Genomic DNA, 72,089 nt, shown 5'->3' with positions numbered 1-72,089 from the left:
CTATCAAATATAACCCATTACACCTTCGCATACCTCGCAATACGTCAAATTAAAACCTGCAAAATCTTGTGTTCATCAGGCGAAGTTGACGTCACTGTTCGTAGGGTTTAGGCGAAGATATTAGTTTAAGCGAAGTTATCATTAACTTCGCTTGTCTCACAAATTCGCTTGAATTAAGCGAAGTTAACATCAGGCGAAGTTAAGAAAGAAGCGAAGTTAGGAAGCGAAGTTATTCTCAAGCGAAGTTGAGAACAACTTCGCCATCTGAGTAGGCGAAGTTGTGGAAAACCAGCGAAGTTAAGCTTAAGCGAAGTTAAGCATAACTTCGCCTACTGGTCACTGTTCAGATATATATAAAAAAAAAACTTTTTGTGTGTTTTCAAGTCGCGTTTCTTTCAAAGATGACTTCGATAAACATTACAGAACTGGTGAAAATGGAAGTTGAGGCCGGTTCAGCAACTAAAGTTCCGAAAATGCTTAAGGGTACCGATTTCGTTGCTTGGAAAGATCGGTTTGAACAGTATGTTAAATATCAAGATGCTAAGATGTGGGTGTGCATACAAGATGGATACATTCCACCAACAGCCTTGTTTGAGGGTCGTGATCAAATAAAGAAGTACGATAAGATGGATGAGGAAGAGAGGAAAATGTATGAGGCAGAGAGTAAAGCTCATGCGGCGATCACCATGGCTCTTCCACAAGAGATTCTTCACACCTTCAGGAAATACAAAACCGCTAGAGAGCTATGGGAAGCGCTAGAAAATCGATATGAAGGTAATGTGGGGATACGTGCATCCAAAATTAAGCTACTAAAAACCCAATTCTCGGTGTTTAAATATTTGAAAAATGAATCACTTGATGATATCATCACAAGATATTATCACCTGATGACCGAACTCAGCAATTACTCCATTGTATACAAAGAAGAGGAGATAGTAGAGAAACTTCTTGATGCTCTTCAACCGAAATGGGAAATGTACACGGTTTTTATGAGAGAAGATAAAGAGTTTGCCGATATTGATTTGGAAACATCAGTCAATAAATTACGAACTTTTGAACTAAACATGGTTCGGAAAGAGACACCAACTGATCAGGTTCAGGATCCGGGAATGTACGATGCAAAAGTTAGTTCAAGTTTAAGTTCAAGGTCAGAATCATCTGCTTACTACTCAAAGGGAGACTCAAGCTCAAACTCAACTCATGATGGTCATGTGACTCTCAACATGGATGGTGATGTATGTTTTGTAACTGGAGGAAGTAATTCTTCAAAACCTCAAGCCACAACTGGTAGTTTTTCCTCAAATGTTTCGACCAACAACTACTCGCAGATGCCCATGAGTGTTAAATCAGCTGAACAGCAGTTTGCTCTCTATGCATCCTTCATTGCATCTTATGAAAACTACATCAAAGGTAAAATAGTCAACCCTGCAACTTTAGATGAAGACTATGATCAGATCGATGCTGATGATCTAGAAGAGATGGATCTGCAATGGCAGATGGCTATGATAGTAAGAAGGGTTAAGAGATTCATGAAGAAAATAGACAGAAAGTTCGTTGAAAAAAGACCAGGGTTTGACAAATCAAAGGTTAGATGCTACAACTGTCAACAAAATGGTCACTTTGCCAAGGAATGTACCAATGAGAGAGTCGAACGTAGTCAGAACAGGCCTGCACAACAGAATGGGGGAGATAGTGAGAATAAGGCTATGGTATCTAGACACAATAGTGGGTATAACTGGAATCTACAGGTTGAGGAAGTCTTTGAACAGGCAAATTTGGTGAACATCGAAACTGCAGGAAGTGAGAAAGTGACGGGAGAAAATCAAGCTTACATGGCAGAAGTGAACGATCAGCTCTCTGAGGTAAGTTCTGAACTTCATTGTATGCAATGTGAAAATCTGTCTGAACAATTGAAAACAGTAACTGATCAGTTTGTTAGTTTGGACGCTCAATTTAAAACGTTAAAAGAAGACCATCATTACACTAAAACTAGAGAAAACAGTTACTCGGTAAAAATAAAAGCTAGTGAAAAAGATATCAGAAGTCTTAAAGCCAGTCTAGCTGAAAAAATACAAGTAATTGATCTTAGTTATGAAGTGTTAGAGGAAAAAACCAAACTAATTGCTGACAGGGATAAACAGATAGCTGATTACCAGGTAAAAGTGGTGGAATTAAACAGAAAAATTGAACAATTTAGAAATTCCTCAGCAATGCTTGATCACATCGTAAGTGTTCAACGTTCCCCAGTTAACAAAGGGGGAATTGGATTTTCTGAGGTTCCACCACCATATAACCATAACTATATGTATGATCCTAGTAATCAGAAATCTGTTGATGTTGAAATTAGTCAGACAGTTCCTGTCAAAGTTTCGATTAAAGAACCTGAAGTTAGTAAAAGCGAAACATGTAATCTTGTTTCAAATGTTAAGATTTCTGTTCCTAGTTCTGTCTCATCAAATTCGGACAAGACATCCGAATCTAGTGAGATAAAAGAAGAGGTAGTGTTACTAAAACGTGGGGAGGAATATAAGCCAACTGAAAAGAATTCTCCTCTAAACCCGTTTGTCCCACCATATGTTAGACAAACGAATAGTAATGCAACCTCAACATCTGAAACAACTGTTGAGACGAAAGTTGAACACATGAGCTGTTTCAGATGCAATCAAATAGGACACCTGATTGCTGATTGTCCTCTAAATCAGAGATTCAGATGTATGAGGTCTCCAAAAACTGAGAATAAAACTAACAGTAATTACTATAATGGTAAGAATGCTAACTCTCCAAAATTCAGACATTGGACTAATCCAAGATTTCAAAGAAATCGATCTCAGTTTATCCCAGTTAACAACCGAACCAACAATTATAATTCAGTTAATCCACTAAGGTTTGGATGGCCTCATAGTCAATTCTCAAGAAGGTATCCTTATAGAACTTACAGAAATCATTCTCAATACGGGATGCCATTTAACAGATTTAATCGATCCAAGACCAGTAGGTCTTGGGTCCCCAGATTTTAATCCTTTTCTTTAATCGTGCAGGAACAGTTGAACAGGACTGCAAACAATCTGTGGGTTGTGGACAGTGGCTGTTCCCGGCACATGACTGGTAACAAGAATTTGTTACACGAATGGAAACCTGTTCAAGGAGGAAGAGTTAGTTGCGCTGGAGATAGCGGTGGTAGAATTACTGGTATTGGAACTGTGACAAATGGTAAAATGAAGTTAGAAAAGGTGGATTTTGTAGAAGAGTTGAAGCATAATTTGTTGAGCGTATCTCAGATTTGTGACAAAGAGTACACAGTGCACTTTACCAAAGATTAAGCTATTGTTCTGTATCCTGGTTTCAAGATACCAGAGGCATGGGTGTTGATGAAAGCTCCAAGAGAAAAGAACACATACGTCATGGATATGAGGTCAACTGAGATGGCAACAGAAGAATCATGTCTTCTGTCAAAAGCAACTGAATCGGAGTCCGAGTTATGGCATCAAAGAATGGGGCATATACATCTTCGAAAAATGAACTACATTGTCAAGAATGGGCTGGTGCTTGGTGTTCCCTTAAAGAATTTCAACTTTGAAGACCAATGCTTATCGTGCAAGAAAGGAAAGCAACACAAGAAACCTCATCTCACCAAGAAGGTTAATTCAATTGTCAGTACCCTAGACCTACTTCACATGGATCTTTTCGGTCCCGTGAATGTAAAGAGTCTAGGTGGAACGACATACTGCTTGGTAATAACCGATGATTACTCTCGATACTCGTGGGTATACTTTCTGAAGATAAAAGATGAGACGGTTCAGTTGGTAATTAACTTGATTGCTAAGGTTGAGAATATTGTGGGGAGAAAGGTTAAGTACATCAGGAGTGATAATGGGACAGAGTTCAAAAACTACCAGATGGAGCTGTTCTGCTTACAGAAAAGGATAGACCACAAGTACAGCGCCCCGTATACTCCGCAACAAAATGGGGTGGCTGAGAGGAAGAACAGGACGCTAATTGAAGGAGCCAGAACCATGCTGGCTGATGCTAAACTTCCCGTGGTGTTCTGGGCTGAAGCAGTTGCCACAGCCTGTTATATCCTTAATCGTGTTTTAACTGTTAAAAGGCTAAATAAAACTTGTTATGAACTTATGCATGGTCGAAAGCCAAACTTGAATGGTCTCGAACCATTCGGGTCCCCATGTACGATTTTAAAGACAAACTCTAAATTTGGTGAGAAAGCCGACGAAGGTATTTTAGTCGGATATGTTGTTGGGACACCCAACAGAAGAGTCTTTAATTTATCGAACAGCAAGGTTGAAGTGGTATGTAACACCGACATCACGAGTTACAAACCACCAATGCCCAGCACGGGACCCGCTGAAGCTTTTGACTATGATAAAATGTTCAAATCTTTTAATATGCCTTACTTGGATTTTGCAGAAGTTGATGAGAAAATTGCTTCACAGATTCTGTATGATGAGGAAGAAAATATTGTGCAACGTCCGCGATACGATGAGTGTTATCCCTCCTCGTCAAGAACCGCTGATATTCCTGCTGCCTCTACTGAGGAAGAATTCTACAATCCTTTTCACTCTCTACATCAATCACCCATTGATGAACTCTCTTCGAACTTGGAAAACAATCTGGAAGTCAGTACGGTTCCGACTACTGGAGTTCACAAAAATCATCCTTTGGAGAATGTGATAGATGATCTGTCTGACGGTGTACAAACAAGACGAAGCTTGAATGAGCACACTTGTGTTTTCGCAGGCATTAAAGAAACGGGTATCTTAAATGAATGCTTGTACACCTGCTTCATCAGCCAGATTGAACCAAAGAATTATCAAATGGCTCTCAAGGATAGCTCGTGGGTCGAAGCCATGCAAGAAGAGTTAGCTCAGTTCGAGAAGATGGAAGTCTGGAATTTGGTAGCAAAACCGAAGAATGTACATGCTATTGGCACAAAGTGGGTCTTTAAGTGTAAGAGAGATGAGAAAGGAATAATCATAAGAAACAAGGCGAGGCTGGTAGTTAAAGGGTTTAATCAGCAGGAAGGAATCGACTACAATGAAGTGTTTGCTCCTGTGGCAAGATTGGAAGCGATTCGACTATTTTTGGCATTTGCTGCACACAATGAGCTGAAGGTATTCCAATTAGACGTGAAAAGTGCTTTTCTTAATGGTAAAGCCGATGAGGTAGTATACGTTGAACAGCCTCCGGGTTTGCCTGACCCTGACTTTCCTGATCATGTGTACAAGCTGAGTAAAGCGCTATATGGACTACATCAGGCCCCTCGTGCCTGGTACGCCACCTTATCTGATTACTTACTTGAGAATGGGTTCGAAAGAGGAAAGATTGACAGCACGCTGTTTGTCAAGAGAAAAGGACGAGATTTTCTACTAGTTCAAGTCTACGTTGATGACATCATATTTGCTGCATCAAAAGTCGTCATGTGTCAGGAGTTTGAAGAAGTCATGAAAAAGAGGTTTGAAATGAGTGCAATGGGTGAGTTAACTTTCTTTTTAGGATTGCAGGTTGATCAGAAGAAAGATGGGATGTTCATCCATCAAACTAAATATGTCCAAGACGTTCTCAAACGCTTCAAGATGGAGGACAACACTCCATTTGATACTCCAGTTTGCATCAACCACAAACTGGGTGCTGATTCAGACAGTGATGCAGATGTGGACCCCACCCAATATCGAGCAATCATATGTTCTTTAATGTATTTAACTACATCTAGACCTGACATTATGTTTGCAGTTTGTCTCTGTGCTCTTTTTCAGGCAAACCCAAAGGAATCTCACATGAAGGGAGTAAAGAGGATATTGCGGTATCTCAACGGCAAGCCTAAGCTGGGATTGTGGTACACGAAAGGGGGATACCTGGACTTGGTCGCTTACACGGATTCTGACTATGGAGGTTGCAATCAGAATCGGAAGTCGACAACAGGTGGTTGCCAGTTTCTGGGAGGAAGATTGGTGTCATGGCAGTGCAAGAAGCAGACCTCTGTCACCATTTCTACCTGTGAAGCAGAGTACATGGCAGCATCAAACTGCTGCTCCCAGGTTCTTTGGATACAACAGCAATTGCGCGATTACGGTCTGAATTTCACTCAAACTCCTATTTATATTGATAACACTGCTGCAATCTCAGTAACTAACAATCCCGTAAAACATAGCAAAACTAAACACATTGACATTCGTCATCATTTTATACGGGATTGTGCTGAGAAGAAATTAATAGTGCTAGAAAAGGTTGATTCGTTAGATAATTTCGCCGATCTTTTTACTAAAGCGTTTGACCGAGCTCGTTTTCAAAATCTCGTTGAGTTTAATGGGATGATCAATCCCGAGTAACCGTATTTCTTTTTCTTTCCGTTTTTACTTAAAAAAAACGTCACTATCGCTTAGAATTATGTCGGTTGCTTCAGTTTGAAGGACATATCTTCGGATGTGTTTGGCCCTCACTTCTACCAGTAGATTATGAGGATAGCCATTAACCAAATGACTGAAAGTGACTGGGGCGGTTTATGATGTGTTTTTATTCTTTCGCTGAAAAGTAGTCGCTCATACTTAGTTAAAAGGACGCATATTCGTATGTGGTCGATCCAGCTGATCCATTGGATCTTCAGGATAGCCGTTTACCTGATGACTTTGACTTGATCGGGGCGATAGAATCTAAAATTTTTTTGGGAGATGATATAATTTTCAAGTCTACAACTTCGTAAGAAGTTTCTATACAATTTTTCTAACAAAATTGATCCAACCTTGGAAAGTGATACACAAACTATATCTGTGTGCTTAACCAGTGAAGTTATTAGGCCTAAAAGACTCTAGAACAGTCATTGTATGTTATGGTAGCTTTTTATGGTGCGTAAAAGTTAAAGTGATACTAACTAAATCTTCTCGATTTAAAGGGAAGACTCATTAAGAGTTGTGTATGTCTCCATATACATCTTTCCGAATGATAGGCAGAAAAGCGATTACCCAGTCACACACGAGCCCGTGAGTGTTCTGATTTCCGAGAAGAAAGTGTGTCAAGTACCTGCAGTGATTCAGATTCGGGACTTGCAGTAGTCTACTGTTTGAAGCTATGTAAATCTTTATTATTTAAAAAAAATGAGTTTAAGCCTTCTAAAGCCTATTATATTATTATATTATACTTATCAATCAAGAGGCAAGAAAGAGAACGGACTGAAGACTCTAAAGATCAGGTGTACTTACTGTTTAATCAGACACTACGGGTCAAGGTCAACTCGGGGTGACTTGGGGAAAGCCAAATACGCTTTGAGAATAGATAGGGACATCACATTCTCTGATGTGTTGTCCATTTAAATTTTGAGCTTAATTGAACCTAATCCGTATCACAAAAGCGATGAAAACCATACTAAGTTGTTTACCTGCTTACAACCTGGTCTTTATGTCGTAATACCGCTGAACATGGATCTATGTGACAGTCATTTAAATAGTATGATTCCTGTTCGGATCTTTTCTAAAACATGCTAGTCCCTATCGAGACTGAAATTTGATCCCGTGTATTTTATTTCTAAATTTTCATTGCATATGTCGTTTTATGGTTTAAAACCTGGTTACTTGGTCTTTGATCGTAACATGTAACTCTTTAAAGGAAGTTTTAAAAGCTAATTGCATAATGTTCAATTTTTAAGGGACTGTTTTGTAAGTTTAATATTAAGCGAAGTTGTGTAGGGGCGAAGTTATGGATAAGCGAAGTTAACCATAACTTCGCCTGGAAATATTCAGACCTATATAAAGGTCAACTTAGTCAAATCTTTTATACATTTCACAAAACCTAAGCGAACTTATCACATAAACCCTCGGCGAAGTTATATCTCGAATGAAAACTCGTTGTTTATCTCCGTTTTAATCCGTGTTGACAACATCATCTTCTTTTGGCATTCCACCTACCACATTTCAGCTTTCGGCTCCAGAAATTGTTTCCTTACCACCTCCTACACTTACTCCATCTGAGGTTGTTGCAAGATTCGTTGAGTCGACACTGGTTGCCACTGCAGGGTTATCTGTTACAATACCACCTGCGGTTACTTTTCAGCCTGTTTCTGATGTTCCGGCTACTTTGGGAATCCCTTCACCGTATGCTCAAGACACCTCTCATATGAGTTTTGATTTTGATGCAACCTTATCTGACTCAGACAGGATAGCAGCTCTTGAAAGGGTTGTGGCAGAACAGTCGAGAATAAACTTGATCCAGACTCACGCTATTCAGCGCCTTGTTGCAGAGAATCAGATTCAGTCGTCCCTCCTGATTGAACACGGTAAACTTTTTGATGCTTTAAAACAGTTCTTAGCATCTCAGGGGGAGACGAGCTGCAAGGGCGATGAGTTGAGGACGAAGAAGAGGAATGATCGAGACGATGATCCCAATGCATCGAAAGGTGCAGGTGGTGAGTTGTCAAGAACTGAACAAACTCTTGGGACTTCCACATCTCAGGGGGAGTCTACTGGTGCAACTGGTGAATCAGGGGGTGATGATGTGGTGGTAGTGGATGACGTGGAAAGTTTGGATGATGATATTGTAGGTGACGACGATGTGTTACCGGTTGAAGAGATTGAGAAGATAGGAGCTGACATTGTAATTGATAGTGAGAGTGAAGAGGGAGAGATTGTGGAGGAAAATGTTGAGCATGAGATTCCGGAAGTTGATAAGACAAATGTGAGTCATGATATGGGAAGTGACGAGACTGAATGGGAAGAGCAGCCGAGATGGAAAGAAGGCTACGCTCAATGGTTCGTAAAGACAATGAAACCGGCGGTTCCCACTATGTTCAAGAAGAGTTACAACATCAAAGGGTATGCTGAATCGAAAAAAGGGATTATATGTTGGTTATATGTAAGCAGTTGAGACTGTTTGTGATTAAACGTTTTGACGGAGTTCAGTACTTCAAAAGGTTGTTGAGATCATTGAATACCTTGCCGGAGTGTGAGGTGAAGGATTTAGCCAAGTTGGGGTTGATAAACAGGAGTGATGATAATATGGCTAGGATTATTGGGAAGATCGTTTGGAAAGAAAGTATAAAAGATAAAAAGTTCAAGTTGTTAAAACCGCAGAAAGGAAAGCTCGTTGAAGATAAAGACAGAGGTATGAGAGCTGATGGCAAGCCTTGGATGATAATGAAGTATAAGACGATCCAGTGTTTAAAAGAAATGCCGATGAAACAAATGCCTAAGGATGTCTTAAAGATCTGAAATGGTGGTATGTCGATAGTGAAACAGCTGAAGCGGTGATGGAGGATGAAAATGAACAAGAGTTGCTGAGAGTGTATGATCCAATGCACTTGGTGAATTTGTCTCAAGCTGACTTGCAGGTGCTGAACGAGAAAAAGATATTCTATATTCCTGCATGGAAAGATGAAGCCAAGAAATATCAGAGAGTAGTTTCTGTTTGTGTCAGAGAAGGTGTTCATACTTGAAGACGGGTGACTCGAGTTTTGGGATTACAAGACACGTGATTGAAGTTAGAGATATGAAGCTACTGCCAAGGGGGAGTCTGTTGGTACATGATGTCAGTAGTTCAGTATCTAGTGTCTGTAATCGTGTTAGTGTGTTTTGTTTTGATGTTTTAATTAAGTTGTCTCACAAGTTCGCCTGTTATAAGCGAACTTGTGGAACAAGCGAAGTTATTGACAACTTCGCCTAGTCTGTTAGGCGAAGTTGTCGAGGTCTTTATATTCTTCGCTACGGCTTAAGTTTTGTTTTTTAACTACCCCCAATAACGTGTAATTGTGATTGGTATATCACGTGTTAAAGGAGTTGCAATACAACGTGTCTTTTGAGTATTGTAACGTGTATTTGTGCTTGGTTTTAACGTATATCGCATCAAACACTCGTATCGTCTTCCGTAGGGATTCCTCACCTACGTAGTACGAGATACTTCCGTGTAGATCCGGCTGGGAACCTACACTGGCATCTGAAGATTGTCATGATGTTTTGAATGTTATAATTTATGTTATGTTTTACAAGACAAATCATGGGTAATTGTAATGAATGGTTGATATTTTATATTATTCCGCGAAAGTTTTAATTAACTCTGATATTTAGAACTGTGTTTATGAGTAAATCCAACGTCCAATGTAGGGCACCGGTAACGAGGCCTTACAAATTGGTATTAGAGCAAAGTTCGAGAGATTTAAGCATCCTACATGCTTAGACTCGAACAGAGAATGGGATTTAAGAAAGAAAAGAAAGAAGATGACAGTTCAAGATAGCCATGTGTCACTCAAGCAAGCCCAGTAACGGTAAAGTGTATGGTTAAATATGTATGTTAATGTTAGCTTAATTGCTAAAGAATGGATATGTGAATGTTAGGGATAGGAGTGATTGATTGTTTGATTGATTAACTGTTTAGAGTAGAACCAGCACAAATAGACTCATAAAGGTAAGTGTATAGGACACGGAAGGTAACGTGATCAGCTAATCATAGTTGGCCATCGTTATTACCTGTTAGCCTTACTATCCTTGTACTAAATAGTTCCTTAAATGATGACGTTTGTTTACCCTTCCAGAATACGATGGTTGGATCTAGGGCAGTTGTTGAAGCAGGAGGCCGCACTGGGCGTCGTGGCAGGCCTCGTTGTGACCAATAACCTTCGGTAGAGGCATCTTCCAACACCGAAGAAGAAGGAAGTGCAGCTGGAGGAAACCTTAACAACAATGAAGAGGTTCAGCTAGATCCCTTAATCCAAGCAGATATTGTCCAAGCAGTAGCCACGGCTGTGAAAAACATGAATCTGGAGGGGTCTGCTGGAGGCCGTGAAAGAACAGCTGACGGAGCGGGAGGAGGTGGTAGGAAAGATGATGAAGGAGAGAGGGAGGCTTCGAGCGTGGTGAGGTCTGTGAAAGCTGATGATAGAAAGAGGGGCCGAGGTGGGTGCAACTATAAGTCCTTCAAGGGCTGTGACTCGCCAAAACTGACTGGTTTGGGAGACGCAATCGCTACTCTTCAATGGATAACTGCCATGGATAAAATTATCCGAATCAGCGAGTGGCGTCCCGACCAAGCTGTCGGTTATGCCACCCAATCGTTTGGGGAGGAGGCAATGTATTTGTGGGAAAGTGTGGAGCAGAGGAAGACCGGTTATGAGATTAAGGCCCTGAGGTGGGAGGATCTGAAAGAGTTGGTGATGAAGAAGTTCTGCGCTGACGCCGAAGTTGAGAGGGCGGAGATGAAGTTCCTAAACTTGAAAGATGGGACGATGACACATCGTGAGTACACCACAGAGTTCAACCAAATGTCTAGGTTGGTACCCGATATGGTCAACACTGAGGCTAAGAGAATCAAGTGCTATGTGAGGTGATTGCCACAGAAAGTTCACGTACTAGTCAGGGCGAACAAACCAGCTACTTTTGACTCTGCTGTAGAACTCGCAGAGATGGTTTATGAGGACCTGGTGGTAGATGAAGTTGTGGTAGGGGAAGAAAAGAAAGATAAGAAGTGGGTTAACCATGTCAAGCAACCGGGTACTCAGTTATGGAACTCTAAGGACAAGAAGCAGAAGGTGTGGGAGAGGAAGACGTGCAAGACGTGTGGGAAAGTGCACGGTGGCGAGTGCAAGTGGGGTACTGGTTCGGATGTGTGTCACAAGTGTGGAAAGGCTCATGGTGGAGAGTGTAGGCTTGGGACAAATTCCTGTTATAAGTGTGGGAAGGTGGGGCACTATGCTAATGAGTGTGATGTAAAACCCGCATGCTACAAGTGTGGTAAGACGGGTTATATGGCAAGGGAGTGTACTGATGGTGGAGCTGGAGGTAGTGGAAAGAAAGATGCCGACCAAACTAGGCCAAGGACTAGAGCCTACATGCTGACGCAGGAACAGGCCAAACAGATTCTGGATGTTGTGACTGGTACTTTTTTAGTAAACGGTATTTCTGCTTCAGTATTATTTGATTCGGGTGCAAATAAAAGTTTCGTAGCTACACCGTTTAGTAAATTAGCTAAAATGAAATGTTGTCGAGTGTCTGAAACTTTTATAGTAGAAACCGCTAATGACGCTTCGGTTAAAATAATGAGAATGGTTAAAAACAGTAAGATAGAGTTAGAGGGACATGAGTTCCCTGTTACCTTGTATGTTATGACCTTATGAGGGTTCGATGTAGTTTTGGGAATGGATTGGTTGTCTGAGTATGAAGCTCAGATAGTATGTAAGAGTAGGACGATAAGGTTAAAATCCTTGGATGGTAGTAGGGTGACGGTTTATGGTGATAAGGAAAGTTCTGGGCTTAATATCATTTCGATGATAAAAGTCGAGGGTTTGCTAAGGCGAGGGTGCGGTGCCTACCTGGCGTATGTAGTCAATGCTACGTCCGAGACGAAAGAAGTGAAAGATGTTCCTATCGTGCGCGACTACCCAGAACTATTCCCTGAGGATCTTCCAGGGAGAGATAGAATTTCAAATAGATTTAGTACCAGGAGCCCAACCCGTCGCGAAAGCCTTACCGTCTAGCACTGTCCGAGATGAAAGAATTGATGTCCCAACTGCAGGAACTCCTCGACAAGGGTTTTATTAGACCAAGTGTTTCCCCATGGGGCGCACCAGTGTTATTCGTGAAGAAGAAGGATGGAAGTATGAGAATGTGCATAGACTATCGCGAGTTGAATAAGCTTACGGTAAAGAATAGATATCCTTTGCCAAGGATTGATGATCTGTTTGACCAACTGCAAGGTTCTAGTTGGTTCTCACGAATAGATTTCAGATCAAGCTATCATCAGCTGAAGGTGAAAGAGGCAGACATCCATAAGACAGCGTTTCGGACGCGGTATGGACACTACGAGTTCCTGGTGATGTCAATCGGTCTAACGAATGCTCCCGCAGCATTCATGGACATGATAAATAGGGTGTCTCGGCCGATGTTGGACAAGTCAGTTATCGTCTTCATTGATGATATATTGATTTATTCAAAGAACGAGTCTGAACATGCTAAGCATCTGAGAGAGGTGTTGGAGACTGAAGAAAGAGAAGTTGTATGCTAAGTTTTTGAAGTGCGCGTTCTGGTTAAGAGAAGTGCAATTTCTAGGTCACGTGATCAATCCTGAAGGGATTACCGTGGACCCAGCTAAGATTGAGGCAATCACGAACTGGAAGACTCCGCAGAATCCGACTGATATACGAAGCTTCTTAGGGTTAGCTAGCTACTATAGGAGATTCATCGAAGGTTTCTCCAAGATAGCCGCACCGTTGCCCGGTATGACCCAAAAGTCGGTAGTATTCAGTTGGGGAAAGTTCCAAGAAGAAGCTTTTGAATAATTGAAGAAAAGACTCACGCAAGCTCCAATCCTTGCTCTACCCGACGGTGATGAGGATTTGGTCGTTTGTGTTGACGCTTCGCATCAGGGATTGGGTTGCGTGTTGATGCAACAAGGGAAAGTGATAGCGTACGCATCTAGACAGTTGAAAGTCCACGAGAGTACCTATCTGACGCATGATTTAGAACTAGCCGCAGTAGTGCATGCCTCAAAGATTTGGAGGCACTACTTATATGGTACTAAGTGTACCATCTACACCGACCATAAAAGCTTGAAGTATTTCTTTGAGCAGAAGGAGCTGAATATGAGACAGAGAAGGTGGTTGGAGTTGATTAAAGATTACGACTGCGACATTAAGTACTATCCTGGTAAAGCTAATGTAGTCGCCGACGCGTTAAGCCGTAAGAATGAGGAAGTCCTGGCAACAGTGAAGTCATACCAGTTGATTATGAATTCAAGTCTGTTTGAAGAAATCATCAAAGTACAGTCAGAAGTGCTGGTTGATGAAGGGCTAGTGAAGAACGAAAGGATTTTCGGTCAAAAAGACGAGTTGATGGAAAACACTCATGGTGTTAAAACTAGGTTTGACCGTATGTGGATTCCACGCCATGGAGACCTCAGAGGTCGAATCTTAGATGAAGCTCATAAGTCTATGTATTCGATTCATCCAGGAGCTACTAAGATGTACCAAGATTTGAAAAGAGACTACTGGTGGCCAGGAATGAAGAATGATGTAGTAGATTATGTCAGTAAGTGCTTAACTTGTTTACAAGTAAAAGCAGAACACCAGAAGCCTTATGGGAAGATTCAACCGCTTGAGATACCATAATGGAAATGGGAACACATCACCATGGATTTCATAACTAAGCTACCTCGTACAGCTAAGCATCATGATACCATCTGGGTGATTGTGGACCGTTTGACCAAGAGTGCTCACTTTCTGCCTATACGAGAGGCCATCTCGTCAGAAACGTTAGCAAGCTTGTTCATTAAAGAGGTTGTATCTAAGCATGGAGTGCCGTTATCGATTGTGTCAGATAGAGATACACGTTTTACCTCGAGATTCTGGAAGAAATTCCATGAAGCTTTGGGGACGAGGTTGAACATTAGTACTGCGTATCATCCTCAAACCGATGGACAGTCTGAGAGGACGATCAAAACCCTTGAGGATATTCTACGTGCTTGTGTTTTAGACTTTGGAGGAAGTTGGGATGATCATCTGCATCTAGCAGATTTCTCCTATAACAACTACCATTCAAGCATTTGAGATGCTTTACGATAGACGATGTAGAGCCCCGGTGTGTTGGGGGGAAATTGGTCAGAAAGAGATGGGAAGCGTAGAATTTGTGCAAGAAACTTCTTCAAAGTTCGATCAGATTAAGGCAAGAATGAAAGCTGCTCAAGACAGACAGAATTCGTATGCTGATAAGTGGCGACGACCGATTGAGTTTAACGTTGGTGACAATGTGATGCTCAAGGTCTCGCCTTGGAAAGGAATTATCCGTTTTAGAAAAAGAGGGAAGCTGAGCCCGAGGTACATTGGACCGTTTAAGATTATGGATCGTGTGGGTGAAGTGGCTTTTAAGCTGAATTTGCCCGAAGAGTTAGTAGGAATTCATTCAACCTTCCATGTCTCTCATCTGAGAAAGTGTCTTGCTAATGACACGTGCCATTGATGGACATTGAGGTTGATGAACAATTGAACTACATTGAGCAACCAATCGAGATAGTTGACCGCAAGAAGAAGCAACTTCGTCATAAGGTTATACCCCTAGTGAAAGTGATATGGAAGCATCGCAAAGTATCGGATGCCACTTGGGAAGTTGAAGAAGAGATGCGCAAGTTTTACCCAAATTTGTTTTAGTAATAGTTCGGTTTCGGGGACGAAAACTCCTTAAGGAGGGAAGACTTGTAACATCTCGTTTCTCGTTTATTAAATAAATAAATTATTAGTTATTTTGAGTCGGGCGTGTGTCGGGTTAAATGGATAAGAGTTATGGACTTGGGTTAAAAGGAAAGGAGGAAAGACCATTGGCTAAAGCCCATGACCCCAAAATATATAAACCATAATCACCACTTAATTCCTCATTTACACATATTCCATACACCATCTAAAACACACACTTAATATCTCTCTCTAGTTTCTCCTTCTCTCTCAAGCCGAAATCACCAAGGAAACAAGCACCGACCCGAGGTAATGATAGTAGGATATTGTTTGAGCTTAACCCGTTAGATACAGTCATGAAACGACGAGCCGACACCGTTAAACCATTTAAGTCACGAGATCCGGGTGGAATCGGTTATAAACCGAACCTATGATGAGCTTAGGGGTCACCCTAGCTCAGATCTGGATCGAACGGGACGAAAAACGGTGAAAAACGAGTTAAAACTCGTTTTTCCGGCGAATTCGCGGTTTTCCGGCGGCGGCGTGTACGAGGCAGAGAATGTCAAAGAATGTTTCTGATATTCTCTGACATAACCCTAGTTTGCTGACGGGAATGTAACGAATTAAAGGTGATTCGTTAACTGATTCGTTAAGGGAAAGGGGTAACGAATTACCCTTGATTCGTATAGCCAGTTCATTAGAAGAAGATAACGAATTAGATGGACCAATTCGTTACGTGGACTGGTTCGCTATGGACTAATTTGTTATGAGTCCAGTTCGTTAGAGGGTTCAATTCGTTCAATAACCAGTTCGTATGACAACCCGATTCGTTAAGAATAATGTAACGAACTAGAAGTTTGATAAAATAGCAGAATGGTCCCTGGACTTAGAAAAGAATGGTATAATTACAAAGAAGCCCTTGAACTTTTAAGTTAGCAAATTAAATAATGATTCAAAATCCTAATGGAAAATGTGTTAAGACAGTTAATGGAAATAAAATTTTTCCAAGCTGACCTGGCAGCTCGACCCCAGCCAGGGGCTCTGTCCCTTGGACCCTGCTAGGGGCTGCCGCCCCTAGACCCCGCTGCCCCCGGACCACTGTTCATTGAGGGTTATAAATAAACTAGATACACGTTATGGGTAGCGGTAGATAATTGATACGTGTAATTGTTATACAGTTAGTCGTGCACAGCTAAGTAAAGGAATTACAATTAACGGTGAACGTAATCGAGTTCAGGTGAGTTTCTAGCCCCATTCCTTGTTATGTTTTCGGGGCTGTGTGCATACTCGATATGATTAGTTAATACACTTATCCTAAGTGATAAGTGTATGCCATATATGTATTATGTGAAATGTATGAATGCTTTCTTGTCAGTACATGAACGATCTTCAGATATTGCATGTACTTCCAGGTAATGGTTGATGTTATATGCATGTTGTAAGATGAAGAGTGAATGATGTATATATGCGAGAAACTTACGATTTTGTATATAGAAAGAATGTTATGAGGGTATGGAAGAAAGGGTACCGGACCCTAAAAATATCCGAGGATGAAGGGTGACCGGACCCTAATAATATCCGAGGATGGAGGGTACCGGACCCTAATAATATCCAAGGTATGTAGGGCGAATGCTCTTTATAACGTAAGGTTAGTTATGTATGTGTATGAAAGATTGATGGACAGGTTAAGTATGTAATGCGTACCTCGAGCACGTATATGTGTATGTAAAGTAAGTTATGTGATTAACTAGAACTCACTCAGCGTAGCTGACTTTTAGTATGCGCGCAGGTTAACAGATTGAGACAGCTGGTTTGAGATGGACACATGGCAAGATTGAAGAGGCTGGCATAATTTATTGAGTGTGTCACAAATATGTGAACATAAACTTCCGTCTTAGATACGCAGCTTGAACTACATTTGAATTAACGTTTTTGCATATTGTTTCGGTTGGAATAAACTTAGGTTTAACAGAACCATGAGTTTCATTCGCATGAACAACTCTTCGAGGATGTACATTCGAGAACATAATATGAGTATCATCAGCATACGACACAGGTCATTTCAGAATCTTCTTTACCAAAGGAACTGGTTTAGAATGATCCTTGATAAAAGGATGAAGATTCTGATAGTTCTTCTGACCACAGTTTCTTACTATATGACCTTGTTGACCGCAAAGGAAACAACTTCGCATGTCAACATGATGATATTGAGAGTTTGTCGGAACATGTGACACAGATGATGAATGATGACTCACATTTTTTGTCATGCTTTTAGCAAAATCATCAGATAATTCAGCTTTCTTTTTCAAATAGAAATCTAAATTAGAACAGTTTGAGAAACTTTTTAATGTATTTGTTCCAGTTGACTTTACAAATTGAATTTTCTTAGCTTGTTTTAAAACGTGCTTTGCTTTAGTCAATGGATCAGATGAAACTGATGTTTTCGCTTGAGCATATTGACGTTCAAGTTCACGAATCTTGAAAGTTTCATTGTGAAACACACTCTCAATCAGTTCAGGGTTAATGATACTTATTGGAATGTCTTTCTCATTGAACATCGTGTCCATCCCCTTTAACTTAAACACACGAGCAGATGATGGCTTAGAGACATTAGGATTTATGAAACGCAACAAATCCTTTTCAGAAATTTTGGGTTTTTCTGATTTCTTAGCCTTCACTGGTTTGATACTAACATGAGCATCTTGTTTCACTTTAGTTGTGTGCGAACCATACACAGCCTCCTCAAATTCATGAGGTTCACAAAGTATGTGATTAGAACTTGGAATGTTCTTGTTCTTGTGTATGAATTCAAGTTTGAACACATCCTCAATGATAACTTTTCAATATTTTCAACAAAAACTTTGTTGCTTTAAACATGAGGTTTCTGAATTGAAGATTGGGTTTTAACAGCTTTAGTAGTAACCAGTTTTGCTTTTTCTGAAATCACAGGTTCTTTAAGAATGACATCTTCCTCAGTTGAAGCAAAAGGATTAATTTTATAATCATTGTGAAACGGTGGAGGAATTTCAACAAAACCTATACCTTTCTTTGAATCTTTTTGTTTTCCAGAAACTTCTATAATTTCATTCAACAGAAAAGAAGAATTTCGAAATTTACCCAATTTGTTCTTTAACTCAAGAACCTCATTCTCAAGCTCGGTTATCTTTGAACGATGTTTCAAGATTTCTTGAAACTTTTGGTCATTAATTGTCATTTTCACAGATAACTCAGCTTTGAGATCATGGTTACTTGTTGACAATGCTTCAATCTTTTCACGAGATCTCATTTGAGATTCGAGAGATTGTCGATAAGTATCTTTCAACGAAGAAATTTCTCTAACTATATTATTATTGTGATTCATTATTGATTCTAACTTAGGGTTATTAGATTCACAGTCAACACAATTTACTTTAACCGATGATGTAGCAGAAATAGAATGACTAACCTCATTAATCTTAGCCATGCATGCAAAGACAGTTGTAGGTTTGTCACAGGAGTTATCAGAATCAGATCCAGAATCATTATCAGAAGACAACTCACTTCCACTTGCATCATGAAACTCTTGAGTCAGCCCAAACAAAGCCAAATTAGCTTGAGTATCGTTACACAGTAGTCGCTGTGACCAATCATCTCCATTAGCTAACATTGCTTGTGACCCAGAACTTGATGATTTCTTCTCAGCATCATTACCTCGTGGTATTGAAGAATTTTGATTTTGACCACGAGGACCAGTATATTCCTTTTTCAGTTTGTCACATTCTTTTGCAAAATGTCCGAATTCTTGACAATTATAACATTTCACCTTTAACTTGTCAAATCCCAATTTCTTGTTCAGGGCAGGAAGATCTTTTCCGGTTCTTTGCATAAATCTTTTCAACTTACGAACAATCATTGCCATGTTCCACTTTAGATCCATGATTTCTAAGTCATCTGGATCAATCTGATCATAGTCTTCATCAGTCAAATCACTAGTGGAAATCTTGCTACTTACCAGATTTTCATAAGAAGTCATGAAAGCTGATAAAAAGGCAAAATTTTGTTCAGCTTCTTTCATGTTGACATTTGGAGGTGAAACATACTGATTTGTAATGGATGAAATTCATGAACCAGTAGAAGCATTTGGTGATCCAGAGTTACCAGCAGTATAAAAACATGCTCTAGGATCACTATAGATGGTTGTTTCATTTTCTCTTGCATTTTGGGTAAGAAATGCAGTAATCGGTGAAATGGTTGAACTTAGAGGTATGCTACCACCATAGAAAGCATGATCTTGACATTCCTTGGATGATTTTTGACACTTGAGATCATACTCACGAGCTTCAATATTTTGTAAGAACTCACTTGCAGTCAAGTCTTCATTGAAATAACTGTTTTCTTTTAATACCATTAGAAAAGTAGAGTACGAACTCGGTAGTGCACTCTTAATAGTATCTATCTTGTCAATCTCAGAAATTTCCAACTTCATTTTATCCATCTCTGCAATCAAGTGATTGAATCTCGTTGTCATTTCTTAAACTGTCTCACCTTTGAGTAAATTAAAGTTTCTGAATTGAAACTTAAGCATAACCTTTTTTCTTTCAGCTGTGTTTCCCATAATTCTCATTCGGATTTGTTGAAATAAAGAGGCACAGATTTTTATACTACCCACTTGGTGAAAGATATTTTCAGGTAAAGCCATGGTTAGAGTAGAATAGGCTTTTGTCTTTATCTCTAATGCTTTCTTCTCTTCCTGTGAGTATTGAGATATAGCTTTAGGTCTGAATCCGATAGTCGCATCTCCAATCATAGGAACGGTATAAACTTCATCTAAACAATGTGAGCAGTCAGGATGAACTGATCCTAGATGGGCATGAAACCGAGGCTCCTACTTTGTAAAATCACTGAACTTCATCAAACGTGGACATTTCGAATGTGAACCTATCTCGGTATCTAGTTGCAACATTTGTTGCATTAACATATTCTGTGAGGCTAGTGCATACATACCAGCCATTTTTGACAAGTTTCAAAAATTTAAGGGTTAAATGTAACGAACTGTGAATCAGTTGTAACGAACTGTGAACAGTTGTAGCGAACTGTGAACAGTAAATTAACGAATCAAATCTTAACGAATCTAAGATCGATCAGATAGAGAATCAAGATTGAATTTAACAAATCAATCCAACGAATCAGATAGTCAACGAATCAGATTCAGCAATAAGTCAAATTAACGAATTGACTAACGAATTGGTTAGCGAATCACTAAAGACAAGCTTAGCGAATCAGAAAGTTTTTAGTAACAAATCACTAAGATAAACTTAGAGAATAAGATGACGAACCAGCTACAGTTGATAGCGAATCAAACTATAGAGAATCAGGTTGTTACAACCGTTTGTAACAAACTCTGACACTGAATGCCACGTGGCAAAGGTTGTTGTGACACAAATTTCGAGGTAAACACGTGTCACACGAATCTGTTAGACACGAATCAGATGAGTTAGCGAACTGATTGACGAACCACTAGGATTTTATAACGAATTAACTAAATTAAGTAACGAATCAATGTGACCAAGATGATGAATCAACATAAAGATGATAACGAATCATACTCATCTTCAAATCTTCAAAGATAATTTCCAGATTTTCTGGAAACGATGAACATCAAACCCAGAAACTCAAATTCGTAATACTACCTCAATTCGTAATCAAATTGCACAGATAAACTACCAAACTACTCGCAAACCAATCGCGAATCCAAATCAACAATACTCGTAACTCAATTCATAAACAACCATAACCAATTGACCAAAAACCAATCCTCTGTTTCAGCTACAAACCAGAACCAATACCAATTCAAACCAAAACCAAACCAATCTCTAATTCCGATTCTCCGAACCTTTCCTATACCTTAACCAACTCAAATCCAGTTCAAACCTTCCATAATTCAATCAATTAACTTCAAATTGATCCAAAGTTAATCAAACATAACACTAGCAATACATAATACTAATTAACAGTCCAATACTCTAAATAAACAACCAAATCAAGTGTAATTGAGCCCCGAAAGCTCTGATACCACTTGTTGGAACCCTGGAATCAATCCTTTAAACAGATCTCAGATCTGTGTTAGTACGATTAATACCTTAATACGGATCTAGCTCATAATTACGTTTGATTGTATATGATATGTGTATATATTATCAGTATTAGTAGTTGTAAGTGTGAATAATATTAAGATGAAGATCGAGAGAGATTTTGACAGAACTTCGTTAATTAACTCTCAAAACTTAAATAACTCGTGAACAATGTTCACGTATAAATAGAAGACGGACCTAGTTCGTTAACATCCCCTAACGAACTAGAGTTCGCTTCGTTACATACATAAGACTAAATAACTCAGCGAATCACCCCCTGATTCGTTAAACATCCTTAACGAATCAGGGGAACTTAACTTAAGTCTTAGTTCGCTAAAAAACCTTAGCGAACTAGACATTACATTAACAACATAAATATTTGTTTATTACATTAAAAAAAACGACAAATACGTTAACGATAAATACAAAGACTCAAGACGCAAAACCGTGCACTAACAAAAGTCATTGTGTAATATGTAGATTACATTGTGTTTTACGTTTTAGGTCATGGTGTTATACGTATTTATCGTCGTGTTATATGTATTCATTATTGTGTTTTACGTTTCAGGTTATTATGTAATATGTATTCATCATTGTGTTTTATGTATTAGATAATTTGTTGGCATTTTTCATTATTTTTACATATTATTACATAACGGTGTTATTAGTATTAAAAAAACACAATGATAAGTTGAAAAACACAATGATAAAAAAAAGACACAATGACGAAAAAAGACACAATGGTAAGAAAAATGACACAATGACGTAATTATTTTTTTATTTTTATATAAAAAAATCATCTTCATATTAAAAATACAAAAACGCTTGTTATTATAGTGAATTTTATTTTTAAAAAAATATCATATGAAAAAATTATAGACGTTTAAAATTGATGAGATAATTAACATGTGACTTATATTGAGAGAGAAAATGTGTACTATTACTTTTTATATTTTTTTTCTTTGGTCCTCATTTGACACATGTCAATTAATTTGGTTTCTCATACTTATCATTTTTATTAGTATTTGTAAAATAATTCAACTCTATAAAGATATTAAACAGCCTCTAACAAATGCATAAATGAAATTAATAAAAACAAATCACTATTACTTGCAATTAGTTTAATTAGTTTATGTTTGTGTTTTTGAATGTGTGACAGTGTAATTAGATTGGATTATGCATAAAACCCCTTTATAAAAATACTAGTTTCTATCCCCCGTATTACGGGGTTGTTTTATATTATTTGTTTTTAATATTTATTTATTTTTTAAATTTTTATATTTTTTTATTGTATGAAAGTTAATAATATATTTATGGTTTGATGATAAATTGTTTTTCAAATAAATGAGATGTTATAACCCGGTTTAAAAGCTATATGGGTTTGATGAGACCAAAGATCCGTTTATTTTTTTACTACAAACTGGTTTTTTAATTATAAATAATATATATCTTTTTTAAATAAATCATATATTAATTTTTAGTATATCCCTACTTTATAGGATTATTATATCAAATATTTGGTGATATTAGTTTTTAATTTAATGAAATGTTATAACCCGTTTGTGAAATATATGGGTTTGATAAGACCTATACCCGTGAATTCGGGTCAAATGCATGAGAAACCTCCATTTAAAAATCAAGCAAATCTGATGAGTTCAAAAAAGTGAGAGCGACCACATCACGATACATAGAATTTTTGGATTTTCGTTTATATATATTATAGCTGAGAGCAAAGATATACATACTTCTATAGTTCACAATGAAAGATTGATGTTAAAATAATATAAAATAAACCCAAAATTTTCCAATTTCAGTTTTGTACTTTTGCACATTACTTCCTTGTCCAGGAAACAAGAAACAAGACAAGACTTTTAGTCAAATTGGAAGTAAATAAGTAGTAATAATAATTCAAACACTCAACATAATTTGGTAATCAATACAAATCCCATCCAATCCTTGTACTCTCGTTACAACTCAACTCCTCTTTCCTTTGAGATGCAGACCCTAACCACACACTCACCGTCACCTGCGGCCAAAACCCTAAACATGCCCATCGGCTACCGGTTTTGTCCTACCGACGAAGAGATCATCATCCATTACCTCCGTCCTAAAGTCTTCTCACTCCCGTTGCCGGCCACCGCCATCCTCCACTCCGATCATCTCTTCCTCCACCACCCTTCACGCCTCCCAGGTCACTTTAATTTCCGGCCATTTTACTTTCTTTAAATTAATAATATCCTCCTTTTGTTAACGTTTTTTTATATGTTTTCATCAGGTGACCCTAAGGAGAAACGATACTTCTTTTATAAACCAAGTAGTAATAATAATAATAATAATAATAATAATAATAATAATAATGCTCATGCTTCTTTAAATCTGGGTGGTTATTGGAAGCCCATTATTAAAAATGGTAACACCCACAAGCTCATTTTGGCTACTGGATGTAACCACCCTATTGGTTTCAAGAAATCATTTGTGTTTCATCAGTTTAACGACCACCGTCGATCTGCTTCTAAAACTCCATGGATCTTGCACCAGTTCAGCCTTCTATATCCCTTACCAATCAAGGTACACCTTTTAATTAATGTAAATTCTAACTACTAAGTCATACTATGAAACTATGAGAAAGAGTGATTGAGGTTAGACTTAGACGAGAAACTCAGGTTACGGTCAACCAATTTGGCTTCATGCCGGGGCGTTCCACCACAGAGGCAATACACCTTATAAGAAGATTAATGGAAAAGTATAGGGAGAAGAAGCGGGATCTACATATGGTGTTTATTGACCTAGAAAAGGCCTACGACAGTGTGCCACGACAGGTGCTCTGGGAGTGCTTGGAGGGTAGAAGAGTGCCCAGGAAATACATAGAGATAATTATTGATATGTATACCAGGAGTGAAACAAGTGTCCGTGCGCCAGTGGGGGATACTGATTTCTTTCCTGTAGAGGTAGGTCTTCACCAGGGGTCAGCGTTGAGCCCGTTTCTTTTTGCAGTAGTCTTGGATGAGTTGTCAAAGTCGATTCAGGGGACTCTCCCGTGGTGCATGATGTTCGCAGACGATATTGTGTTACTTGCTGAGAAAAAACAAGATCTAAACATGAGGCTTGAGGAGTGGCGAACAACCTTAGAGACAAAAGGTTTAAAGATTAGCCGATCTAAGACAGAGTACCTCCACTGTGATTTTGGTGGGATAAACGACAATGAAGACGCACAGATCACAATTGAAGGGCAGGTGGTCCCGCAGGTAACGAAGTTCAAGTATTTAGGATCATTTGTACAGAGTGATGGGGAATTAGACAGTGATGTGACCCACCGAGTTCAGGTAGGATGGTGTAGATGGAAAGCAGCCACAGGTATATTGTGCGACAAGAGTTTCCCGACTAAACTAAAGGGAAAATTCTATAGGGTGGCAGTTAGACCTGCAATGCTATATGGAACAGATTGTTGGGCCATCAAGAAGGCACAAGTGCGGAAGATGGAGGTAACAGAAATGAGAATGCTACGTTGGATGTGTGGGCACACAAGGCTAGACCGAATAAGAAACGTTGTGTTTCGCGAGAGATTAGGGGTGGCGAACATAGCAGACAAGATAAGAGAGTGGAGATTGAGATGGTTTGGACATGTAAAGAGAAGACAGACGACGAATCCTGTTAGATCCGTAGAAAACATTACTATAGAGGGGAGGAGGGGTAGAGGACGACCGAAATTGACTTGGGATGAGAGGATTATGCATGATTTGATAGACCTAAACCTCTCCGAGGACATGGTTGAGGATATGAATGCGTGAAGAAGTAGAATTAAAGTTAAGGATTTTTAGAGAGAATTGAATACCTTAGGGCTTACACTTAACTTATTTAGGTCACATACCATAATGGTATTTCCCTTACATATATTATTATTATAAGTATTATTAGCTTTTTTATAGCTGTTAAACTGTGATCTTATTATTAATATTATTATAATTAGTAATAGTTTTTATATAACTGTTAAACTTTGATTTCCTTTATTTTGCTTCATACACATGTACTTAGAGCCGAGGGTCTCTCTGGAAGCCACCTCTTTATTCCTTTGGATAGAGGTACGGTGTGCCTACATCCCACCCTCCCCAGACCCTACTTATAGCTTTGCTGTCGGTGGGATTTTACTGGGCATGATTGATTGATTGATTGATAAATTCTAACTAATATATTATATGATTATATCCAACATATTGATGGTTAATATTTTATGTGTTGTTTTTCTTGTTAAATAATTTTGTTTTATTTATTTTTGAAGATTGAAGAATGGGTGGTTTGTAGCGTTCACATGAAGTCCAAAAACGTCAAGAACCAACACAAGGGTCCGGCTAAAAGACTCAAGAGAGATCATTTTAAAGCTGACAATATTGAGATGGAGGAAGAATGTATTAGTCCGGTCGTTATCGAAGATGATTCATCGAGTGGGATCACTTTTAACGAGCATCTGGGTGGCCGGAAAGAAGATGAAGATGAAGATGAAGAGGAATCAAGAGTTAATTAGGAAGTAGTTGGATTGCTACCTAACTTTTACTGCTCACCTTAAATTCTTTGTATTTTTAACTTTTGACAATTGAAGGCCATGAATTGAGTTGAGGATGTTGTTTAAAGAACACATGCTTTTGTTACTTTAACATACATAGCTTTTTAGCTTTTAAACCCTAGTAGCTATATTAAATGAGACGGCAAGTCCTCTCCATGTAGGCGGAACTGTATTCATTAACTAAACCATCAAACACGCATAATACTTTAACTAATAACAGTTATTTTATATTTAGCTTAATATTAAAAATTAGATGGACCAATGTGATTGGTTGAAAAAATATGGACTCACCGCCTCATTCCCCTGATCCATCTCGCCATTGCACTAGCGCCCGAAGAGATTGATGGTTTGGCTTAGAAATGGTGATGATGTGCTGTGTGGCCTTCTATAAACGTTTACATAATAAACTTAAATATTGAGAGTTTATAATTATAAATCTAAGTTGTTTTAGACATTTAAATAAATCTGTGGTAACTATAATTCGGTGAAAGTAATTCACCACTTCAGTTAAATAAAACAGTAAGCAACTGCCGTCAATTTAAAATAAGCAATATTTATTTATGTGTTTGTATTCTATGTTTTTTTTTATGATTTGAATCGGTCATTCGAGTTATGGACTTTCGAGCATCTAACAATGTGCGTTGTAAATTCTAGAAAGTGAGGATATAGTAAGTCCAAGAAAGTTGCATGTTCTATTGAAAATACCAAAAACAAAACTTAAAAATACAAGTGTTGTGCTTTGTCTTGATGTGGTTAGTGCTAATTCCAATGTTGTTTAAAACAAACAACACCATTGGCATTGATGGGGGTGTTGCTAAGCATCCTTGTTTTATTTTCTTATACATAAAATAATAATTTACAAAGTCCAGAAGAAGATTCTTCATGCCCCCTAACCCCTCTTCCCATATCCTATGTATAATTACACTCTTATTCATTTCTCATTATATACTAGCTTTACGAATTTATTTTATATTTTTTTAATATTTATATATTATTTTAGATATTAATTTTATTTATTGTGTATGTCCTCTTTAGATGAATCTAACAACCTTACTCGAATCAATTCGTGTTGTTAGTTAGCGGAAATCACTAATAACACTCGAATCTCGGATCTTAGTTTGTAAACAAAAAAAAGATAGAAAGTGAGGTAGGTGGTGGAGAGAAAAACTCCCTTTATTTCCAAGGAAGTTTTTATTTTAAAGTGAGTTATTGAGAGTTGCTGGAGAAATGATAATGGATACAAAATAAATGTACTGGGGTACGTAATATACCGACTATAAGAAAATATAAAAACATACACAATCCTAATAATAATATAGAATATTGGTCATACAATCTCCCTCTAGGATTGAGTATGTTCAAAAACCTTCATCAAGTTCCTTGTTACGTCTTAATTTCTTGAAATCTAGTACTTGTATTGATCCAAGAGCTTGAACGAGATTAGATCTTGGACAATTCTTTATTTTCCATTCTTAAAGACTTGAACTTCAATCTTATTTTCTAGGAATGATCGGCAACAACAAATTTTTGAAACCTTAGATGCGGGAGGCTTGACGTCTAATTTTCTTTTGTTGACTTTCTTGGGCCGACTGGTATGCTTCCTTTGTCTTTCGACTGATCTTTAGACACGATCAGTTCATTTTTAGGTTCAACCGCCAACTGTCACGTTTTCGTTTTCTTTTAAGCGCTTCAGCATCTGCAACTTTAGTCTCTGCAACCCAGGACACTTTATCTTGATCTACCTGTCCATGTACAGCTGCACAAAACTTAAAGCGAATAAGATTCGTTCACATACCCTCTTGAGGGTCAAAGAAAATATGTTTTTTTTCTAAATATGTCCTTGGTTTGAAGTATTTGCATAATTACTCTGAAATTTGGTGTAGACATAAATGACAATTTCTGTAATTTCGTTTGTACAACTTCTACATGTTGAAATTAAAAACATGAAACTTAATTAACTCTATATAACGTTTTATATATCAATGACTGTCAACACGTTAATTCAACGAGCCAAGATCTAGCCGCTAACACAATACATCAATACGTTAAGAAATACTTTATTGAATACGTTACGGTGAATACATTATGTCTAGAGAGAATCCGGCATGGTAACGACACTTGAATAAATTAAGCTCAGATCTGTACATCTCCATGAATAGGATCTACTTATTTATAGGCACGGACCCCATTCGTTAACATCACTAACGAATGAGGTGATCCAATTCACGAATAGCTTCCCATTCGTTATATCTCCATAATGATTGGGGATTAACTTAACGAATGAGCATCCATTCGTTATATCTCCATAACAAATGGGCTCCTAACTTAACGAATAGCCTATTCTATAATGAATGGACCCATTCGCTATACAATCCATAGCGAATGGCCATTTTACAATAAGTATACAGACTAAACAACCCATAGCCTCGTCGATCAACTACGGACAATAAATCATGCACTTACAATGATTTGTCCTTTCCAATGTGGTAAAGTGGTAGGAAACATGAGTTTCTAAATAGAGACTGAAGTTCAATTCTCACTTACAACACTTTGAGGGACATGAGTGGTTAAATGAAGGAATAAATTAAGACCCAAGTTCAATCTCCACTTACAACACTTTGGGGGACATGGGTGGCTCAATGAAGGAAGACTGGAATCTTTATTATCTCCAGTTCGATCCAGAAGGCGTCCAGGTTTCACCACTAGCGGGCCTTCGGGCGTGTGAGTTTTCCCTAAAACTAAAGATAACTTGAAGACGTTTAAGGACTCCGTACGACTGGGTTGAGCTAACTGACACTAATAACCTTTTACTATTAAATCACCTTACACAAAGTACACCTAGGCATTCTATTGTTGGACGTTAAATAAAAATGACTCAGTACCTTTATTTAAAATAACTAGGATTTAGGACACCCGTGCTTCGCGACAGGATCATTAAACCAAACAAAAGAAACATATGTAAAAACGTTAAACCATGAACGCTCAGCAAGTCAACGCGAAAGCAGCCTGTATCGATTATGACATCGAAACTAAACAAATAAACTAAATTTGTCAATACAATATACAACAAATTATTATATGTAGAACCAAAAAAACCAGCACGTTACATTTGCGAACCGATGTATATTTGATTAGTACCAGCACAAATTCATTTGCATAAATCAGTAAGCAAATTATATAAACATATTTTAAAGGCGTTGTATCAAACGTCAAAACGCGGATATAAAAACATGTGACAATGAGATATATTTAAATCATGATAAAAGTTTCAGTCATTGCAAAAAGAAACTATAAGAAATACGAAAACAAAACAAAAAAAATCATTTAACAGACATATAAGCATGTGAAGCCGACACTTAGTTTTATTTGTAGGTTAGTAGCTCTAATTCTAAGTGATAAAATATTAAAAAAGTGAGTTGTAAATTCATAGTATTTGTATACTTTAATTTTATTTTTATTTGTAGTTTAGTAGCTCTAACCAATAAAATATTAAAAAAAGTAAATAGTAAATTGAATGGTTTATGTGAGAATGAGAAAATCTCCTTTTTAACATATATAATAATGTATTAAATTAATAGTGGTTTAGGGAAAAGGAAAAAAGCAGTATTTAGGAAGCACATGCTTGAGTTTGACTAAGATAAAAGGTTTCATAAAAATAGTGGTCAACCTGAGGCATGTCAGCACCCAATGAGGGAAGGCAGAGATATCTCACACACAGACGAATCTAGGCTACAGTCTTGGGCCTCACCCTTTCCAATTCCTTTTTGCAACTTTCTACTTTCACCCAACGTTTTTATTAAAAAAAAATTACAGTCTTGGGCACCTTCGGGTACTCAACATTGGGTAGTTACCCGAATTCGTCAACATTGTTACCGGCCTTTTTACCGAAATCGAGTAGCCAAAATTTGGTCATACTATTCAATGGCTTATAGCCGTTGGGTTGGTCAACATAACTGTTAGGAAGGGATTAAAAAAATGTAAAAAAATAAATAAAAAGCACTCACAAAGGTGTGTAAAAGCTGAATAGTTATTTAAAAAACCAAAGCTGTGTAAAGCCCAATAGTAGTGTAGTATTTTTATTTAAGTCGAAGCCCAATATGTTCATTCTTTATTTAGTATATATGATTTATTTTAATATTTTTGATCTTTAATCTTTCATGTAAAAACCTGGTAATCAATGTACTCTTTTTTTTTCTTCATGTTTTCCTATTTTTTCTTATTTGTGTTTACTTAAATTAACATTTAAAAAAAATTAGGGTATTTATGAAAAGTGTTGTCTTTGATTTTGGGATTTCAGGGTAATTTACAATTTTATGACCTGACAGTCAATTATTAACAAGAATTAGGGTACTTGAGGGTAACACTCCTCTCACCCTAAGAATAGAATTACAAATTTGCAATAATACATATGGGGTTTAGGTCACACCACTTCCAACTCAAAAGATGGCTAACTCTATAATGGGCATTCACATTTCATTCACTTCCACTATTTTTAACTCTTTAATTTAACTAAAAATTGTATTCTTTTAAAAGTTATATATATCATTCTCTAATAAACTCTCACATCACATTCCATATTTGTATGTTTATCCTACTCACACATGCTTATTATTTTAGTTTTCTCTTTTTTATAAACTCGCAATAATTTGATAAAGAATGATTAGCACCTTTTCGTATATAGAAAGTTAGTGTGGTGTTCTTTTTTCTTTTTTGGTTGGGGTAAAAAAAATGATGGATTGAATGTAGTGTATTTTTAGATGAATTTTTTTATATATATTTTAAACATGGGGAAGGGGATGGCGGATGAGTTCCGTATGCTCTTATATAACTCGTATAGTTTTCTTGTACGTGACTAGTCTAGAGAGTTGTCAATGAAGTTGACTAGATTATACGAGCCGTATCAGCGTACAGGTTTGCATGTCATTCAAGATTCTCATCGATATACTTGTCAGATTATAATTTGACACCATACAAGATTCAAACAATTATTTTACATGATATAAGATTACATCAAAGATTTGACATGATACAGGATTATGTCAATAATTTGACACGATACAGATACCACCACAAGTTATTTAGAGCAAAACAAGATTCCACCTAAACTAGTATATATATAGAACAATAAGTTTTTCATTTTATTCATCATAAAATCGTTTTTCTCTTATTCATTTTATCATCCATAAAATCAGTTGTAATTGAAAAAAACTAGTTAGCAATGACAAATTTTCAGATAACTATATAAAATTAGGTAATAAATCCTCTAGCAACATATTAACCTTTCCATCAACCGGGTAAAACATTTTGTCATTATGTTTTATTACCTAACTTTATCATTGCTAATAAAAACATATTTTTATCACTTGTTTGTGTCTCTCGAGGTCTTGATGAATTAGGTGCAAATCAAACATCATGAGAATGGTGTCGTACTCACCTAACGATCTGAGAAAAACATTGTATGTCATGTGATCAAAGTATTCCTCAAGTGTGATCATGGTGGCGAATATAAGGGTTCATAAACAGTTGGACGTTCTAGTACGAAAAAACTAATTGGTTGTTTAAGTTAGTAGTTGATACTTTAAAACGTATAACGGTTGGACGTTATGAGTGATGTGTGATACTGATGACCACAACCATCCACTTTCTCAAAAATAGGAGGGGCATCCATATGCATTGAGATTGATCGATAATGAAAAGCGTATGCTATAGAAGCTGACAAAATAAAATATAGAGCCATGTGACATTCAATCATCTTTAAGAGACAAGAATAACAAAAATGTGTCTACGCTTAAAGGCATGTACAACGAACAACATAAGACTATCCACAATGCTACAGACACTCTTATGAGCCCTTAGATGTCACATCATCTACTAGAGATGAGATCGGGACCGTACCCGTACCTTTACAGGTACCTGTACCCGAAAGTGCTCATACCTAAAATCATTAAATCTTGGTACCCGTACCCAAATTATATGGTATGGGTACAGGTACTTTGGGTATGGTACTCGCTTTGGTATCCATTTGTTCTTTTTTTTTTTAAAAAAAAGTCTCCACTGAACTAGGTAACTGTACGATACCAACAATCATTATCTATAATACCAAAACGGTAATACCATAACGAGAACCATAATACCGCAACCAAAACATAATACCAAAACTAAAAATGAAACAAAACAACCATAACCATTCTCTTTTCTTTTTCTTTGTTTATTGCTTCCTTAATTTCTATAGAAAAATAAGAGAGGAAATTAGTACATGTTATTTAATCATCATCATCATCATCATCATCGTACTCAGTATATCCCACCAATAGCAAAGCTATGGTAGGGTCTGAGGAGGGTAAGATGTAGGCAGCCTTACCTCTACCCCATAGGGATAGAGAGGCTGCTTCCGGTGAGACCCCCGGCTCGATAGTAGTTTTGCATCAAGCCTTGGACATAAGGCACATAGCACTCAATCATCGGGACACCGGCTGATCGGTGCATGTACCCTTATCTTTCAGCTATCAACGCCACTACATGATGCCTGATTAACCGTCCGTCACTTTTAACGTTATTTTCACGAGATTAGTAAAATAACGTCAAAATTAGTGCAATTTCACTTTTGCACACCCGAGGGTTCACACATATATACATCATATGTGCGCACCGCAAGCAGGGCTATGTGCCTTAGTACATGTTATTTAATGATATACATAATTACACATACATGGAATAAACATATATGAATACACAATATATGTATACACACATATAGATTGAGAATGAAGTTATTCAACTAATATATATTATGTTTTGAAAATCTCGCATGAAAGTTAAGTTATGAATGATAGAAACCTAATAAAATGTCTTACATATTCTAAACGGGTACCAGTACCCGTAATACCCGTACTTGTACCCGTACATGTGCCCAAAAGTACCCGTATCTATAATCAGTAAATTTAGGTACCCATACTCGTACCCAATAGACATGTACGGGTACAGGTACGGGTACTAAACATGTACGGGTACGGGTATTCGGGAAAAAATGTTCATCCCTGTCATTTAGCACATCATATCCTTACAAATCTTTAAAATCAATAATAATTACATCTCCAATCTTACAAATATCCTTACCATTCTTATTTTCCACCTCATCATTCACGCTACACATAACATTAAATAAAACATTTTATTTTACTTAATTGGGCCTACTCATATAAACAACAAAACCAAGGCTCTTGTGAAAGGGCTTGGTTGCTTCAAATATCCCTAAGGGCACACTTCTCTAATGGTAAGGGCATTGAAGGGCTAATAAGAAGGGCATGTGGTTTAAGCATGCATTGGAGATAGTCTAAGAGGATATGTAAATGAACCATCAAAGATAAAGTTCAATGAGGGTTCTTTTCAAAACACCAAGGATCAAGTCCAATGAAGGTTCCTTTCAAACTCATAATGGTTATGTTCATGACATTCCCACAAATCCATCACTATTGCCTGGGGAGTTATTCTTTCTTCACCCGATCTAGACATCTAGTATAGAGTATGACATGCATTTTATCATGTGTTGATAATAGACACAATATAGAAAAGAAATTAGACAAAACATGTTCGTTTGTTCAAATTGTTTGTACCATTGCCTTGGGAGTTATTCTTTCTTCACCTAATCTAGTACAAAACATGACATGGGTTCTCGCATGTGTTGATAATAGACATAACATACAAAACAAACGATAAACGCATGCCGTTTGTTCAAATTATTTGTAGCTTGAACCAACAAGACGTTTTGTTTAGTGTTATCATGTATTACTAAGGAAAAGGATGATAACTTCACATGGGTGCGCGGAGGTTCGCTGTGGTGGTGGCTGGTGGTCGACGACCATCGTAGTGGTGTTGTACGTGGTCAGTGGTGGTGGTGGTCGGCGGAGGTTCGTGACTCGTTGTCTGTTTCTTTGATTTTTTAATTTCCCTAAATGATGTTTATTGTTGGCTGTTGTTGTTGTTATGTCTTTACTATTTAGGTTAATGGATCAATCATTTTTATTCGGCTCGACATGCTTGGGGCCGACTTTGAGCATGATTCACGAACCAAGGGGAGCTATCCAAGAATGCCCACTTTGTTTGACAAATGATTCTAGATTATGTAGCATGTTCATGTACGACCATTTATTCTCAACATTTTGCTACATGTTAAATATTTGTCATCATACAAAAGGGGAGACTTACGTGGTTCATAATAATAAACCAGTATTTTACACCCGCATTTCCTAGCAGGAATTAACATATTTTAATTTAACAGAAACATAGACAAAACAACAAATGTAACTTTACTAAAAATGAAACGTACCATCACTATAGTTGATGAGAAACTTCATCATATCTCTTCTCCACGCAACGGATTTCCGAAATACCCATCAATGGTTCTATATTTACATCTATATTTACATCTTCATTGTGCAATAAAGAGTTTGTAAATATCATGAATATATACTAGTTTTGTGAGTAGAGTAAAGTTTGGTTTTTGATTTCTATACAATGCACCATACAACTTTTTATAAAAATGAAAAAGAAAATAAAAACGTGGGATATTAGTAGCATTAATTATAAATAATCGCATATTCATAATTTATCCCGTGGTGTAATAAGCAATAGATCCACACACAAAAAAAAATTAAAAATCAAGAAATATCAAAAGGAAGAACATGGGCTTGTTTTCTAAGTGAAAAGGTGGACCAAAAGAAGAAGAAAATGAAGATCAAAGAGCAACATGTTCAACATGTAGGTCAAGTGCACACCGTGCCTCTCTAGGACACGGTACACAAACTTTGTCAACGGAAACCTAAGGTTCCCATAGACAAAGAATGCAGCATAAACCCCGATCTTGCCACTTGGGGCATCGTACACAGTATGGTGGGGCTCAGGAAACTCAGGCTCGAGAGACTCGAGCATGAACTTCCTGACGATATACTGGTACAGCTCGGCAGGAAGAGAACACTGGCATTCACCAGCAGTCTTCTGGTCATCAGCATCGTGAGAAGACATGGTGGAAGAAGAGATTTCGGAATAATGCTTTACTGAAAAAGAAATTCGCCGGAAATTACTTGAGAAGAAGAGATGAAAGTGGAAAGTGTGAATTGCAAATAACCTTCTCCCCCTTTATATAGTAATCGCAATTAATGCGATGCATTTAATACGGAAGAAAGAGAAAGCAAAGGTGCAATGACACTATGACGCGTGGCAAAAACAAACTGGCAACAGCTGTCAAAAGGACGTGTGCCAGAGATTTCGCGGCCACGCGCCCGAAATCCCGTGCCCACGCGCCTGAAAAAGCAACTGGAATGACCACATAATGTCATGTCGCCATAACTTCTGGCACGTCCTGACACAGTCAGAAGAAACCGTCGCACGACGTTTGAGGTATTGGGTTGTTATCCATCCACCAACCCTTCAAATTTCAAAATTTAAAAATTTGAAGACTTAAGGTTCAAAAAATAAGCGGGAAAATACCCCTTGGCAAACAAGTAACCATAAGCCGGGTGTGGGTACAGTGTAAAGGCAAAACCCTTCACATACCTAACACCCGCAGGGAATTGAAGCCAAAATATTTGGCAACCAAGTAACCATAAGACGGGTGCGGGTACAGTGTAAAGGCAAAACCCTTCACATACCTAGCACCCGCAGGGAATGGACGCCAGGAATACCTTGGAAGTAAAGTAACCGTAAGACGGGTGCGGGTACAGTGTAAAGGCAAAACCCTTCACATACCTAGCACCCGCTGAGAATTGAAACCAAGAAGGATCTTCTGGGCAATGCTTGCGGAAGCGGAAATAACATCCCCGCATAGCGGGAACATCGAGTACTACGTTGTTTGAGGCTCCAAGATGGAATTGGTGGTTTAAACATAATTGATCACTATGTTCAAAACCTACCAGAACCACAGGGAGAATCCGCACAACTAAGACTCAGTGCTCCTGACTTGCGAGGAGGTTACAGACCTACCCGCATCATACCCAAAGACCAAGCAGGAAACTCGGGAATTTCTGCAAGTGACAAGGACTTCCGCGGGAAGAACCCCCATGGAAAACCTTACAAAAACCCCTTTTCAAAACCCTTTGCTTAAGTCCAAAAGTTCACCTCACTTTATTAGACATTCATGAGAAGAACATTGGACTGGGGGGACTTGAAGAGGTAGGTCCCAGCAGGGCTCAGTTGGTCCCGCATGACTCACCTTGAACAGGGATGTCTGCGCAAAGACCATCTACTCCCGCAGGACCCACCATGCTCAGAGAAGCCTACGCGCAGTATGCAAGCTGCATACGCAGGGAAAAGCCTCCCAATGGTAAAGTAACCCGCCTGTTCCCGCAGTTGCGGATACAAGCCATCAGGGAAGGCTACCCGCACAGCATAGCTACACGCATAAGGCTTAACACTTACAAATATTCAGTGTCACCTGAAAGAATGAGCAAAGGCGGGAGGGGGAAAACTCCCGCCAAAATGGGCCAGTCCGTATGATGGAGGATCTTTTGCGTGATACCTGGCGAGGTAAAGACAAAAGATCTGACCAAGAATGCGACAGCTCACTGACAGCAGCGTGACTGACAGCACGCCACTGCACTGTGACCAATAGCGGCGGCGCGTGCTGTCAGTCACGCTGCTGTCAGTGAGCTGTCGCATTCTTGGTCAGATCTTTTGTCTTTACCTCGCCAGGTATCACGCAAAAGATCCTCCATCATACGGACTGGCCCATTTTGGCGGGAGTTTTCCCCCTCCCGCCTTTGCTCATTCTTTCAGGTGACACTGAATATTTGTAAGTGTTAAGCCTTATGCGTGTAGCTATGCTGTGCGGGTAGCCTTCCCTGATGGCTTGTATCCGCAACTGCGGGAACAGGCGGGTTACTTTACCATTGGGAGGCTTTTCCCTGCGTATGCAGCTTGCATACTGCGCGTAGGCTTCTCTGAGCATGGTGGGTCCTGCGGGAGTAGATGGTCTTTGCGCAGACATCCCTGTTCAAGGTGAGTCATGCGGGACCAACTGAGCCCTGCTGGGACCTACCTCTTCAAGTCCCCCCAGTCCAATGTTCTTCTCATGAATGTCTAATAAAGTGAGGTGAACTTTTGGACTTAAGCAAAGGGTTTTGAAAAGGGGTTTTTGTAAGGTTTTCCATGGGGGTTCTTCCCGCGGAAGTCCTTGTCACTTGCAGAAATTCCCGAGTTTCCTGCTTGGTCTTTGGGTATGATGCGGGTAGGTCTGTAACCTCCTCGCAAGTCAGGAGCACTGAGTCTTAGTTGTGCGGATTCTCCCTGTGGTTCTGGTAGGTTTTGAACATAGTGATCAATTATGTTTAAACCACCAATTCCATCTTGGAGCCTCAAACAACGTAGTACTCGATGTTCCCGCTATGCGGGGATGTTATTTCCGCTTCCGCAAGCATTGCCCAGAAGATCCTTCTTGGTTTCAATTCTCAGCGGGTGCTAGGTATGTGAAGGGTTTTGCCTTTACACTGTACCCGCACCCGTCTTACGGTTACTTTACTTCCAAGGTATTCCTGGCGTCCATTCCCTGCGGGTGCTAGGTATGTGAAGGGTTTTGCCTTTACACTGTACCCGCACCCGTCTTATGGTTACTTGGTTGCCAAATATTTTGGCTTCAATTCCCTGCGGGTGTTAGGTATGTGAAGGGTTTTGCCTTTACACTGTACCCACACCCGGCTTATGGTTACTTGTTTGCCAAGGGGTATTTTCCCGCTTATTTTTTGAACCTTAAGTCTTCAAATTTTTAAATTTTGAAATTTGAAGGGTTGGTGGATGGATAACAACCCAATACCTCAAACGTCGTGCGACGGTTTCTTCTGACTGTGTCAGGACGTGCCAGAAGTTATGGCGACATGACATTATGTGGTCATTCCAGTTGCTTTTTCAGGCGCGTGGGCACGGGATTTCGGGCGCGTGGCCGCGAAATCTCTGGCACACGTCCTTTTGACAGCTGTTGCCAGTTTGTTTTTGCCACGCGTCATAGTGTCATTGCACCTTTGCTTTCTCTTTCTTCCGTATTAAATGCATCGCATTAATTGCGATTACTATATAAAGGGGGAGAAGGTTATTTGCAATTCACACTTTCCACTTTCATCTCTTCTTCTCAAGTAATTTCCGGCGAATTTCTTTTTCAGTAAAGCATTATTCCGAAATCTCTTCTTCCACCATGTCTTCTCACGATGCTGATGACCAGAAGACTGCTGGTGAATGCCAGTGTTCTCTTCCTGCCGAGCTGTACCAGTATATCGTCAGGAAGTTCATGCTCGAGTCTCTCGAGCCTGAGTTTCCTGAGCCCCACCATACTGTGTACGATGCCCCAAGTGGCAAGATCGGGGTTTATGCTGCATTCTTTGTCTATGGGAACCTTAGGTTTCCGTTGACAAAGTTTGTGTACCATGTTCCACGGATGGCGCCAATGAAGAAACACTAAGTGACCCCGGGCAGATTATAGGTAATCTGGGGGCTAAGTAATGTTTCCCACGAAGGTTAGGTCCAGCAGAGTAAGTTGTACTTCAGGGAACCTGCAAAACAGACACCGTAAGCTCGTCACTGAGAAGGGGGGGGTTCCTCCTTGTGACCACCCTCCGGCGTGAGAATCAGTCTATATTACTCTTTGAATATAAAAGTATATGAATACTATTAGAGCAGTTATCAAGTAAGTTATACGAGATAGTAGATGATGAAATGATAATACCATTTGCTGTCTTTTATAGCCGAAGGTGGGTATCCAAGGGGTTTAGCCGGCCCAACACGCTACCAACTGTAACCTATGCACGTGCCTTGCCTGTGAGTGGTGGACAGGTAGCGTCTGACATAGAGCAGGCGTGCCGTGCACTCTTCATCTTCTACCAACTGCAGGCTAGGCACGTGCTCTGGCAGGAGTTGGTGAGCAGGCGGCGGCTATTGGTCACAGTGCAGTGGCGTGCTGTCTGCCACGCTGCTGTCAGTGAGCTGTCGCATTCTTGGTCAGATCTTTTGTCTTTACCTCGCCAGGTATCACGCAAAAGATCCTCCATCATACGGACTGGCCCATTTTGGCGGGAGTTTTCCCCCTCCCGCCTTTGCTCATTCTTTCAGGTGACACTGAATATTTGTAAGTGTTAAGCCTTATGCGTGTAGCTATGCTGTGCGGGTAGCCTTCCCTGATGGCTTGTATCCGCAACTGCGGGAACAGGCGGGTTACTTTACCATTGGGAGGCTTTTCCCTGCGTATGCAGCTTGCATACTGCGCGTAGGCTTCTCTGAGCATGGTGGGTCCTGCGGGAGTAGATGGTCTTTGCGCAGACATCCCTGTTCAAGGTGAGTCATGCGGGACCAACTGAGCCCTGCTGGGACCTACCTCTTCAGTGGACCAAAAGAAGAAGAAAATGAAGATCAAAGAGCAACATGTTCAACATGTTGGATTGGTGTATTATTAATCGTAAACATCTATTAGTGAGAAAAGCAACATGTCCAACTTTAATTGTGTAATTTGTGAGGAGTGTCATTGCCTAACAGTGAGAAGTGTAAAGATGATAATTATCTTATTTGTGAGAAAATACAGTTGATCACCCCATAATAATCAGTAAGAATATTACGGAGTGTGAATATTATGGGGTGACCATTGCCTAGAATAGCAAGACAACTATTGATGATCCTTTCCAATATGTTACAAGAATAAGCATAGGTTTGCCTAATTAGACCATCCTCTATGGTGGGGGGCATTGAAGTCCCTCCAGAGTGCCACGTCAACGCAACGTAAGCACCGGGGGGCATCGAAGCCTCAACCAATAATGTCCCGATGTGGTTTAAAGCTCATTGACGCCCATATGTATATATTTATATACACACACATATATATATCATGTATGTGTGTGTGAGGTTGAGAGAAAGCACCCGGCGTTGCGTTGCCCGGTGTTTCACGCCCTCCGCACCCCAAGGTCTCCCTCCACGGCGCCCATAGCGGAGGGTCTTAAACACACACTTTGGTAATCAATAACATGACTAGTGAGATGAGAAATTAGATCACTACTTTTTTAATGAGACGTTGTAACAATAATATCTACTAACTTAGAGAGAAAATTATAGTGGATACAAACTCTCGGTTAAAGATCAAGGAATGGGCGTATGACGAACTACTTAGTGCTCTTCATCAAGAGTTATCTCTTCTCTACCTCTTTAATGTATTTTAAAATCATAAGTTATTTCCAAGAATAAAATGAAAGTTGTTAATAAGAAATTTAAAAATTTTAAAAATGACTTATTCACACATAGGTTCTGATAAATATGATTCAGTTTTTATTTAAAATAGATTTAAACAGAAGAATTGCTTGACCAATTATACATATCTATAACAAGAGAGAATCGTTCTAGTTAGAAACGTACTTGCACAATCATTAAAAGAGTAATAAACCTTAAAACACGAATCAAGAACATATCTATAGTACTTGTTGATCCCGAAACTCAAAACTATGTGCGATTAATCAATCCCAACAACAAGAGGCAACTATGCAAAACAAGAGATACGAGACAATCAAATATATGACAAAAGAGCCTTTTCTATATCAAACACACCAATAATCACAACCAAAAGATTACAACACAAATATGAAGAGCAAAATAGAGACTTTTCATACACAAAGAAGCACACGCGCGCACATATACTTTCTATCCGAAAAACTCACAAACTAAATCTAGAGACCATACTAATAGTACCATTATATGGCAAGTGGTTAAGCGCAAACGACTGGATGGTAACCATGTGTAGCTAATCAAGAAATGAAATCGTAACAACATGATGATATGATATAACCGTGTTAGTATTTTATTCATAGTTGTCGATTCACGTGTCAAATATTCTTTAAAATGTAATTTTACAAAATATTAACATTTAAGCACTTCAAAAACTTTCAAATGTTTCTTCATTAGCTCTAACTTCTCCCTCTAACATACATAATTATGCTAAATGCATATACCAATCATACCATATGCTTCATCAAAATTACTTTTAGACTTGTAACTTTTCCTATTATTGTCTCATGATTTTCCTCACTCATCCAATGTCTAACCATTCTATTTATGATAACTAACAAATATGTTTGTCTACCTTTTTTAAAATGAAAGTGATGAGTTCAAATAATTACAAATACAAAATTAAAAGGATTTTAGCTAGAAATAAATTCGTTATAAAAAAAGACAGCAATCATATACACAAAGATTGCCTCAAATACGCCACACTGTTTTACGAATGAATTGTATTTTATCGTATGGCAAACAGTTTCGTGTGTCATCTAAAATACATACAAACGAAATCTCCCTAAATTCTCTCAAGTCACCAGATTGCTTTATTTGTAAATGAAAGTTTCTCACGCATTTGACTTAAATCACGGGTATGAGTCTCATCAAACCCAGATAGCTCATAAACGGGTTATAACATCTCATTATATTAAAAGTTTAATTTCATCAAATATTTGATACGAAAATCCTATAAAATAGGTCTCACCAAACACAGATAGCTTTTAAACTGGGTTATAACATCTCATCTATTTGTGAACCCTTTCATCATCAAATCTTAAGTATATTATTAACTTTCATACAATAAATAAAATTAAAATTCTAAAAAGATATGCAGATATTAGAAACGAATAAGATAGTAGAACTATAAAGTGATATTTTTATTTAATTCTATATATAATCTATGAAAGGATGACAAATTATGACACTTGGTTTTAAGGGATTTACAAATCAATCAACACATGGTACAACTCCAAAGAAGGGCAAAATGGACTTTCACGCATAAAATGCACACGTTTAATTAAATATATTTACAACTTTTTACCTTCAACCTTTATTAAATGAAATAATAGTTACAATTTTTAAACCGGCATAACATTTTCATACGTTAATATTTTTTAAAAAGGTTGCACCATAAAAATGAGCATTTTATTCTCTTTAATTTGAGTATGATATTATTTGAGTTTTTTAAATTAAAAATATTAATATGTTATGTATGAGTGTTCAATGCCGATTTTGATGGTTTAAGCCAAACATGCGAGCCAAACTGTTAATAACGATTATTTATCATCGAATAAGAAAGTAAACCGTTGAATTTAAAACTGAACGTTAAAGAAAACCCAAACCGTGAACCTAACCGATGATCGATTTAAATGGCTGTAAGGTTTCAAACCTAACCATAAACTCCCATAACTTTTACGTGATTACCAAGGTTTATGTTTAAACACCCGCTGCATCGTACGGGCACGTGTCTAGTTTATTTTTAAATATAAGAATAAAAAAAGGAAGTGATTAGAAGAAGAATGGGAAGTGAAAAAGATGGTCAAAGTAGGCGAGTGTGAAGTTACAAAACTGTCCACCACGCCAACCTTCAACTTCAACTTCAACTCTATTATCTCTCCTGCGATCCAATTTTCTTTCTTCTGCTTTTGCTTGTTATCGATCGAATGAATGATTTTGCTATTAATCACTACATGAATTCTTCTTCTTCTTTCATCTACTAATAACTAATTATATTATTTCTACTTAATTAATAATGAAATCGTCACTGGGTAAACTTGGTCGGAAATTAAGCATGTCCAGAAGCGATGTGAAGGACAAGAGAGATCACCATCCCTCTGCTCATCTTGAAGAACTTGCTCAGGCTTCAAAGGTCTTCAATTGTTTCATTTTATTATTATATTACTTTACCTCTCAATTATTACTCATTACCAAACCCTAATTCAACCAATGCTATGATGCAGGATATGCAAGATATGAGAAACTGCTATGATGCCTTGTTATCTGCCGCTGCGGCTACAGCTAATAGCATATATGGTAACTGTCTAATTTCTGTTAGTTTAGTTCAACCACTTTAAAAGATTTATTATTGAACGGGTGTTATGGAGGACAATGATTTGAATTCATATTATATGGTTGTTGCACCAAGATAGATAAATACGGTTTAGGTCTGCTTGTTACGTTTAGCCAACAGCGTAGCGCTAAGTGGTCTGCAGCGACCAAATAGCGAGAATTAACGACCATCTGCATTTTTTTGTTTTTATATTTTTATAAGCTTTTGGTTGAATTTATTGATTATAATCCTTGTTTTGGTGAAATACTTCAATGTAAAACAGTTAAAAGAAATTCTAATACCTTATCGCTAAATATCAAATAGCGCCCAATATTTCATTGCTATTGCTCGCCCTTTTACGTTGCTGACTTCTGTGAATTCTGTTTGCTGCATATGGAATTTTATATCATGCTAACAGATTCTTTAACCGTTAAGTTTTAGCATGTGAATGTCTTAACTATTGGTTAACTTGTGTTCTTTTTTTTTCCCATTAATATGCAAATCAAGAATTCTTATATAACATTTACGTGTCAGAATTTGCGGAGTCACTGAATGAGATGGGGACGTGTTTGCTGGATAAAACTACAGTGGACGCTGACGATGAAAGTGGTAAATAAAAATTGCATTTTGTATTATATATCACGTGACGACCTGATTTATTTAGCTAGTTTGAATATGAACATATGATATTGTTTAGAATAAGGATTTGAATATATCATTATAACCACAAATCCAGAGCAAGTTATCCGTTTTCAATGGTTTAACCAAGTAAGTGCACGCGATTTGCATTACTTTTGACATCTGCTGTCTATGCAGTAAAGGTTTTATCAGCTTTGGGAAATATGCAATCAGAACTTCAGAAAATTGCTGATACATATGTAAGGTTTTTTTCATGTTGTTGCTGCATTAATTTTTGTTTTAATGAGTTGTGACTCAGTCTCTTGATATGACAGCGTTCTTACGTAGTTGTCACGGTTACAAACCCAACCGAGTCTCTTCTAAGTGAGTTGCGGAAAGTGGAGGTTAGTCTACTGTATTAATCCATCAACTCTCATCAACTATAAATGTTAATTATGTCACGTATTTTTAATGTCTTTAGCTTTTTTCTTCCAATGTGCATAATATTTTATGAGCATGAATTATTTTCTATTGTACCTTAAATTAGATATTACTGCGTTTATATGGAAATAATATCTACTGTTAGTGATCAGTGAGTGATTATTATCTATTGTACCCCAAATATTTACTGTTATCGATCAGTGAGCGATTATTAGTTAATTAATTATAGTTATGGTGGGTGGGGTTAAAGTAGGAAGTTGGTTTCCCATAGAAAGGCTAGGAAATAATCTAGCCACTCAATTGTGCAATGGATGGCCAATATTAAATGGGGGGAATTTCTTAACAAAAAGGGTGCTGTGGGTATTATGGTCCATAGCGTTTTTTTCTGCAGTGTTTTTTCTTCATTGTGCTTTACAAATTGTGTTTTACCAAATTGTTATTTTTTTTTTGCGCAATTGTGTTTTACCACCACAACCATAGTTGTAAAACACAATGAAAAAAAATGATCTGCTTCTTTCAATTTTAAAAACACATAAACCAACCACAATTTCATAAAAAACTAAATTCCTCATCGTAACTCAATTTCAAAAAAACACAATCCGGCAACCGCAGAATTGTAGGCGGCTTAAATGGTTGTCTCTGGCGAGAATAGAACGCGATGGTGGCGGTTTAACCAGGAAGAGCAAGGCGCAATGTTGAGCAGTGGTTGTGTGACTATGGGGACGTCGGTGGGGAGAGGCGGCAACGGAGCAGTGTTTTCGCATTTTTCTGACAGTTTGTAGGACGGTGGGGGTGGTTAAATCGGCATATCTGTAGCGCGTGAGTTGTCGTGTAAGCCGAATGAACGGCAGTGGTGGCGGTGAGCAGTGGCGGTGGATTTTGTTTACGGTGATTGGAATACTGGCGGTTTCTGGTTTTGGATGAAGGTCGATTTGGTGGGTTGAAAGGAATATGATTGTAAAGTGGATTTTTTAAATATTTAGGGACAAAAATGCCCCCTTCCTAGCCTTCTTAGGAAAATTAGTTTTCCTATTTGAACCAAACTCTATATGGAAATGGTACTTGCTTTCACACAATTTCGATTTTGAGGAACATGCTTTTAATTTATTGCTCTATTACTGGTGCAGGAGATGAAACTTCAATGTGATGAAAAAAGGTATAATTGTCTTCTGTCTCATACTCCCATTCCAAACTTTGACTTTGAAGTTAAGATTTGTTGACTTTTATATAATTTTCAGGGAAGCATATGAATACATGATGGCACAACAAAAAGATAAAGGCAAGTTGAAGAGTGGAAAAGTTGAAAGTTCTGTTATGCAGAAGCTACAAGAAGCTCAAGATGAATATAATGACGTGGCTAGATTATGTGCGTTTCGTGTAAAATCACTCAAAGAGGGACAATGTCGTAGTCTTTTAGCACAGGCTGCTCGTCATCATGCTGCGCAGGTGTCCATTTCTTCTTATTGTTGTTATTATTATTATAATCAGTTTATTTCTCTGTATCTGTGACCCTACCAGAACTTGATCATGGTTTTGTTTTGTTTTCTATTCATTGGAAGCAGTTAAATTTCTTTCGCAAGGGAGTCAAAGTTCTTGAAGAAGTTGACCCTCATGTAAGAAGTGTTGCAGAGAAGCATCGGATTGATTGCCAGCTCAGCGATGGGGTGGCTGGGGAGGAGGGTGATGGCGTAGGTAGTTATGAAAGCACTGATGATGGAGAACTGAGTTTTGACTACAGACAGAAGAAACAGGGCACTGCCACATCATCAAATCAAATGGAGGTAATATTTCATTTTTTTAATTATTATTATTTTTTGTTTCAAGAATAGTTTAGTTGCCGTTGCTATCTGTCTCTGAAACATGTCTGGCCTTAGTCACACAAGTCTTAGAACAATCAAGCAATTACGGGTTTTAGATTTTAGTCAACAGTTTGATATATTGTCGATCATATAACAACATCATTATGCAAGTAATAAAAATCACAATCTTCAATATTGCAAGGAATACACGAATATCCAAGAGGATAGAAATCAGTAAATCTTGCAAATTTACAATCCTTTTGGAATAAAAACCTAGATTATCCCTCAACTAGAACATAAATAAGAATTAGGCACTTGTAGATAAAGGGGAATTATTACTTACAAAAGCTCTTTCTCTGGTTTGATTATAATTATGATCCGGGTCTTTCTATTCTGTTCAATCCTTTATGAATTATGATTATGCTTTACTCATTTCTGTTTATGAACAATTCTCTCTTTTATTATTCATGAAATTCCCATTTTTGTCTTTTGTTTAGACTAAATCACAACGCAAACCTGTATCTTTCAGTCACTTGTCATTTTTGCTCCTATCATTTCTCCTTACAATAACATACATATGCATAAGACATTCAACTCCATAAAAATCAATATTAACAAGGGAAAATTGCACAAATAAGTACTGAACTCATTGTACTTTTTTTATTTGAGTTACTCGCTTTTTTTCTCTTTGTCAATTTAAGGCCTTTTTATCAAAAAGGTGTAAGTTCCTTGTGAGAACTTTTTGCCTAGAATGTCATAAAAAGGGAATCCTTAAATCGACGTAAAAGAGAATAACACTTCAAGTGGACAAAACATAGTTTTATATCTTAAATAAATAAGGAACAAAAGCGAGTACCTTAAACGGAAAATTGCAAGAAGTTTAGTACCTTCCCATGCAGTTTGACCTATTAACAAAGTATAATGTGTCATCTTCTAACTTACATTAACTGAAAGTTAAAATGCAATAATAATAATCCCTCAATTATATCAGAACCAATATAGAGATGTTAACAGAGTCTGGTAAATTTTCAGCTGTTAATATACAGTTTTGTTTCTGTTCCTGCACACTAAACTTGCTTCCAATGCCTTCTGTTTGACAGCTGGACCGAGTGGATGCTACATATCCTCAAGTTCCAAATTTAGCAGATTCTGAGGTAAGCAACATCGATTTCCACTGATCAAAAATCACAATTACAATATAATTTTTTCAAATTAAATATTTTCCTTAATTATACAGGTAAATATTAATAAGTATCAAGGCCGAGTGAGCAGCTATTCTGCCCCGTTATACCCAGAGAAGACCGACTCATCCGGAAAACCGCCTAAAGATTTACAACCTGCCCGGAAATATTACTCTTATGTCCTCCCTCCTCCTGTTGACACCAAAACTTCAAATTCAAAAACACCTCCAACGCCTGCCTTGCAACACCCATTACCAGATGAAAAACATGAAAAAGATATTGGTACTGACAATACATCAACATCTGCTTTAAAACCCGCCCGGTCAACTGAAAATGCCACCAGTTCTTCTAATCAACTACCCACCCCGTTGACAGAACGTTTCTCATTCGCCCAACATCAGAAAGCAGCAAAAAGACAAGCTTACTCTGGCCCGTTAACACCAAGCAAGTCGTTTTCAGGTAAGATGATGTCATCTTCCATAGGTCAAAACGTATCTGGGCGTAGTGTGTCGCCACCTACTTTAACTTCACCTAAGATAAGTGAGCTTCATGAACTTCCGCGGCCACCGGGTTCCACTGGCGGTACTTCATCAACCTTATCGAAACCTGGCGGTTTGATTGGACCTATGCCGCCACCTTTGTTTTTTAAAAATCAAGAAAGCTCTTCACAACCACTAAATAAAAGACCTATTTTGGCATCAAGTGCTGCATCTCCCCTTCCAACTCCTCCATTGCTTGTTTCTAGAAGCTTCTCCATACCTTCCGTCCATCAAAGAACCATAAGTTCGTTACATGTTCCCGAGCCGCCTCACACCACACAAGCACCCTCCCCACCTCTCACCCCCGGTTCACTAGCAACCGCCCACATGGCTCATATCTAAGGTATATTTACTCATCAAGTTTAGCTACAGTATTGTTATTCTAAGTTACAATTTTTATTTAATTGTGTGGATGCAGGATTGCAGGTGAAATTGAAGATGATATCCGAGTCTTGTTGAGCATATTAAATTTTTATTGGTCGAATGATTATTCGTCTTGGTTAGTTTTCGTAGAAGGTGGTATGTAATATGATGGTAATGATCCATATGTTGTTCAGTTTGGATTTAACTCTACAACTATAAGATATATATAATATATAGAGATTTTGTTTTGTCTTATGATATATTATTCTTGTTTGTAGGTATGTGATTTTGTGTGATTATAGATTGGTTGTTATGTAAGTACTGATGAAAATTCTCAATATTTTGGAAACCGTGAATGAATCTGCAAAAATAAATGTTATAAAATGCATAACTTTTTTTTTTAACGGCAAACAAAATTACAACGCCTAGTTACTCCGTATGGGGTGACCCAATAGTAAAAGATCACCGTTAGCTGACCTAACTCCAAGTTATCTCTAGCTTTAGGGAAAACCCAACTGGAGATCACAATGATCCAGTCTTCCTTCACTGAAGATACATGACTTTCTAGTCGTACATACATATACATATACATAAGCTATAAATTCGAAGTACGCGATGTACCCTTTAACATGGAAAATCACAGGGGAATATGCATTTTTGGGACAAAAATTGAAAGCTTGGTTACTCAAAACATAATTCATGTAATTTTCTTTGTTGTTGAATGTTTAATTTCTGTCATCTAGAAGGGTTATACTCAAGACCTCCCAACCCCTTGGTGCTCTTAAGACCACCAGTACTCAGACATTGTAGGGCAACGTTTGGACCAAAACACCAAGACCACCCCCTCCCCCCCCCTCGCGCGCAGGCGTTTTGGGTGTTAACATTGTGTACACATTGTTGGAAAAGGGAAGACTTTGGTCAAACTATCGGTTGGTAATGGCGAGTTTATAAAAAAAACTCAATTTTTTTATATATTTAATGAAATAATATTTCTTTACTTTTTATTAAAGAAATAAGAAATGCAAAATAGAAAAAATAACAGAGTAATGGTTATTTGCACCAAAACCCCCCTATAACCTTCCACTTGCAAGGATTTGAACCCATCACCTTCATTTTAAATGATGGACATCATACCACTAGACCATTAGGTCATGTGTAATTGAATAATGACTACTCAAGAGTTTTGACTACTTTTTTTTACAAAACTCTATAATGTTGATTGGACTTCACTTGGCGTTTTACGCCACTGTGTGTAAAGTTTTAACTATGGGTAGTCTAAATGGTTTGTCTTTGCCGATGAGCCAACCCCATTAGTAATCACATGATAATTAATATGGGTAGACATAATTATTTATTACGAACACACGCATTTAAAAAAACATATACTCGTGTTTCCATCCTTTATCATTTTATATGACGGACGAAAACACAATTTTTAGTGATACAAAAATCTAAAATGCATATACTTGATTGATTCATATATTTAAAAAAACATTTTTTTACAGATATACGTATCTTAAAAACATATACTCATATCTCATTCTCATATAATTTAATATGACAGAAGAAAAAAAACATCTTTTAGTGATATAAACTTTCAAAGACAGATACTCGATTCTCGAATATGATGTATGTATACTTTTCATAAAATCGTGTTGACGAATATATGAATATGAAAGATAAACACTCAAATTCGATTACTATATATATGTCCGTATAAGTTATAATGGGTGTACACAAAAGCATTTAAACATACATAAATTAAAAATCATATAATCGAATTAGATTCATGTATTATTTATTGTTTATTTAAGGTATGTTCTTTAATACTATCATGCGAGATAAAAGGGTAAAGATATATTAAGGTTCGACTGATAGATAACTATTTCTATATGTATCGAATAGTTAACATAACATACAATTCTATTTTATAAATGGATTGTATAGGTGTTTACAAGGATGAAAAAAAAAGTTATTGTCATGTTCGTTAAAAGAAACAAAAAAGAAATGTACATGTGTTCAGTAAAGGAGTTGAGTTGAGTTTTCTTCCACATGATCTAAACCTACCGACTGGTGTCTAGAGTGTAGTCTAGACTACTCACCACTTCAACCTTCATATACAGATGTTAAGTCACAACATATCACATTTCTTATCACTTATCAACATTCCCTCCCTGTATAAAATCAAAATCTTCACTTCTAAGTCCCTTCACTTGATCCGACTGTCTTCCTACCTAGAGACATACAATACACCAGTCTAACAACCTGGTGACGATAAAGAGAAGTGAAAACATAATTTAGTTTGAAATAACAATTGAAACAAATGTTCGAACATACATACCATGCATTAAGATATTTATTTCATTTAATAGAGTGCTTCTTTAAGTGTATCTTATATTAGCGCGATACTCTTAGGCCATGGGGTATACTCTAACCCATCTTAACTCCACATAAGCACAATATCACTTATTTTTCTCTCTTTCACTCCATCTCACTCAAAGGAAATGATTTAATCTTTTTAACTTCATCTCACTCCTATTAATTGTTAATTTAATATATTTTTCTTTGCATTTTAACCCGTTAAAAGCATATCCAATACCCCTTTTTAACAACTTTAACACAAGTGGGGAGTGGTTTAATCCATCTTTAAAGTGTCATGTCATTTTAACCTATGTTGGGGTTAGAGTATACCTCATGGCCTTATTCTCATCAATAATAGATCTAAGCTTTACTTCTCTATATGATAAGATGTTTAAGCACACACTTTATAATTAGTTCTAAACTTTAGACCATCATCTCACCCCATACAATCGTTCAAAACAATTCAAACGAAGTAGATTGACACTGGAATTTAATTAATTGAATAAACACTTAATCTAATGTGCACTTATTATACTATCATAAATACAATATATGTATTCTACGTACAACTTACACAACTCACTTGCTCTTCAACTATAACTATTTAGCAACTTCAATTAACTAATTAAGGTCAGTTAAAGTTATCCCATGTAGACAAGACAATAAAACTATATTCTTTCAAGGTTTAAGAACAACTTTTAGCACGGCTCTAACGTTTCGATTTATAATTTATTTATATGGTTTGACAAAACACAATCACTTTTATAAGCAAGTTCTTGAGCATAAGCAGGCCCACATTGTCAATATATGGCGCTCCTTTAACAAACTGACTGGTAAGGGTGTGATTGTGTGAGTTTCTATTACGATACCAATATGTTTAAAACACAACACGAATCTAACATATTGAAATTTACGGGTTTGGATCAGTCAAAACGAGTTTGTGTTAGTTTCGGGGGTAACCCGAAAACACGTTTAACTAAAAGAGTCGTGCTCGTGTCCACCCAACGGGTTTGTGGCTGATCTGCTTAACCGATTTATATATTTCTTAAGTTTCTAAAATGTGTTTTATGTAATAATCTAAAATTATATAAAAAAAATGCTTAAATTAAGTTGACATAGATTAAACATAACTATATAAAAAAATTAAACATAGAACGTAAGTATAGCACTTTAAAGTATTAAAAATAGTAGATAACATTCTTTTCTAGTTAAACAGTGTATTCTTGTCAACCTATGAATACATGTGTCGTATTTGGGTTCATATGTGACATGATTTTTGATTCATGTAAAATTTTCAAGTTTATGTTAGATTTAACCCGTAGACACCTTTAGCGCTACTAATTCCAACAAGACATTATGTATTCATCTTGCACCGCTACACACCCCTATATCTACCTCCATTTTAGTCCAAATTGTAGTTTCTAAGATTCTTGGACCAATTTCTTCGTGGCATTCTATTTTGATAGTAAATAACACTACCAAAACTTTAATCGACTCAAACTTGTGATATAGGTAAACTTTAGTAAATTAAAACCCAAATCCGTTCCAAATAATATAATAACTTGTATTTTAAAAAATATCTACTTATATATAGTGCATCAACCTGAAGTCTTTTGTATAAATACATTGCTGCAATACAAGTCAAAGAGAGTTCAAGAACATCATAGCTTATAATTTTTAGAGTTAACTGCTCCCTTTGATCTTCATAAACAACTTAGATGGCAAAACACATGACAAATCACCCCCGAATTTGCCATTTTCAGAAGTTGATTTCATTATTAATAAAAATGGATGCATGGTGTAAGTTAGTAATTTGATATCACATTATCTGACAGAATATTAAGGTGTCATCATCATCATATTTCCTATAGCCACTTTTAGGTTATTCCCTGTCTCCTTTACGTCCCTTTTTTGCCCCATATAATCCACATAAATACATTATATATATATATACATGTATTTTTACGTTCAAATTTTCATATAAAGTATACAAAACATACATATTCTTAGTGTAGTTTTATACGTGTCATGTAATGAATGGGGAGACAAAGAAAATGGTATTTTGTGGTTGGTTAGAACCGTACGTACGGTGTCAGTACGTCAGGAGAATGTGGCGGTGCCACCATTCACAATTTCACAACCACCGCACTCAATTAAAATGACACATATAATCAACATGAGCAAAATAAAAATAATAGTGTAATAATTTTGTAATTTTAAATATATTATAATATTAATATTGAAAAAGGTTGTTTGTTAAATTGTTACTGAACCAATCATAGGCCTTTGCAGATAAAGACAAATAAATAAAACACTCCTGAGTCACTCACTCCATATATATTCTGTCTATATAAACCCTAACAAACATTCTCTTCTAATTATCATATATCATTATTATTATTACTATACTATTTCTAATTAACATCATCAATGGCGGATCAAGGGTTGTATGATTTCCTGAACCTGCATTCCACCGCCGTCAACCGACCAAACCAACAACCTTGTACTACACCGAGGTTGTTCACCTGTCTCTACTGTCCTCGTCAGTTCTACACTTCTCAGGCACTCGGCGGACACCAAAACGCACATAAACGTGAACGAGCCGCCGCTCGCCATACCTACATCACCACCGCCAACGATAAGCACTACCATTCTCCTCCGGACACAAACATTGACACCACGACCGCCTACAGCTGGTGCGGGTACGAACATCCATTCCAAGGTGGGCCCAATGTCGGTACACCTCCGCCGGCGGAACGTCCCGATGTCGACCTTACACTCCGGTTGTAAGCATAAAGCAAGCATTTCATGGCATGCAGCTAGTTAATCATTAATCATTAGGCCATTAGGGTTTCGTTAGTTAAGATATAATGAGTACTGTTGTTGGTTTCCTTTACATGATAATTGTAGCTATCTAGAAGTTTCATCTATGGCGTTATGGTTTTGTCATTTGTGTTTCTTATTCAAATTATTCAGCTCATCATGCTTTTGTTTGTTTGCTTCATCGACTTACAGGGCTTAATCCATTTGTCTTATTGTTCAATATGCAAAGCTAACTCAGTGAAAATGAATAATAAGTATTCCTTATAACAAGGATTGATATCATATCATATCATATATGATATGGTTTTGAAGAATTGGTGTTTTTATTTAATATTTTAAATACATGATTAATTCTTTATTTATTCATCACGATGATGTTTGGTTCGGAAATAAGGTTTAAAGATATCTGTTAGTATATATATATATATATATATATATAGGTTTTAATTAACTATAACAAGAAAAAAAACATTTGTATATAAAAATATGTTACTTTTATAAAAAGAACTTTTATTAACTCAAAATGGAAAGAACACATCTACGAGAGAGGGGGACCTTGTAAACTTGCACCTATATTTACAATAGTTTCTTCAACCTTATCTTAATAATTAAAGCTCGTGGGTATAGGTTAATGGGCAACCCTTACTGATCCTATGTACGTGAAAGCCCCTCATTCGCATGAGAACAATAAACACCGCACCCTCCTTCCTCATTCCAGTAGTGACCTGAGGTCACTAATCATGGTCACGTTGGTCACTAGCCAGTCAAAAATTACACACACACATAGTGTATATATATATATATTCTTTTCCAATCCTTTTTAATATTAAATAATAGAATGATAAAGAACGAGGTAGAATATATGAAAAAAAAACAAATTAGCTATAAAAAATTAATTGAAATAAAAATCGTAATTTAGCATTCCTAAATTGAATAAAGTATATAGATTTTATTATCCAAGACAAAGAACTAATAGGGTTTGTTTATCATTAGAGTTAAGTGACATTTTAGTACATGTGGTTTGGTCAACTATGCAACTTTAGTACCTATTCTTTATTTTGTGCAAATGGCTACCTCAGTTTAAAATAACTTGCCATTTTATTACTTTTTTCTAACCCCGTCTATTTTATCCGTTAAGTCAGGGGTATTTACGTAATTTTCATTATTATTTATTTTATTCTTTTATTTCTTTTTCCCTCATCATCTTCCTCACCCAACCATCCTTTACTAGCCCTAAAACCCCAAACCCACTTCAATCTCACACACCATTTACTCAATTCATAAGAAAAAATAGCATACATATGCAAACATCATAATCATATTGTTATTAACAACACATTACACATTAATAATAATAATACTAATAATAATAATAATAATAATAATAATAATAAGATTGATCCAACAAGCTAATTATTAGCAAATCCTTAAGACATGAACGGGTGGAGATGGCACCACCGGTGGCAGCTGTTGTCCCGTCTTTGCTTTGCCACCCACCACCACCGGCGGCACAACAACTTCTTCCAGCTGTTGTCATCCAACAATTGGCGGGAGGCCAGCACCCGCAGGCGTCGGTCAGCTTTGTTGCGGTGGCGACATAAACACGCCCACCACCTTCAAGTTGGTGGTTGACCGGAGTCACGGTGGACGCCATGTGAATCGGCATTGTGATTTGGATAATGAATACATAAAAGTGTGATTATTCTGTTTTATATAGATTGCAGAAGGTGGGTTTGCATAACGGGATTGGATTGAATTGAGTAAATGGTGTGTGAGATTGAAGTGAGTTTGAGGTTTTAGGGCTAGTAAAGGATGGTTGGGCGAGGAAGATGATGGGGAAAAAGAAATAAAAGAATAAAATAAATAATAATGAAAATTACGTAAATACTCCTGACTTAACGGACAAAATAGACGGGGTTAGAAAAAATTACTAAAATGGCAAGTTATTTTAAACTGAGGTAGCCATTTGCACAAAATAAATAATAGGTACTAAAGTTGCGTAGTTGACCAAACCACAGGTACTAAAATGGCATTTAACTCTTATCATTAATATAAATCTGAGTACTCATACACATGTAAATTCAAGAGTGACGACTACTGAGATAAGCATTTGAATCATTTGTGTATTAGTGTATATGAGGTACGTCTTTGTCTCTGTGTAATCATATTTGTGAATCATAATTCTCTTTTAAAAGTGTAAAACCAAATTGGAGAAAACAAGTTTATGTCTATACTACGTTGACAATTTAAAAGTAAAAAAAAAAAAAGTGAAATATTTGACAACTTAAGGAATCCCAGAAATAAGGTAAAAATGTTATATCCAATTTTGTAACATTGGTGGTGTAAATAAAAGAAAGAAAAAATAAACCATATTATTTGGTCTATTAAATATTGAAGCTACAATTCTGGTGTTCCTTACAAGCTAAAAACTAGGATAAATTTGCACTGCGTTGGATAAACTGGAAAGAAGAATGAAGCTAATCATTTTGATATGATTTATGATTAGAAACTATATCAAAATAATGAAGTATTAAATTATTATCGGTAACTTACATATTAGGGTGCTGCTAAACATACCCCCCTTACTCCATTTTTACTAAATATACTCCCCCCCTGAACTTATTACATAAATTACAATTAGCTCTTAACATTATTTATATATATATTAGTCCCTACAACATTACTTTCATTTGATATCTTTACTACATATATCAAATTAAAAACTATTAAGTATTAGTATTAATTTATTTTTTTAATATTTTTAATATTAATATTATAAATATTTATAATATCTTTTTTTAATTTTAGTAGTATATATATTTATAATATCCTTATTTTACCACTTTATCTTTTACAAAATAAACCAAAACCCTAAACCCAAAAGCCTAAACCCGAAATCCTAAACCCTAAAACCTAAACCCTAAATCCGAAACCGAACCCGAAACCCGAAACCGAACCCTAAACCCTAAACCCGAAACCGAACCCTAAACCCTAAACCCGAAACCCCAAAACCGAACCCTAAACCCGAAACCAAACCCTAAACCCTAAAACCGAAAGCCAAAACCCGAAACCGAACCCTAAAACCTAAACCCGAACCCTAAACTTGAAATCATAAAAAGAAAACGCAACTTGTAAAAAAAATAATATTAAAATTCTTACTTTTGTGCTAATTTGGTAATTATATGATTTCAATGGTTAATATAAAAGTTTGTTTTTCCAAATGGGGGGGGGGGGGGGGGGGGGTATGACAAGCAACCAGGGGGGTACATTAGCCTAACCCTACATATTAGGGGTGAGCAACTTAACCGTCATAACCGTTAACCGAACCATAACCGTCATAACCGAACCGATTTTAACCGATAATCATCATAACCGGTGGGTCGGTTTTAATGAATTTTTGAAAACCGCCAAATGTGGGTCGGTTTTGCCTAAAGATACTTCCAAAGCCGCCATAACCGAACCGACCCATTTACTTAACTAACAATAAGTTTGGGATTTACTTTTAGTAAACATATTGTCGGATTATACCACTTTGATGTTTTCGGTTCAACTTTGTTATCAGATTAACTTAAACTCCGTTAGATTTAATATTTGGTATTAATATTATGAATTATATATTTTGTTGAATTATATCATGTTAGTTTTTTTTTAATATTTGGTGCCAAACTTTTAGGCCCAATACATTGTTTTTGGTTATGGTTAACCGACCCATAACCGACTCGTTATAACCTTAAAAACCGATTAACCGTAACCGCCATAACGGATCGGTTATGGTTAAGGTTATCTGTTAATTGACATATCGGTTATGGTTATGAGTTTGACCCAAAACCGCCCCAAACCGACCCATGCACACCCCTACTACATATTAATACTAAGTTTAGTCAGCGATCACTAGTAGAAAATATGCTTTTAATGACACGCGTTGATTTATGACTTGCAAATGTGCGTGTCATTAATAAAATGTCATATTTTTTAAAACTTAAAAGATTTATGACACTTATTTTTGTTTGTCATTTATTAAATGTCATGATTTAAAAAAAAAGGAAAATACGTGTCGTCTTGCATTCCAAATGAAAAATTGAAAACCCGCCTAAAATACTTCTTAAAATCTCTCAAAATCACTTCCAAGTTATATCCACTATCCAGGTATACAAACAAGATGCTTAGGGTTTCTCAGCACCAAATCAGGCCATCTTCTCCATGAGTACCACCTTCTCGAAGCTAGGGTTTCATAATCCGCCCAAGTTCAGTTGCCATTTTAGTTTCTAGTATTGACCTCGAGGTGAACCGCCCAAGTTCAACCACCCCCTTTATTCTCACTCCAATATTGACCTCAAGGTGAACTTCGTTCTCTATACCATATGAATATTGATCTTATTATATTGATTTTGTACTAGTTTGTGATTGTTATGTTAACTAAGTGTTTCAAGCCCTAATTTTGGCGAATCAATGAAATAGGCGTAACTTAGGGTTTTATGTTCAGTTATGTAGTTTGTTTATGTTAAATTTTCAATTGATTGTGCATTAGTTTGTGATTGTAGTGTAGACATACTGTTACAGGCCCTAGTATTGAGGAAATTAAAATATGTTTTGAGGAAAATGTATGAAACAGGTATAAGAGTAAGAGTATGGGGAGTAAACGAGCCGAGCCGCTCGGCTCGCTTTAGGGATGGCAATGGGTCGGGTTTGGGACAGGTCTAGGTATTCCCGAACCCATACTCGATTGTTAAAGCCCGTCCCAAACCTGTTTGGTATTTTCGGGTAATTACCTGTCGGGTATCTGGTAAAACGACGGGTTCTGGGTATGTATCGGGTTTGAGATAATATAACAAATCAAACAATTAATCATTTGAATTAGTTGGAAACTGAAAAGGTGAAAGTATTAATTTTGTGAAAAAGCGAATAGGGTTGTGGACCGGAAGAATGCGAGCAATTCCAGCAAAGGGACTTGTTGTCTGTATACTTTGTAGTTTGTACATAGGGATTGTTGGTTTAAATTTGATATTGAAAAAAGTTAAAATTAATAAAAAAACAAATGAAAAGCATAAATTATGTACTTAGAAACTAAAAAGTCAAATATGATGGATTAGTTCGAGAACTGTTATTGAATATAACAAGTTAAGTATTCTAATATTACAATTTTTAACGTTTTGATGGACTAGGCTCGTTTTGACTTGTGAAAGCTAAAGCATTTTTTTCTAAAGCTCGAGCTAGGCTCGTTAGTTCTTTTTTCAAGCTCGAGCTCGGCTCACAGATTATTTATTATTTAATTTATAGATGTTTTTAATTATTTTTATGTAGTTTTGGGGAAAATCTTAAAACGATCGTAAGCTCGGCCCAAGCTTGTGTAGTATATTTAACTAGATACGATATGATATGTTGATGCAACAAATTGGATATAACATGGTCTTAGATCAACAGATAATATTTAGCTGTTATGTAAGTATATTAACCAAATCATGTTATGTCATGTTACTTTAACACAATGCTAGCTCTTAGCTCTTTACTCTTTCCACATGTTAAAGCAGTTTTAGGTTTAGTTTTACCCTTTCTGCAACATGCAGCAACAACTGTCTTAAATGTCTTAATATTTGGTGCAAAATGAAGTTCTTTTATGCTTAAATTAATCTGTGACTAATATATTGCCTGTTTCGTGTCACCTAATACAACACATTTTTTCTGAATTGCATTTGAACTTGGTTTTGTTTATGCGTACACTTAAATTAATCCATGACTAATATTTATTTGTTTCTTAGCATCTAATATAACACCTATTATGAATTGCATTTGAATTTGGCTTTGTTTATGCGGACAAAACCAAACAAGTCTTGTTAATAATATCATTAGCAGGTATGTGGCGCCTTTGTAGGGAGTCATATCCATGAATGAGATGTAAGGCCCCGAACCCGGTAGCCCTACTTTAGCGTCGGATTTACTCATAAACACAGTTCGTACAAATCAGAGTTCATTAAAACTTTCGAAGAATATAAAAACTTTCATAAAACATTTCATAACAAAACACGTCTTGTCTTAAAACATCATTTTGTCTTTCAAAATAATCGAAACATTTAACTTAAACGTCTTGAGTCTTCCGATGCCAGCCTCTTATTCAGTGCCACGTGTCTCCTCAAGCGAGCTGCCTCATCCTACTCACCTGCGTGCATACTAAAAGTCAGCTACGCTGAGTGAGTTCTAGTTAATCGGACGCCATACAATACATATACATACATACATATCTACAATCACTAACCTCAGTCTACCGAGAGTACGTTCATAGTCCGCCGTCTATACCTGTACTCACGATCGTGAACACGTAAAAGGTCCGCAGTCCTTACCTATGTTCACCATTCATGGTACGTACAAGGTCCGCGGTCCTTCCCTATACCATCATACATCCACAACACGTACAAGGTCCACGGTCCTTCCCTATGTTGCAACCTAATTCATAGCACGTACGAGGTCCGCAGTCCTCCCCTATGCTAAAGCACGTATAAGGTCCACAGTCCTTTCATGTGCTGACGCCTATCTATATTACGTATAAGGTCCGCAGTCCTTATCTACGTTACGTATAAGGTCCGCAGTCCTTATCTACGTTGGCGTCTATCTCCTATAACACGTATAAGGCCCACCGTCCCTATCTACGTTTACATCTATCATCTACATCACGTATAAGGCTCGCAGTCCTTAACTACCCCATCACCTGCCAAGTCTATGTCCAACAGAAGTTAGAGGGATTTGCCATCCTAACTTACTATGTCGAACGTAGAACTCACATACCATTCGTGTACCTGTATACACATACTTCACATATACAATAATTACATTATAGCATAAGAACACTCTAGGCGTTCTTTACATCCTTCATTTAACAACCATACCCCTTGTCATTACGTGCAATATCCGAAGATCGTTCACGCCCCGACAAGTATTCATTTGTAATATTCATACATCTTCGATATATAATATTCGTACCTTTATTTTTTAACCTGACAGTACGCGCAATATCCGAAGATCGTTCGCGTACCGACAAACAATCATTCATATCCATCACATATATCACATATGGCATACACTTATCACTTAGGATAAATGTATTAACAAACACATCGAGTATGCACACAGCCCCGAAAACATAACAAGGAATGGGGCTAGAAACTCACCTGAACTCTGCTTCTTCCTCTGATAGTTGTAAATCCCTTCTTTAACTGAGCTTGGCTGACTGTATAAGTTACACGTATCAATACTCGCCTGATCTAATCTGGTGGCCTAGTATTAGCTTACTTTTACTTATCGTTTTAATCTATTCTCTAATCGAACTTGACTTTAGGCGAAGTTAAACCTTAGGTGAACTTAGCTTTAGGCGAAGTTAAACCTTAGGCGAACTTAGCTTTAGGCGAAGTTGTCATCAGGCGAACTTGGCTTTAGGCGAAGTTGTCATCAGGCGAACTTGGCTTTAGGCGAAGTTGTCATGGCTTTAGGCGAAGTTGTCATCAGGTGAACTTGGCTTTAGGCGAAGTTGTCATCAGGCGAACTTGGCTTTAGGCGAAGTTGTCATCAGGAGAACTTGGCTTTAGGCGAAGTTGTCATCAGGCGAACTTGGCTTTAGGCGAGGTTATCATCAGGCGAACTTAGCTTTAGGCGAAGTTGTCATCAGGCGAACTTGGCTTTAGGCGAAGTTGTCATCAGGCGAACTTGGCTTGCAGGTGAAGTTCATCAGGCGAACTTAGCTTGCAGGCGAAGTTGTCGTCTGCAGCTACTGTTCGTTCTTAAATCCCTTAATCACCTTCGTTTCTTAACCAAATAACTCGATTTAGGTACCCACGGGATCGTCTGACCAGCGCCTACAAACCCCAATCATCAAATTGACCTAACATCGATGTTTAAAGGGTGCGATTTAGGCATATAGGTTACGGGTTCTTTTTATCAATCGATTAACCCATCAAATCATAACCATTTTCAGTAAGATTAGCTTTGTTGGATTCGTTTTTACCATACAAACTCAGATCTATCATTTCTCAAATCAACCCGAACCTACACGAACGATTTCTAACTATAAACGTACCTTGAACGAGTCGAACTACGAACACGGAAGCCTTGATGTTGTTTTGGTCCGTCACGACGTTCCAGCACCAACAAGCTCGGGTTTTCGCCTTCGGATCTTGGTTCGGGTTATAAGATGGTGTTGTGTGTGTTTTGGTGGTGTATGGAATATGTGAGAATGAGGATTAAATGGTGGTTAATGGTATTTATATTTAGGGATCATGGGCTTAAGCCCATGGACTCTCCTTCCTTCTTTCATAACCCAAGTCCATAACCCATATCCATTACCCAACACTAGCCCGACCCATACCAACTCCTACTCTATTTATTTATTTCCCGATAACCCGAGTAAACTTTCCCTCTATTATTAAGTAATATAATTAATATCATTTTGGAAATTTCGGGATGTTACATGAGAACACAATGGCTTCAGCGCTAATTCAGGTACCACGCCATATTCATATCCCTCAATTTGTATATCTTTTGTTTTTATTAGTTGCTAAATGATGTATATTTTAATCGTTCAGGGTCTGGTCAACCAGGTAGGGTTCTGAAACCATTAAGTTATGTGTTAAACAGCTACCAACCAAATTATCCACTTTGGCCTGTAAAGGATACCTACCAACAAACCAACTGCCAAGCACATATCGATTATTTTGGAATGTTGGTAAATCATATGGGTATAAGGGTATAAGTATTTGTTTTCTTCTCTTGTCTAGTTAATTATGTACTGTAGTATTATTGATGATTTATATAAATATGCGAGTCCTCATTTTGTGTAACTTTAATGATAGAAATGTTGGTATGACTTGCAACATCTGAGCTTGAAGTGGTCCATATGGGTGGAAACGTAAGGGTAATTTGCATGTTTGCTTATGTTTATATTGCTTTATTTTAATCTAATACGTTTTGACATGATCAAATTTTGTAACTTTTTTTTTATTTTTTCTTCTTAGGTTGGGGGAGGCAAAGAGGAATACACGGGGGCAGATTTTGATGAAGTTCGAGAAGATTGGTCGAGTTACACGACATAGTTTATTTTCTGGTAGTGATATGTATTGTATTGACTATTATTCAATATTTTAGTTAACTTGGGGATATTTGTAATATTTTGATGTAGAATGTTTAATAAAGAAATGAAATGAATAATTTTTCTAGTTTTTACTATATAATTGTGTCATTAATATAAAAATTAGTAGTTATGGAAAAAAAGTAGCAATATATATTGTTTGAAAAATAAATATACTATGACATGCAAAAGTGTTTGTCGTATATTGGTGTCATAAACGCGTGTCATAAATTTTTGTCATTAATGCATGTCATTAATCATGACACGCGGTTGCGTGTCATTTTCAGTTTATGACGGGGCTATCAACTACACGCATTTGCGTGTCATCTGTACCATTTAATGACACGCAACGCGTGTCGTTAAAAGCATTTTTTCTAGTAGTGGATCGCGAATTGGAGTCGGTTATCACCTTTCTTTGTCTTAGTCTGTTAAAGATTTGTTGGTTTTCACGAGTTTGTGCAAGTGTCTCGTATTTCTTTAAAGGATGGTGCAATCAGTGTTGGGAGTGGCTTGCTGGGCTATTTGGAATGCAAGAAACATTGCCATCCACAATTTCAAGAAGGCAGCGTCGGGTTCTATCTTTCAATAAATCAAGACCTTAGGCTTACTTTGTGTTAAAAACTGATCTAAGTTTAATATTTAGTTAAGATTCATTGGTGTAATTTTGATTTTGTGTAACGTATGCCTCGGCTGGTCTTGACTTTGTTTGTCACGTTGTAACGTCTTGCTACTTCGGTTAACCGTTTAATGAAATTCTTTCTTTCAAAAAGAATAAATAAATACTAAGTTTAGTAATAATAAGTTTCTTGGTTCAGTTGTGGGAGTGTGGGACACAGCACACAAAGTTAAAAAAATAACTTTCATTGAATTTGGATGTCAAACTTTCAAAGTCTTTATGAATTAAACTATGACACAAAAGTAATTTTAGGGGTGTTAGGAATTTATTTATGGTGACATTCGTTAAATTCGGGTCTCGATTGTATTTGTTTTTGTATTCGTTTAACATGTAACCCGGCCCATTTTTAAACCGAAACTTATGATATAATCAAAATGACGGGTCCTATGTTACAATATTGTTTTACACTTGTTGGGTCTCAAAAACATCCTTTTCGATCCTTAAAACGCGTTAAAAACACTTAAAATGAACTCCAGGGGCCAAAACTGTCATTTTTGAAAGTTTGAGAAATCCACCAGCTCACCCCATCGCGCTACGCGATGGGGGAGACCACACATGATCGTGTGGCGCGATGACAGCAGCAGACAGACATGCTGTTTATGTTTGTTTGTTGGTTCTATTGTCCATTAAATCCGGTTTTTTCCCATTAAATCACTTGTTTAACCTATTTAAGCTTATCCTATAAATACCCAACTCTTTCCCACATTAATCCCTGCTGATAAACTCTTTCCTCACTCAAATTCAAAGATCATTCAAGGTTATTTTCATGTTTATGTCGGGTTTGACTTTCAAAGTCAAACTGATGAAGTTTTTCATTTTTGTTTGTTTATCTTAGTCTAAATTAATACTTGAATCATATGACACAACATATATATAATATGCACCCCTTGTTACCTTTGGTGGTTACTTTTCCGGCCTCGTTCGGTTGAGTTTCGGGCCTCGTAAGGCAAGGCTACATGGAGGACTTCGTGTTCTTGATGTATATATAACTATAGAACTTGTAGGGATGGATCATGCGAGAAGTGATATTATAGCGAGAAGTGCGAGAAGTCGATCTCAACCATTGATTATCTTCTAGTTTTTCAAAACATTAATTCCACTAATTACTCCTCTAATTCTCCATATTAAATATTGTAGAAAGTTATAAATCTTAAAAAAGATAAATTGACTTTTATATAAAATATCATCTAGAATAATTTTAATGAAATATAATTGAGAGAAAATTATTTGCATTCATGGTTTCATAAGATTTATTTGAATTTTCTTTTACGTACCTACATATGAAAATAAATGTATATGTATGTGAATTGTAATTAATTGATCACGTACACAAGTAACACAATAATCTACATATAGCTTATGTTTAATTATACAAATTGTTAGTTATTTTTATTTTTATCAATATGTAACTCGTATTCACCTACACAGATTGCTAGTTCATCATATTTTCACCTGCATATAAAGAATATTCATCTACACATAACTCGTATTGCCTACACATAAAAGAGATTAAAATAAAAATAAAAAACATGATGTATTCCAGCATTGCGAATATTTTACAACTTTAGGTTAATAATATTAATTGTATGTGATATCATGAATAATTTTTTTCGCGTAGGTAAATACAAATGGGTAAGCTATAACATGAAGCAAATTTATATATATAGGTTAATATTGTGATTTGTGTATGGTACCATGAACTAGTTATGTGCATGTATATATATTGTGATCTGTGTAGGTGATTATATGAACTAGTTTTTTTATGTGTAGGTTAATGTTATGATTTGTGTAAGTATTTGTTTTTATGATGGTTAATTTAATTTTTTTGTAGTATGAGTATGGTGGTTTTGTTTTATGTATTTTTTGAAGATTAAATCAAATTAAAAAATAAATATTAAATTATAGTCATTTATAACTTAACATTAATTAGTATTAATTACAAAAAGAAACTCCTAAACCTTTTATTAATATTTTTCTAGAATTAAATAATTCAAAATTAAATAGAAAACTTCTGATTGGTTAAAATCTCTTCTCGCACTTCTCACCATAAGAATACTTCTGAAATAAACCAAATCCTATAACTTGTTTATACATATTAACCATGCTTAACTTCTTCTCATTTTAGTTTGTTTATCATAGTTATGAAGTTCTATGGTTATGGGTTTGAAGAGACTAGCCTCGGTTTAACCGTAAATAGCTCTAAACCGTAAACCGAACTTGTTTACTAGTTTTTGTTACTTGGCGAGTTTGGTCCCTGAAGTTTGTTTTAAATCATTTTGAGCATCATATGAGCGTTTTAAAATACCGTAATGGATGTTATTGTGATCCAACAAGTGTGAAACAAATTTGTAACGTAAAACACACTATTTTATTAATAACGAAGGATCTGAAAGACAAAACGGGTCAGGTTTACAATATAAGTACAAATATGAATTATACCGAAAATGACAAATGTCACATTATCATGGTTACATAAGTTATATACTTTTGCACGTGTTGTTAGCTATTAATATTTGTTTTATATGTTAGGGAAAAACAATTTACACATTTACAAAACATGATGCAAAGGAAAAACTCAATGAAAAACAAAAAAGGAATAGCTAAAGCATTCACCTTTCGTAAGTATAAAATTGTTCTTTTTTATTGTTTTTTTAGTTAATGTAACTTTTGTAAAGCTTAATTATGATTATATTGAGATCATTTTATGTGATCTTAATTTGGATCTTTACAAATCTCCTATGCAGCGTGAAATGAGTGAAACGACAACTAGATTTTCTTTATTTTTTATCTTTCTCATCTGCGGATTTAAAAAAGTGTTGCCCACATAGGTTTGAGGGTTTCAAAAAAATGCCAAAAGACTCAAAAACCTTTTAGAATGGTGCAAAGTGAAGTAATATGACTCCGACGACAACATAGCCTAGCTTGGTAAAACTGATTCGGGTTTAAATCCTAAGATGAAAATAAATAAAACCCTGTGTCTCTGACCAAAAGTGTAATCGAGTTATTGTTGTTAACTCTTAGATCATATAAGTTTAGTTTTGTTAAGATTTAAATTATGTTCTGTCAAGTTTATTTTTTTTGTTCACTTAGGGATGTTATCTTTATCTTTATTTTAAGGCAAATTGTATTTTAATAATCCCAACTTAATGCAGTTGGCCGATAATAATCTCAACTTAGAAAATAGCTATCACCGGTCCCAACTTTCACACTATTTATTTTCATTGGACCTCCGTAAAAAAAAAACTTTACGCCGTTAAGTTTTTTTCCAAATTTCAAATTGATGTTTTAGGGCTTTTGATTGGAATGATAATATGAATCGATTGATGTAAAACTTAACTCGAAACGGTGCTCCAAACATCTTTGATTTTTGTTAATCAAAAGCTTAAGCGCCGGAATTGAAGCATCCTTTAGTCGTTTGGACCACCATTTCGAGGTATGTTTTACATCAATCGATTCGTATTCTTATTCTGATCAAAATCCCTAAAGCATCAATTTGAAATTTGGAAAAACTTAACGGCGTTAAGTTTTTTTTAACGGGGATCCAATGAAAACAAATATTGTGAAAGTTGGGACCGGTGACAGCTATTTTTTCTAAGTTGGTATTATTAAAATCCAATTTGCCTTATTTTAATGAATGTTGAGTTTCATAAATTCCGTGTTTTTAGTTGTAGTTCATGTGAATCATCTATGCCAAACAAAAAATAACAATTTATTATTTTAAAAACTCGACAAAAATCAAAATTAAAATAAAAAAAGGAAAATTTAATAATCCCAATTTAATGCAGTTGGCCGATAATAATCCCAACTTTGAAAATAGCTTTCACTGGTCCCAACTTTCACACTATTTGTTTTCATTGAACCTCTGTTAAAAATTTTTTAACGACGTTAGCTTTTTCTCAAATTTCAAATTGATGTTTTAGGGCTTTTGATCGGAATGAGAATACGAATCGATTGCGGTAAAACTTAACTCCAAATGACGCTTCAAACAACTTGATTTTTGTTAATTAGAAGTTTAAACACCAGAATTGAAGCATCCTTTGGTCGTTTGGACACCTTTTAGAGGTATGTTTTACATCAATCGACTCGTATTCTCATTCCGATCAAAAGCCCTAAAATATCTGTTTGAAATTTGGAAAAAACTAAACGTCGTTAAATTTTTTTAACGGATGTCCAATGAAAACAAATAGTATGAAAGTTGGGACCAGTGACAGCTATTTTCAAAGTTGGGATTATTATCGGCCAACTGCGTTAAGTTGGGATTATTAAAATCCAATTTTCCTAAAAAAAATGGTTATCTCCTATTTCCAAGCAAAATGCTAGGAGGTTATGAGATCATGGATTGATTAGTGGTATGATGATACGATATGAAGTGTGAATGTGTAATTACCTTATCCACACATTTTCTAAAAATATGTTTCATTTATGTTTTATTTAAAACTTGTGCTTATCACCACAAATAAACAATTAAGGTTGTAAATATATATCACACTACTAAATTGATCTATATTAAAAACTGCTTGCTCAGGTACTTACTCTAACAAAGTCATCTTGCCTTCGCTTCTTGTGTTATTCAACATGAAACAGGTTGTGTTTTGATTTAATAGCTAATTAATTCAATTAAACTCGCACGACCACACTAAAACTATGACAAATTTATAATTTTATATTCTTTGCGATTTGCAAAGCCAGTTTCTTTGCTTCTAATTATCTACAATATTGCTAATTATCTACAATATTGCTTTTGGGTCTTTGGTCAACATTATTGTATTTTCTGGTCGTGTTGATTGTATAATATTTGTATTTCTACATAGTGGATATATGAAACTAATACAATTAATTTGATGTAAGTTTGGAGTGAAAACATCACTATAATTGAAGAAGCGTGGATCGACTTACTTATATACGATCAACGTTCCTCGGGTATGAGTGTGCTGTATCACCGATGGTTTTCCGGAATATGAGTTCTTCCACCTACAAAATGAGCAGCACCGTGAACTTACCCCTCAGAAAGGGACAGAGGGGTCCTCTTTGGGGTAACCCTCCGGTGTGAGAATAAGATATTGTAGGAGAAGATGATAAGAATGTGAAAGTGAGTAAGGACTTAGAATACATTTTCTTGCTTACCTCCCACTGTGGAGGTGGTGTGGTATTTATAGTATTAGGGTTTCCAATGATTGGGCTCAGACCCAATTAGGGCCTTTTTGGCCTCCTCCTATTGCTTCGCGCCACGTGTCCTTAGGACACCTGGTGCTCTTTCATTGATTATTCTCTGACCAAGGTATTTCACCTGACCCATGTGTAATCACGTGGTAGCACATGGGCTTTGCTGAGTTGTCCACCCTTCATTGGCAGCTGTCAACATCAGCATATTCTTTATTCCTTAAAGGATACCTTCTGGAAGGTTGTCTGATGAGCACAATCATGGTTGTCCTTATCCTGATTTGGATAAGGACGTGGTTGATTGTGTGCATGTGTGATATGCGCCTATCCTGGGGATGCGCGAGGTCTTCTCTTTATTCACACGCGCAGATGTTTCATGCGCAGATGTGATATGCGTGAGCATGTGATATGCGCAAGCATATGTAATATGCGTGAGCATATGTGATATGCGCTACGCGCAGATGCGTCACGCGCAGATGCGCCACGCGCAGATGTGATATGCGTGAGCATATGTGATGCGTGACCATATGTGATGCGTGAGCATATGCGATATGCGTGAGCATATGTGATGCGTGAGCATATATGATATGCGCGAGCATATGTGATGCGTGAGCATATGTGATATGCGCCACGCGCATAGGTTTTGGCTTTGCGTCTTCATGACATCCTGATCTCAAGCCTCTTGTCTATATCTTGTGGGTTGACCCGCCCCGCTCGATGTTAAGGCGGGTGCATACCTCTTCAAGCCCCCCAGTCTAATGTGTGTCTTGTCTCGCGCGAGCGAGGTAAGATAGATATTAGACTTAATGGTTTGCTTTTTTAATAGGGTTTATCTTTTCTTTTTCATTTCTCACAAGTGCGTTGCGCGAAATTCTATCCTTTTGGTTGAAATGAATCGTCCATGTACGTGGTTGGTTGGTGCTGACATGCGTCAGAGATGGAGACGTTATATGTCAGACTTTTCGTGTGCTCGAGGTGCTACAGTGGCCTTTCATGTCTCCTCATACAGTGTCAGGAACACGTGTCGCACTCATGTTGGCCTGCACCTGCGAGTGGGGGCGCGTGAGCCTAACTCTGATCATTACCTGTTTCTTTCTCTCTCCTGGGCCTATAAAAGCAAGCCTTTGAGTGGTTTTTTCTTCATCTTCATTGTTATTTTCAGAGCTCTTTCTTCTTCAATTTTCATTCCGATTAAGAGCCTTTATACTTTGCTTCCAGATTTCCGTGCTTAAAGTAACCATACTGTTTGATTCACAATTGTATGTCTGATAACCCAGACACCACAATTTCCCCCAGCAAACGCCGTGTAAAGTCGTTGGTTACGTCCACTTTGAAGAAGACCGGCAAGGGTAAACGGGCTGCCGAGGCCTCGTCGGAGGAGGTGGGGAAGAACAAAACGGTGAAGAGATGGAATGAGATTCCCTGCAAATTGAAACAGTCTGACTTCGATAATCTCGTCGCCTCTCAGGGTTTTCTCCCTGAGTACAGCTGTCTGCTCCCGGCGACCGGGCAAACGGCGGTAGATCCGCCCACCGGCTATATCTCTTTATACTCTCACTTTTTCACTCACTGTAACCTTCGTCTTCCGATGACAAGGTTTATGGGTGCGCTCCTTCAGTTTTATGGGATTCACATATCCCAAGTCCATCCTTGTGGACTAGTGCGCATGACTCATTTTGAGTTCATGTGCAAAGCTCAGCGTGAGGAGCCCACCCCTCGGCGCTTTCAATATTTTTACAAGCCAAAAATCCAAGATTCTTGGTTCTCATTCATACCGCGCAGTCAGAAGGTTAAGTGCTGCACTGTTTCCTTCAAAAGCCTTCATGACTGGGCTGAAAATTTTTTTTATATTAAGGCTGGTGTGATTCCCATCCGCATGACCATGCGCTCGATCACTTCGGCACCCGCGGATGAAAATGTTCTTAAGAACCCAACGGGCGCATGGGTTAACAAGTTATCTGCTGAACCATCCCCCGCCAAGAATATTTGCGAGGAGGCGCTGGTGGGGGTTGGTATGAGCAAGAGGTGGACCGACAGCGCGACTGAGCCTGTCGTCCATGTTGATGGCTTAGGTGAGTTATTAGCTCATTGCATTATTTCTGCGCGAATATAATTCGTTTTGCTGATATCTGTAGGTTCCCAGCCGGATCTACACGAGATATCGCGTACTACGTAGGTGCGGAATCCCTACGTAAGACGTTACGAGTATAGAAAACAATACGAGCTAACACACGATACGATAACCAAACACACGTTGTATTCCAACCGTAAACACGTGATACAATGACCACTGAATACAAAACTCTCTGACTCGAATACACGAATAAACTCTTAATCTATTAACCCCTTAATAAACCGTATACAAATGGCTTATATAGACACGACAACTTCGTCTGGTATGTTCAGGCGAAGTTGTCCCTAACTTCGCTTGTCTAACAAGTTCGCCCATATAAGCGAACTTGTTAGTAACTTCGCTTACATACAAAACTCAAATCTAACTAACACGATTATAGACACTCGACACTGAACTACTGACATCATGCACCAACAGACTCCCCCTTGGCAGTAGCTTCATCTCTTTAGCTTCAAACACGTGTCTTGTAATCTTCAATCTTCTATCTTCAAGCATGCACTCCTTCTCGAACACAAACCGAGACAACTCTTTGATATTTCCTCGCTTTGTCTTTCCAAGCAGAAATATAAAATATCTTCTTGTCATTCAACACCTGCAAATCAGCTTGCGATAAGTTTACCAAGTGCATCGGATCGTACACTCTAAGCAGCTCTTGTTCATCTTCGTCTTCCATCACTGCCTCAGCTGTCTCACAATCTACAAACCACCACTTCAGGTCTTTAAGCACATCCTTGGGCATTAGTTTCATCGGTACTTCTTTCAAACACCGGATCGGTTTATACTTCATGATCATCCAAGGCTTTCCATCAGCTCTCAAACCCCTATCCTTGTCTTCAACAAGTTTTCCCTTTTGTGGCTTCAACAGCTCAAATTTCTTCTCTTTTATACTCTCTTTCCACACAATTTTCCCAATGACTCTAGCCATATTATCGTCACTTCTGTTTATCAATCCCAATCTGGCTAAGTCTTTCACTTCACATTCTGGCAGTGTATTCAACGATCTTAACATCCTTCTAAAGTACTGAACACCGTCATACCTTTTAATCACGAAGAGCCTCAACTGCTCATCATATATCCAGCAAATAATCCCTTTCTTCGCTTCAGCATAGCCTTTAATGTTGTAACTCTTCTTAAACATTGTAGGGACCGCCGGTTTCTTCGTTTTGACGAACCACTGAGCATAGCCTTCCTTCCATCTAGGCTGCTCTTCCTATTCAGACTCATCACTTGCCATCTCTTTACTCATATCTACGTTCTCAACATCTGGAATGTCATGCTCAATATTTTCCTCAACTATCTCTCCCTCTTCTATATCTGTATCAATCACAATATCTTCACCAATCTTCTCTATCACATCACTCGGTAGTACATCATCATCACCAACCAAAACATCATCCATCTCCTCTACATCCACCACCACCACATCATCACCACCAGCTGCAGTTGTCGACTCCCCCTGAGTTGTGGAAGTTCCAAGAGCTTGATCAGTTCTTGGCAACTCACCACCTGCATCTTTCGATGCATTGGGATCATCGTCTCTATCATTTCGTCTCTTGGTCCTCAACTCGTCGCCTTTACAGCTCGTCTCCCCCTGAGATGCCAAGAACTCCTTGAAAGCATCTATGATTTTTCCATGTTGTACCAACAGGGACGACTGCATCTGATTCTCTGTAACTAGGCGCTGAATAGCCTGGGTCTGGATAAGATTAATCCTTGACTGCTCTGCCACGACCCGTTCCAGTGCTGCTATTCGTTCAGAGTCTGATAGGGTTGCATCGAAATCGAACCTCATATGTGATATATCTTGAGTGTACTGAGGAGGGATTTCCGATGTCACCGGGACCTCAGAAGTAGAAATAGACGTAACCGCAGGTGGTATCGTCACCGATAGCCCTGCAGTGGCCACAACAGTCGACTCTATAAATTGTGCCACGACCTCCGATGGAGTAACGGTCGGAGGCGGCAATGAAACGATCTCAGGATTCGAAAGTTGGAAAGTAGTGGGTGGGAGGCCAAAAGTAGACGAGGTAGCCACCACGGGAACACCCGTAGCGCTTGGCCTTGTAACCTGTAGTGATGAGGGAACCATTGTCATACCGGATAGTGCTGGTGGAGTGAAACGTACCACCCTAGAGCTCTCACCGGCTCCTGATCCTGCACCTATCCGTTCCCTTCTTGACCTGCGGATCAACTGTTGTACCTCTTCCTCATAATCAAACTCGCTGTCATCAA

General features: G+C 37.3%; 2 protein-coding genes across 3 annotated transcripts; both read left to right on the top strand.

Moving 5' to 3' along the window:
- The first annotated feature begins 23,057 nt into the window (after nucleotides 1–23,057).
- On the top strand, nucleotides 23,058–25,907 carry LOC143622250 (NAC domain-containing protein 83-like). Its single transcript, XM_077093443.1, has 3 exons — nucleotides 23,058–23,449; nucleotides 23,534–23,826; nucleotides 25,535–25,907. The coding sequence occupies exons 1-3, from the start codon at nucleotides 23,254–23,256 to the stop codon at nucleotides 25,775–25,777; spliced, it is 732 nt and encodes a 243-aa protein (XP_076949558.1). The 5' UTR covers nucleotides 23,058–23,253; the 3' UTR covers nucleotides 25,778–25,907.
- Nucleotides 25,908–42,299: 16,392 nt separating this feature from the next.
- LOC143622300 (uncharacterized protein At2g33490-like) lies at nucleotides 42,300–47,952 on the top strand. Of its 2 annotated transcripts, none has more exons than XM_077093487.1 (11): nucleotides 42,300–42,473; nucleotides 42,565–42,637; nucleotides 43,188–43,262; nucleotides 43,470–43,531; nucleotides 43,607–43,675; nucleotides 44,840–44,868; nucleotides 44,951–45,158; nucleotides 45,275–45,493; nucleotides 46,612–46,665; nucleotides 46,749–47,574; nucleotides 47,650–47,952. In XM_077093487.1, the coding sequence occupies exons 1-10, from the start codon at nucleotides 42,357–42,359 to the stop codon at nucleotides 47,571–47,573; spliced, it is 1,731 nt and encodes a 576-aa protein (XP_076949602.1). In that variant the 5' UTR covers nucleotides 42,300–42,356; the 3' UTR covers nucleotide 47,574; nucleotides 47,650–47,952. The 2 variants fall into 2 exon arrangements, with proteins under 2 accessions (XP_076949602.1, XP_076949601.1); XM_077093486.1 differs by having other exon boundaries at nucleotides 47,670–47,951.
- The last annotated feature ends 24,137 nt before the right edge of the window (nucleotides 47,953–72,089 follow it).

The sequence above is a fragment of the Bidens hawaiensis genome, unplaced genomic scaffold, assembly GCF_021521415.1.
Source record: "Bidens hawaiensis isolate Kalapana, Puna unplaced genomic scaffold, B.hawaiensis_p1.1 tig00003115_1, whole genome shotgun sequence".
Lineage (NCBI taxonomy): Eukaryota > Viridiplantae > Streptophyta > Magnoliopsida > Asterales > Asteraceae > Bidens > Bidens hawaiensis.
This window is presented reverse-complemented; position numbering and strand designations above follow the sequence as displayed.

Coding starts and splice junctions, on each gene's coding strand:
- LOC143622250 (XM_077093443.1), top strand. CDS start 23,254: ATGCAGACCCTAACCACACACTCACCGTCACCTGCGGCCAAAACCCTA. Junction 23,450..23,533: donor CCACCCTTCACGCCTCCCAG/GTCACTTTAATT, acceptor TGTTTTCATCAG/GTGACCCTAAGGAGAAACGA. Junction 23,827..25,534: donor TATATCCCTTACCAATCAAG/GTACACCTTTTA, acceptor TTATTTTTGAAG/ATTGAAGAATGGGTGGTTTG.
- LOC143622300 (XM_077093487.1), top strand. CDS start 42,357: ATGAAATCGTCACTGGGTAAACTTGGTCGGAAATTAAGCATGTCCAGA. Junction 45,159..45,274: donor CTCGTCATCATGCTGCGCAG/GTGTCCATTTCT, acceptor CATTGGAAGCAG/TTAAATTTCTTTCGCAAGGG. Junction 46,666..46,748: donor CAAATTTAGCAGATTCTGAG/GTAAGCAACATC, acceptor TTAATTATACAG/GTAAATATTAATAAGTATCA.